Genomic DNA, 72,089 nt, shown 5'->3' with positions numbered 1-72,089 from the left:
AGCAAGCCTGGCTTTGTTGCCCAATTACTGTTTCTAATGTCTATCCCACCCATGTGCATGCAGGGAGACACACACACACACACACACACACACACACACACACACACACACACATACATACACACACACACGCACACACGCGCGCAGACGCACACGCGCACGCGCGCGCACACACACACACACACGCACGCGCACACACAGGTCGGGGAGCATGTTGAAACTTGGTGGCAGGGAGTGAATGAGGCGTTATTTGAATGGGACCTTGTCTGTCTGTCTTGGTCCCAGATGTGACTCCTTATCTCCACACACAGAGACTGTCTGCTCTGCTCTGCCCCTCACGTGTCTGTCTCCGTAGAAATAGAATCACTACAGTAGCTATGCGGTTGCCTATTCAACATGGCAATTCTACTCCTTCTACATCTTTATGTGTGTCCGTGGGCATTTTTTTTTTTTTATAGTTCTTGTGAATGTTTTGTTGTTTAAAAAGGGCCTTTGTCTGTGTCCCTCTCAGTGGGAGTGAGACCGTCTGTCTGTTTGCTGACTCTCTGTTCCCTCCCCTTCGTTTAGCTTCCTCCTCTCTCACTGCCGCTCTCTGAGCCTCAGGTCCCCTCAGCAAACAAGCAAACAAACCTCTTCCAGCCCCCCCCCCGTCTCCCTCTCCATCACTACTTTCCTTACTTGAACAACAGTTAGGGATTGTTTGAAGGGCCAGAGTGGTGCTGACTGACACATTGCCTTAAATCCCACACCAAACAGTAGACCCTGAGAGCCTGGGACTAGATTAGCACAGCACACCACTCTGAGAGGCTGTCCTCCAGGGGGTGGGAGAGGAGGTGAAAGGACACAATGGGACAGAAGGATTAGGTATTGTGGAAGTGACTGGTTTAGAAACTGGGTAGAGGTGAGGGGGAGTCATTTTGATCCCAAGCCAGAAAGTGACATATGTTTTATATTTCTGTTACCATGACAACACACACACACACACACACACACACACACACACACACACACACACATATTTATTTACTTCACTTCCTTCCCACACAAACTCTCCATCTCTTCCCCCTCCTCATCTGCTGCAACCTTTTTCTCTGTGTTCAGTAGTCGCACAGTCGAGGGAGAAAGGCTCCGTTGTGTCTATAATTTCTTGACCCTGTAGACAATAGTGCTGTTAAAGTGATGTACCGCCCTCATACTGAGGGAGATAGATCCTCCAGTCATCCCCAGAGCCTGGGACACAATAGGATCCTAGGGGCCACATCTGGGGCCCTTTAGACTGACCAATCTGGTGATCACGTTCCTGTGTCCAGAGGACCAGGAAGTCAATGGGAATGTAATCCTCCCTTCAACCAACCAGGATCTAGCATGTCCCGACAGGGTTGCCGAGGAGGATGTTAGAATCACATTTTTAGATGATGGAAAATCCAACTCAGCTGAAAAACGTCTTGAGTTCTGAGGTGAAATCTCAGGTGAGAACAAATTCAGCTCTTTGAGATAGAGATTACAGAGGAAATGAAAAGTTTTCACACACACACACACACACACACACACACACACACACACACACACACACACACACACACACACACACACACACACACACACACACACACACACACACACACACACACAAACAGTACATGGCCAGATATGATTGGATCCTGACAGCGTATGTTTGTGTGTGTGTGTGTGTGTGTGTGTGTGTGTGTGTGTGTGTGTGTGTGTGTGTGTGTGTGTGTGTGTGTGTGTGTGTGTGTGTGTGTGTGCGCGCGTGTATGTGTGTGGTAGGAGGGGGCTTATTTTGGGTTGGTTTGCCCTGTGCTGTGCTGAGTAAGCCTTCCTCATTCATGAAAATGAGCAGAGACTGTCAGGAGGCCAGGGCAGGCAGCCCCAACGACCTGCCTTCCCCTCTACAGCTCTACCACGGGCACACGCACACACACACACAAACATACACATACACACACACACATGCACACACACATACACGCTGTCAGGATCCAATCATATCTGGCCATGTACTGTATGTGTGTGTGTGAAAGCCTTTCATTTCCTCTGTAATCTCTTAATCAAAGAGCTCACCTGGGGTCTACAATGACACAGGCTTTAATTTTCCATTATGTCACAACCCCCCCTCTTACACTAGAAGCCCTTCCAACCTCCCGCCTCGTTAGAAGCTCAATAGCCTCCAAATCCGGCTACTTTACTGTAAATGATGTGTCTGAGACATAGAGAGAGAGAGACATAGAGAGAGAGAGAGAGAGAGAGAGAGAGAACACGAGGTAACATATTGGTGGTAATTCAACCCGAGTGCTATGGAAACATAACAAACACTGAGAGAAATGTGACTGAGAGCTGTCACATGGTCCAGATAAGATCTCTTCTACGTAGTTGCTGTTGTTTAGGGTTTTGGAAATAATCAGATTTCTCTGTGTTGGCCTCTATATTCTGGAGAATAAAACAGTGAGATTCAGGAAATCCTTTACTTGGCCTAGGGTGACTGAGTGTGTCCCAAATGGCACCCTATTCCCCAAGACTCTGGTCAAAGTAGTGTACTTCATGGGGAATAGGGTCCCGTTTGGGACACAAGCTCTGTTGCTAAGATTTACCTCATGTAAGCTCGGCAGTGTAATCCATAGTTTATTATCACATAGGCAATCCACAGTACATTGTTTCTTTAATATAACTAGGCAAGTCAAATTCTTATTTTCAATGACGGCCTAACCGGGTCAAACCTGAACGACACTGGGCCAGTTGTGTGCTGCCCTACGAGACTCCCAATCACGGCTGGATGTGATGCAGCCTGGATTCGATCCAGGGACATCTCTTGCACTGAGATGCAGTGCCTTAGACCGCCGTGCCACTCGGGAGCCCGTTCTGGGAACGAAGACATACGTTTCCTGACCCTGTAAAATGTTATGTTTTTAAATGTTCTGAGAATGTAAGTGAACATTTTGCCTGTTCTGTAAACATGAATTTTAGGTTGCAGGGAGGTTCTGGGAAAGTTCGCTGAAAGGTTTTATTAACATTCTGAGAATGGGAATTATAGGTTAGTTGAAGGTTATTAAATAATGTTCTGAGAATATGTTTGCATAAGACTTTTAATAACACTGCTGGCTTAGGTTAACTGTTTTGAACTCCAAGCACAGATATTACCACTGGAAATGTATTTACTTAGGCATTAATCATGCAAACACATACTTTTTTTGTTATTGTGGCAAGTCTTCAGTGAGATTCAAACCTTACATTTTTTGTTCTGTATCCATGGACTTAGCCCACTGCGCCACAAGAATGGAGCTAGCATGCCATGTCAATTTAGCTATCTGATTTTGGGTGGCGCAGTGGTCTAAGGCACTGCATCGCAGTGCTAGCTGTGCCATCAGAGACTCTGGGTTCGAGCCCACGCTCTGTCGCAGCCGGCCGTGACCGGGAGGTCCATGGGGCGATGCACATTTGGCCTAGCGTCGTCTGGGTTAGGGAGTGTTTGGCCGGTAGGGATATCCTTGTCTCATCGCGCACTAGCGACTCCTGTGGCGGGCCAGGTGCAGAGCATGCTAACCAGGTCGCCAGGTGCATGGTGTTTCCTCTGACACATTGGTGCGGCTGGCTTCCAGGTTGGATGCGTGCTGTGTTAAGAAGCAGTGCGGCTTGGTTGGGTTGTGTTTCGGAAGACGCGTGGCTTTCGTCTTCGTCTCTCCCGAGCCCGTACAGGAGTTGTAGCGATGAGACAAGATAGTAACTACTAACAATTGGATACCACGAAATTGGGGAGAAAAAGGGGGGTAAAAATTCCCCCCAAAATATAGAACGAAGAACAGATATAGCCCTTGGTTCACCCCAGACTTGACTGCCCTTGACCAGCACAAAAACATCCTGTGGCATTCTGCATTAGCATCGAATAGCCCGCGCGATATGCAACTTTTCAGGGAAGTCAGGAACCAATATACACAGTCAGTTAGGAAAGCAAAGGCTAGCTTGTTCAAACAGAAATTTGCATCCTGTAGCACTAATTCCAAAAAGTTTTGGGACACCATTGAAGTCCATGGAGAATAAGAGCACATCTGATGTTCTGAAAGAGCTGCAAAATCTGGATCCCTACAAATCAGCTGGGCTAGACAATCTGGACCCTCTCCTTCTAAAACTATTGGCAGAAATTGTTGCAACCCCTTTTACTAGCCTGTTCACCCTCTCTTTCGTATTGTCTGAGAAAGTTGCCGCGGTCATCCCCCTCTTCAAAGGGGGAGACACTCTAGACCCATACTTTTATAGACCTATATCTATCATGCCCTGCCTTTCTAAAATCTTTGAAGCTAAGTTAACAAACAGATCACCAACCATTTCGAATCCCACCTTACCTTCTCTGCTATGCAATCTGGTTTCCGAGCTGGTCATGGGTGCACCTCAGCCATGCTTAAGGTCCTAAACAATATCATAACCGCCATTGATAAAAGACAGTACTGTGCCGGCGTCTTCATCGACCTGGCCAAGGCTTTCAACTCTGTCAAACAATGACCGCCTCACCTGATTCACCAATTACTTCTCAGATAGAGTTCAGTGTGTAAATCGGAGGGTCTGTTGTCCAGACTTCTGGCAGTCTCTATGGGGGTGCCACAGGGTTCAATTATTAGGCCAACTCTTTTCTCTGTATATATCAATGATGTCGCTCTTGCTGCTGGAGTCTCTGATCCACCTCTACACAGATGACACCATTCTGCATACATCTGGTCATTCTTTGGACACTGTGTTACCAAACCTCCAAACGAGCTTCAATGCAATACAGCACTCCTTCCGTGGCCTCCAACTGCTTTTAAATGCTAGTAAAACTAAATGCATGCTCTTCAACCGATTGCTGCCCGCACCCGCCCGCCCGACTAGCATCACTACTCTGGATGGTTCTGACTTAGAATATGTGGACAACTACAAATACCTAGGTGTCTGGTTAGACTGTAAACTCTCCTTCCAGACTCACATTAAGCATCTCCAATCCAAAATGAAATCTAGAATTGGCTTCCTATTTCACAACAAAGCCTCCTTCACTCATGCTGCCAAACGTAGCCTAGTAAAACTGACTATCCTACTGATCCTTGACTTCGGCGATGTCATTTACAAAATAGCCTCCAACACTCTATTCGGCAAACTGGATGTAGTCTATCACAGTGCCATCCGTTTAGTCACCAAAGCCCCATATACTACCCACCACTGCGACCTGTATGCTCTCGTTGGCTGGCCCTCGCTACATATTCGTCACCAAACCCACTGGCTCCAGGTCATCTATAAGTCTTTGCTAGGTAAAGCCCTGACTTTTCTCAGCTCACTGGTCACCATAGCAACACCAACCCGTAGCACGCGCTCTAGCAGGTATATTTCACTGGTCATCCCCAAAGCCAACACTTCCTTTGGCTGCCTTTCCTTCCAGTTCTCTGCTGCCAATGACTGGAATGAATTGCAAAAATCACTGAAGCTGGGGACTTATATCTCCCTCTCTAACTTTAAGCATCAGCTGTTAGAGCAGCTTATCGATCAATGTACCTGTGCACAGCCAATCATTAAATAGCCCACCCAACTACCTCATCCCCATATTGTTCTTTATCTTCTTGCTCTTTTGCACCCCAGTATCAACATCATCATCTGCACATCTATCACTCCAGTGTTAATGCTAAATTGTAATGATTTTGCCTCTACGTCCTATTTATTGCCTTACCTCCCTTATTCTTCTACATTTGCACACACTGTTCATTGTGTTTTTGACTGTACGTTTGTTTATATGTAACTCTGTGTTCTTGTTTGTGTCGCACTGTTTTGCTTTATCTTGGCCAGGTCGCAGTTGTGAATGAGAACTTGTTCTCAACAGTCCTACCTGGTTAAATAAATAAAGTTGAAAAAAATATATAATAAATAAAAAAGAAACATATGGTTCTGTGCTTGCTGGGTGCTGTGTGATAGCTTTGAGCAGCTATGTTAGGCCTATACGGCCCCATTTCTTTACAGTGCCTTGCAAAAGTATTCATCCCCCTTTGCTTTTTTACTATTTTGTTGCATTACAACCTGTCATTTAAATTGATTGGATTTATATTGATTGGATTTCATGTAATGGACATACACAAAATAGTCCAAATTGGTGAAGTGAAATTTTAAAAAAGAACTTGTTTCACAAAATGTATGCGCTACAGTTCACTTAGAGTGTAGAACCAGTAACCGAAAGATTGCTAGCTTGAATCCCCGAACTGACAAGGTGAAAAATCTGCCCCTGCACAAGGCACTTAACCCTAATTGCTCCAGGGTCGCTGTCAATAATGGCTGATCGGTCGCCGTGACCCCACTCTCGTGACCCCACAAGGGGACATGCAAAAAAAAAAACATTTCCATCTCCTACTCGTACAGGTTACTCACTTGTACATGCAGGGAAACAGGACAAATATAAGCACCACCTATTTCATATATGTTGTTGTCAGTTATCAGACTATTTGCTTTGGAATGAGAGGATCCCACAAAGTTTTCCATCGGTACATTTTCCATTTATGCCTCTCGGGGTCTAAAAACAAAAGTACACAATCCACATTCCATCTCATGTTTCCAATGGAAAACTGACATGTAGAGTAATACGCAATACACTGACATCGTTATTATGTGTTTGCGAACGGAAGAGGTGAGGAGCCAGCCAGTGGAGGCCGTTCTGTCTGAACCAGGTCATCAATCTAGTGTCTGATTATGGAATCCCCACTACATGTTGAGTCCCACACACTCTGTCACAAGTCTGTGTGCTAAGGATGAGAGTGTCCTGTACTAAACGCTCCTCGATGTATGTGTGCCGTCTGTGCATCGACGCATGAATCTGTGTTGCTACCATGTTGTTGTCATGTTGTGTGGCTACCACGCTGTGTTTTCATGTGTTGCTGCCCCATGCCATGTTGTCGTCTTTGGTCTCTCTTCATGTAGTGTTGTGGTGTCTCTCTTGCCGTGATGTGTGTTGTGTCCTATAATTCTTATTCTTATTTTTATTTGTTTTATCCCAGCCGTCGTCCCCGTAGGAGGCCTTTTGCCTTCTGGTAGGCCGTCATTGTAGATAACAACAATTTGTTCTTAACTGACTTGGCTAGTTAAATAAAGGTGAAATAAAACAAAAATCCTTTGACACCAGGCCTAAGAAGAGTGGGCCTTCAAAGTGGCTTGTGTTATGCAATTTTAAAAAAAGTTAAAAGGTGTGTTTATGTGCGTGCATCTGTCTGTTTGTCTGTCTGCATGCATGTGTGTGTGTGTGTGTGTGTGTAAATAGATGGGCATGTAATAGTTAAGCACCTGTCAGTCCTTACCTACAGACACAGACACACAGACAGACATAGACAGACAGACACAGACACATACACACAGACATACACACAGACTCTCTCTCTGTCTCTCTGTCTCTCTGTCTCTCTCTCTCTCTCTCTCTCTCTCTCTCTCTCTCTCTCTCTCTCTCTCTCACACACACACACACACACCCAAACACACGCATACATACACGCGTGCTCATATCACCCTGTGGTGACGCCGTTGAGCCCCCAGCCTAAGACAGTCTGCTCTGACTCGGCCCTACCCAAACAAACGCACATTTGGAGATGAAATTGGTCCAATAAATCACAACTGTAACAGACACCAGCCGCCCCGCCCGTGTTCCACTGACCCTGAGAGCCCAATTAAACAAACTCTGGAGGTTCAGGGAGTAACCGGGCTGCCTGGACCTCTTCCTCACAGCACCGCAGCACGTTTCCCACACACCACTGGGGCTGACCCCTGACCCTTAAAGAGGACCACCCATCACTGGCACTGGAGCAGGGAAGAGGAGATTAGAGAAGGGGTACTAGGAGGGGGGAAAGAGCCTCAGGGTGGATGGTTATTGGGGTAGGGGTGAAAATGGCTTTAAACCTTCAAACTAGTGAGTGGGGGGGTTCACTAAGTACTTCATTAAGGACTACAGGAAGGGCAGGCAGATCCTAAATAGTGACATCGGTCCCAGTTCCCTTCTCTTGCTCTCTCTTCTGCTTTCTTTCTTCCTTTCCATGTTTCCACCTCTCTTTCTCTTTCTATATATCGCTCCTACTTCCCCGCTACCTCTCTCAGAGCAGAGATCAGGGGTTAACGCGGATTTTGAAGATGATGGAAGAAAGTAAAGTCATGGAAGTTCATCAGGGTAAGGTCATTTGGGGAAGGTTGTTGTGGGTGTGTTGGACATCCTCTCCCGGATGTCTCATATCACTACTGCACAAATCCTTCTGAATCTGTTTAAACTTCTATAACTTGATGAAACATCCAAAGAAAGTGGCCTTATTTTTGTCTGACTGCTTGTCATGTCGTTGGGCAGGGAGGTGGCCACATTTTAACGCTTTCCGGTGCGGTGTTTGAAATCCAAGCATGTGAAATGTGTGATGGAAGGAGAGAATTGTATTTTTGTATTTATTATGGATCCCCATTAGCTGCTGCCAAAGCAGCAGCTCCTCTTCCTGGCGTCCAGCAAAATTAAGGCAGTTTATACCATGTGAAAAAAATTAAAATACGTTCACAGATTTCACAACACACTGTGTGCCCTCAGGCCCTTACTCCACCAATAGCACATATCTGTGTGTGTGTGTGTGCGTGTATGAATGTGTCTGTGCCAATGTTTGTGTTGCATCAAAGTCCCGCTGTTCCATAAGGTGTTTTTTTAATCTGTTTTTTTTAAATCTAATTTTACTGCTTACATCAGGTACTTGATGTGGAATAGAGTTCCATGTAGTCATGGCTCTATGTAGTACTCTGTGACTCCCATAGTCTGTTCTGGACTTGGGGACTGTGAAGAGACCTCTTGTCACATGTCTTGTGGGGTATGCATGGGTGTCCAAGCTGTGTGCCAGTAGTTTAGACAGACAGCTCGGTGCATTTAACATGTCAATACCTCTCATAGATAAAAGTAGTGATGAAGTCAATCTGTCCTCCACTTTGAGCTTTGAGGAGAGATTGACATGCATTTGATGAACATCCAAGGGCCAGCCGTGCTGCCCTGTTCTGAGCAACTTTCCTAAGTCCTTTTTTGTGGCACCTGACCACACGACTGAACAGTAGTCAAGGTGCGACTAAACTAGGGCCTGTAGGACCTGCCTTGTTGATAGTGTTGTTAAGAAGGCAGAGCATCGCTTTATTATAGACAGACTTCTCCCCATCTCAGCTACTACTGCATCAATATGTTTTGACCATGACAGTCATCTCAACTTGCTCAATTTCCACATTATTTATTACAAGATTTAGTTGAGGTAAACCTCAACACTTTAGTGAGTGTTTTGTTCCACATATGATGCTTTTAGTTTTATAAATATTTAGGGCTAACTTATTCCTTGCCACCCACTCTGAAACTAACTGCAGCTCTTTGTTGAGTGTTGCGGTCATTTCAGTCACTGTAGTAGCTGACATGTACAGTGTTGAGTCATCCGCATACGTAGAAACTCTGGCTTTACTCAAAGTTAGTGGCATGTCGTTAGTAAAAATTGAAAAAAGCAAGATGGATAGAGAAAAATAGAGAGAGAGATAGAGAGAGAGATAAAGAGAGAGAGAGAGAGAACACACAAAGGCCTGAGACGGACAGGCTGGAATGTGCCGGCAGGTAGCGGAGGGGCCCAGGAAGCAAGGAGACATGGGAAAACATGGAGCGGGAACAATAGCAGCGATGTGTGTGTCTGGGAGAGGGGAGAGGGCCCAGGGGACAGATCGGCTTACCTCCTACCGCTTACCTGTTCAGTACAACACTCACACTGAGAACAGGCCTCAAAGGGAGACGCACCAATGTCCGCCATTCATATCAGCACAGGAATGTGTGTGTGTATGCGTGGTTGAGTCTGCGTCAGTCTCTATTGAAGTGATCGCTTGCGTGTGTGCGTGAGTGCGTGTGTGTGAGTGTGTGTGTTTGGCATAGAGGGGCCCGCTGATTAATTGATGTAGGGAAGAGAGGGAGAGGAAATCTTTCAGGCTTGAGTCAATTATAGCGTGAAACAAACCCCTGTGGTCTTTCTACGAGCTTGTGGTATAAACACAGAAATCTACTTTCCTCGGTGTAATAACTCCTTTCAACTGGGCCTTTCGATACGCTCTTTAATTGCACTTAAGTGGCAGATTGAATTCCTGTTGAAATGTTGACCCGGATACAGAGAGAATACAGCCATGCTTCATTCACCATGGGAACACCATTTCACACTAACTATTCTACTACCTCACAGTTCCACCCATGCCACAGAGTTGAAGTCACCCCTTCGACTTCAGTTCTAGTTTTGTGCAGGGAATAAACGTTGACTAGTGGGAATAATAATAAACATGGATCAAGGGGAAAATACAATCCCCCTGAATTGACCGACATTGTGTGGAAGTGTCTCGAATAAGAAGCGTAAAGAGAAGCAGACGAGATCACACTCCCCCAGCCCAACCCTCTGTCTCTCCTGATATGTAGACAGGGTCGCTGTGAGTGTATGAGGAGGTCAAATATCTCTTTCCAAAACAGAGAGGCCCACAGACAGCAGGGGTGAGAGGGGTGTGTGTGTGTGTGCGTGTGTGTGTGCACGCGTGTGTGCGTGTGTGTGTGTGTGTGCGTGAGTGTGTGTGTGTGTGTGTGTGTGTGTGTAAAGAACACCCTTCTTCTTACAATCTGTGTCTAACGTGGCAGATGTCAGAGTGTAATATGAGAGGAACTCTGTTTTTCTCGCAGGGCTGCAGAGACATGGGTCACAGTGGCAACAACAAGTTGCATAGCAGAGCAGTGGGACTGGACTGTGTGTATGTGTGTGCGTTTGCACGTTCTGTGTTCATGTATGACACTTAATAGGCAATTGGACAGACGTCTGATTGAGACATGCCCAGTTCTCAGGGGATTCTCACTCCAATGTTTTAAATAAGAACCAGCCCAGCCAATGTTGTTGAATTCCTTGTGTTCTTCAATAAGCTTTATGTTACAGATTTTATGAAACAGCACACTTTCAAAGATATGGGCAAATACTGTATCACATTTGAACAAATCAGATGACATCAACCATTTAGTTATCACACATTGATTAAAATTTTGATGATGAAAACAAAGTTGAAAACTAAGGCTGTCATCCTCCATTTTATTCATACTACTCAAATGTTATTTAGAGAAACGGAAGTGAGATTGTGATCCCATGTTTCAGAAGAAAGCACATGTTAGACCAAAAAAAACACAACAAAACCGTAACATCCCGCATTTCCCCTCCCCAAGGAATTCTGGCTGAGCACAAACTCTAGATCACACGTGAGCAACATGCTGGCCGACCACACAAACACGAGAACACACCATGTGTCTCTTGCAAGAGGGGAGGAAAGAGAAGCGTTTGGGTTCACAACAGACCACTGGTAGACTGACTGTAGAGCAAAAGATGACTTGTTATCAGGGAGGATTGAGAGAAACGTCAGGAAATGAGAGAGAGAGAGAGAGAGAGAGACTGGAGAGAGAGAGAGAGAGAGAGCGAGAGAGAGAGAGAGACTGGAGAGAGAGAAGGAGAGGGAGACTGGAGAGAGGGAGAGGGAGACTGGAGAGAGGGAGAGGGAGACTGGAGAGAGAGAGGGAGACGGAGACTGGAGAGAGAGGGAGACTGGAGAGAGAGGGAGACTGGAGAGAGAGAGAAAAGCACAGAACAACAGCAAGCAGCTGACTCTAATTGAGGAGTCCATAAACACAAACATATAAAGGTCAATCAAAATCCATTGGACTCCCCAATTACTGACCAGGAGCTCTATAAGAAACTAAACTATTACTGACCAGGAGCTCTATAAGAAACGTCAGGCTCTGAAATGTTAAAAAGCATGCGGACCTGATGGCATCCTAAATGAGATGCTCAAACTCACTAGTGCAAAATTTCAATTGGCTATATTAAAACGCTTTAATTTGATCCTGAGTGTTATTTCTCTGACATCTGGAATCAAGGACTCATAAACCCAATCTTTAAAAACGGAGACAAATTTGACCCTAACAATTACAGAGGCATTTGTGTGAACAGTAACCTGGGGAAGGTTTTCTGTAGTATTATAAATGTAAGAGTTCTAAACTTCCTTAATAAGCACAATGTCTTGAGTAAAAGCCAAATTGGATTTATACCAAAACATCGCACAACTGATCATATTTACACCCTACACCCTGATAGATAATGTCCACCAAAATAATACCAAAATATACGCTTGCTTTATCGACTTCCAAAAAGCATTTGATTCTATTTGGCATACAGGACTGTTCTACAAAGTTATTGAAAGTGGTGTAGGGGGTAAAACATATTACATAATTAAATCAATGTACAGTGCCTTGCGAAAGTATTCGGCCCCCTTGAACTTTGCGACCTTTTGCCACATTTCAGGCTTCAAACATAAATATATAAAACTGTATTTTTTTGTGAAGAATCAACAACAAGTGGGACACAATCATGAAGTGGAACGACATTTATTGGATATTTCAAACTTTTTTAACAAATCAAAAACTGAAAAATTGGGCGTGCAAAATTATTCAGCCCCCTTAAGTTAATAGTTTGTAGCGCCACCTTTTGCTGCGATTACAGCTGTAAGTCGCTTGGGGTATGTCTCTATCAGTTTTGCACATCGAGAGACTGACATTTTTTCCCATTCCTCCTTGCAAAACAGCTCGAGCTCAGTGAGGTTGGATGGAGAGCATTTGTGAACAGCAGTTTTCAGTTCTTTCCACAGATTCTCGATTGGATTCAGGTCTGGACTTTGACTTGGCCATTCTAACACCTGGATATGTTTATTTTTGAACCATTCCATTGTAGATTTTGCTTTCTGTTTTGGATCATTGTCTTGTTGGAAGACAAATCTCCGTCCCAGTCTCAGGTCTTTTGCAGACTCCATCAGGTTTTCTTCCAGAATGGTCCTGTATTTGGCTCCATCCATCTTCCCATCAATTTTAACCATCTTCCCTGTCCCTGCTGAAGAAAAGCAGGCCCAAACCATGATGCTGCCACCACCATGTTTGACAGTGGGGATGGTGTGTTCAGGGTGATGAGCTGTGTTGCTTTTACGCCAAACATAACGTTTTGCATTGTTGCCAAAAAGTTCAATTTTGGTTTCATCTGAACAGAGCATCTTCTTCCACATGTTTGGTGTGTCTCACAGGTGGCTTGTGGCAAACTTTAAACGGCACTTTTTATGGATATCTTTAAGAAATGGCTTTCTTCTTGCCACTCTTCCATAAAGGCCAGATTTGTGCAATATACGACTGATTGTTGTCCTATGGACAGAGTCTCCCACCTCAGCTGTAGATCTCTGCAGTTCATCCAGAGTGATCATGGGCCTCTTGGCTGCATCTCTGATCAGTCTTCTCCTTGTATGAGCTGAAAGTTTAGAGGGACGGCCAGGTCTTGGTAGATTTGCAGTGGTCTGATACTCCTTCCATTTCAATATTATCACTTGCACAGTGCTCCTTGGGATGTTTAAAGCTTGGGAAATATTTTTGTATCCAAATCCGGCTTTAAACTTCTTCACAACAGTATCTCGGACCTGCCTGGTGTGTTCCTTGTTCTTCATGATGCTCTCTGCGCTTTTAACGGACCTCTGAGACTATCACAGTGCAGGTGCATTTATACGGAGACTTGATTACACACAGGTGGATTGTATTTATCATCATTAGTCATTTAGGTCAACATTGGATCATTCAGAGATCCTCACTGAACTTCTGGAGAGAGTTTGCTGCACTGAAAGTAAAGGGGCTGAATAATTTTGCAAATTTTTCAGTTTTTGATTTGTTAAAAAAGTTTGAAATATCCAATAAATGTCGTTCCACTTCATGATTGTGTCCCACTTGTTGTTGATTCTTCACAAAAAAATACAGTTTTATATATTTATGTTTGAAGCCTGAAATGTGGCAAAAGGTCGCAAAGTTCAAGGGGGCCGAATACTTTCGCAATGCACTGTATACTGGCAATACGTGCAGCATTAAAATTGGCAAGAAAATAACAGAATTCTTTAACCAGGGGCGGGGCCTTCGCCAGGGTTGCAATCTGAGCCCTGCACTCTTCAATATTTACATCAACGAATTGGCCACTATTCTAGAAAAATCCTCAGCCCCTGGTGTTAGTCTCCACAATTCAGAAGTTAAATGCCTACTCTTCGCAGATGACCTATGCCTGCTGTCACCCACAGCACATGGCCTACAGCAGAGCCTGGACCTGCTAGAGCAGTACTGCCAGACCTGGGCCCTGGCAGCAAATCCCAAAAAGACTAAAATAATGATTTTCCAGAGAAGATCCAGATCTCAGGGAATTAGACCAAAGTTCTCAATTGGTACAAAATAAATAGAGTACTGCACACACTACCACTACAATTACTTAGGTTTAAAAATAAGCTCAACTGGACACCTTAATGAGGCAGTGAATGAACTGAGAGAGAAAGCACACAGGGCATTCTACGCCATTAAAAAGCTAATTCAAATTGAAATACCTATCACAATTTGGCTAAAACGAATTGAATAATTGCACTTAAGGCAGCGAGGTGTGGGGTCCACTTGCAGAATACAATTTCATCAAATGGGACAAACACTCTGAAACCCTGCATTCAGAGTTCTGTAAGATTATCCTACATGTCCAGAGGAAAACTACAAACAATGCATGCAGGGCAGAATTAGGCCAATATCCACTAATAATAAAAACTCAAAAAAGAGCAATTCAGTTTTGGAAACATCTAAAATACAGTGAACACCTCTCTCACCAAGCCCTGCAATGCCAAGAGCTGAGCAAAGAAAAGAGTCCCCTCATCCAGCTGGTCCTGGGGCTGAGTTCACAAACCTGTTCTACTAACACACTGAAGCCCTCAGGACCAGAACATCCAATCAATCAGGATAAACCAAATTACAAAACAGTCAAAACAAAACTACATTGTTTATTGGGAAAACAAGCACAAACACAAAGCAAAATGCAGTGCTATCTGGCCCTAAATCGACAGTACACCGTGGCTAAATATTTGACCATGGTTACTGATCAAAACCTTAGAAAAACCTTGACAAAGTACAGGCTCAGTGAGCACAGCCTTGCCATTGAGAGGGGTAGACACAGAAAAGCCTGGCTCCCTGTAGAGGAAAGGCTGTGCGACCACTGCACAACAGCAGAACCTGAGACGGAGCTGCATTTCCTGACAAAATGTAAAAAATATTAAACAATTAGAGAATGTAATTTCCCCAAATTTGAAACCCTTATTCAAAGACCTCTCTGATGAGAATATGCTACCCGTCCTGTTGGGGGAGGACGCAGAGAGCTGTGGGTTGGCAGCGCACTACATTGCTGCCGGCCATAAGTTGAGGGACAATGTCTGACAGACCAATCAACCTGCACATGTACTCTACTGTATACTTATTGTTATTGTTGAATGTTTGGTTATTTTGACACTTGGTTATTTTGATTCTCATTTTTATATTGTAAATATCCAAAATAAGCTTTGGCAATATGTACATTGTTAAGTCATGCCAATAAAGCAAATTGAATTGAGAGAGAGAGAGAGAGAGAGAGAGAGAGAGAGAGAGTCGGGGAGAGAGAGAGAGAGAGAGAGAGAGAGAGAGAGAGAGAGAGAGAGAACAGAAATAGCACTACTTTAGCGCACAAGCATTTCTTTCATTTACACCCGCAATAACATCTTCTAAATATGTGCATGTGACCAATACAGTTTGATTTGATTTGTCCAACGGTATAATTTTTTTTAAGCCTTATACAACACCATATCCCTGATTTGGTACTGTATCCAGTCCTGAGATTTAGGCTATGTCCCATCGGCAGGGGCTGGCGGTGTAATCCAGGATCCTCCATTCTCCCCTAAAACGTTCACCCCATTTCACTGACCACCTCTCACCTCCCTTCCAGCCTCACAGCCTGTCAGACACACGGACACACTCTACACCTTTTTCATTAGCACAAGTCATGACCTGGGAGTGCCTGTGTCACATGGTGGACATCCGAAACTGTACCACCCACAGCTTCTGGAGATGGGCTCATTCTCAGCCGGATCTACCTCTGTTGTCTGTGATAGTCTATAGTCCTTGCCACATGTGACTCGAGTCTGAGCATCCATGCGACTTTGAGTCTGTACTGTCCCTTTAGGTCCCCAATAGCCTTGCGGAGCTCGTGTCTGCTTGCTTTGTACGCACCGGCGCGCCACAGAGTCATCGGATTCGTTCTGCTGACATTGAATGTTGCAGTACGGGCTCTCAGCACGGTATGCATATCTCCGTTTATCCAGGATTTTTGGTTGGGGTGTGTCCGGATTGTAATTGTGGGCACCGTGCAACACCATCAACACATTTCCTAATGAAGCCTGCGACTGATGACGTATCCATGTTGATGGATGAGTCCTGGGGGGGATGAATCTTTGAGCATTAAACATCAGAAAAACAAAAGGGTTGATTTGTTGACTTCAGGAAACACATAAACGTGAACGCAGCAGAGAGAGTCTCGAGATTTACGTTCCTGTTTAAGTTCCGCATCACCAGGGACTTGTCATGGTCCAACAACACCACCACCCTTGTCAAGAGGCCGCAACAGCGTCTCTACATACCAAGGCGGCTGAAGAAATCGGGCATGCCGCCCTGGATCCTCTCCAAATACTACCGCTGCGTCATGACCAGTTGCATCATGGTATGTATGGGACATTTCTCCATCTACAACCGCAAGGCCCTCCAGTGGGTGGCGAAGATGGCCCAGTACACGACTGGGACCGCGCTTCCACTCATCCAGAACATCTACTCGAAACGCTGCCTGAGGAAGGCACGCAGCATCATCAAGGGCCCCACACAACCCCCAGCCCCGAGCTGTTCTCTCCCCTACTGTCAGACACGTGAACTGGTACTGACCACTTGCTCTGATCACACACATCACAACTGTTGCTACCAGACTCTTATTATACTACTCAATGTATACACTTGCCCCCCATCCCCCCTTCCCCCCTTCCCCAATACACGTATAAATATTGCACTTTACATTGTTCCTTCCTGTATTATGCTAATATGTTTTATTGTATTCTACTGCCACTTACTCTGTATTTTTGCATTCTTATATTGTATTATTTCTTATTGTTCTTTGCATTGTCTAGAAGGAACATGCAAGTAAGCATCCCATTGGACGATGCCTACCATGCACCTCCCACACGTACGACCAATACAACTTGAAACCTCTCTGCTTTGGCCAATCCCATGGAATGTTCAGCACCAAGCCACACTCTCAGAGACAGAGGGCTCCACCCTACTGATAGGCAGGGTGAAATACCCAGGAGCTTTCCCCTACCCTGCAAGTAGAAGAGGCTTATCTGGCTTATATAAGCTATACTCCTGAGCAGGAGTCCCTTCTCCTCTCACTGTACCAAAGTCCAAGGGCAGAGGACACCATAACAGTCTATAGAGACTTGCAGTCAATGGCAGATGTAAAGGTCTACTGGAGGTACGTATGTATGCTGGTATGTTTTTCAAAACAACAACCAGAGAGGTATCAGCTGCCCTCTCTGCAATCGAATCTGTCCTGATTACAACCAATCTCTCCCTTTCTGCAGTGTCTGTCTTAAAAGAGCTGTGACGTCGAAAGCTTCAAACTGTTTCTGGGGCAGGAGAATATAATTCACATGGGCGTATGTGACAGGGCATTCTTTACTGTCGGGAGATTTGCGATAATGTCCTCCCCCTCCCCGTAAGGTGAGCGTCCTGCCTTGAGCTGGCCTGGGAGTCCATCAGCGGGTCACCCTGCATCCCGTTATGTCATCCCTGAGCCATTCGTCCAAAGCCCCCGGTGCCTGTCAATCAACCAGTCATTTTTTAGAAAATAAGTCATTTAACAGAAGCTCTTATCCAGAGTGACTTACAGGAGAAATATGGGTTAAATGCCTTGCTCAAGGAAACATCAACAGATTTTTCACCTAGTCGGCTCTGGGATTTGAATCAGCAACCTTTCAGTTACAGGCCCAACGCTCTTAACTGTTAGGCAACCTGACGCCCATAAAACAGAGTCTGTGCTGCCTCCTCTCCGTTTCCACACAGACAAACACCCAGCCAGCCTGGTTAAAACTTTTTTTTACAGATAGTGCTTCCAACACTGCATTACTGAATATCTCCTATGCACAGCAGTCATTTTGGTTCGTTATCACCAAGCCTGAGGTTTATGAAACGTTCCCCACTGCCTCAACAGCAGACCCCTCACCTCCACATAGACGTCCTCACAGAGACCTCCCTACACAGAGACCTCCCTACACAGAGACCTCCCTACACAGAGACCTCCCTACACAGAAACCTCCCTACACAGAAACCTCCCTACACAGAAACCTCCCTACACAGAGACCTCCCTACACCGAGACCTCCCTAAACAGAGACCTCCCTACACAGAGACCTCCTACACAGAAACCTCCCTACACAGAGACCTCCCTACACAGAAACCTCCCTACACAGAGACCTCCCTACACAGAGACCTCCCTACACAGAAAACTCCCTACACAGAGACCTCCCTACACAGAAACCTCCCTACACAGAGACCTCCCTACACAGAAACCTCCCTACACAGAGACCCCCCTACACAAAGTCTCCCTACACAGAAACCTCCCTACACAGAAACCTCCCTCCACAGAAACCTCCCTCCACAGAAACCTCCCTCCACAGAAACCTCCCTACACAGAAACCTCCCTACACAGAAACCTCCCTCCACAGAAACCTCCCTCCACAGAAACCTCCCTCCACAGAAACCTCCCTACACAGAAACCTCCCTACACACAGACCTCCCTACACAGAGGCCTCCCTACACAGAGACCTCCCTACACTGACCAGTAGAGAGCCAGGATGGGTTAAGTGGCCATTTGGGCTCCATCCAAGCAGATGACTGAGTGATGACACTGCCAACATGGCGTTGCATGCAGGCCTCCTTCTACAAACAGGCTCCTGAAAAAGTTCACCTGAGAACTCAACCTGAAAGGCATGCATATCCCACTTTCCATCTCCCCTGGGGGGTTATTTCCACCCAGAACTGGCAACCAGACTCACAGTGTAATGCAAACAAATGTGTATGAGACAGAGGGAGAAAGAGAGTGAGTGTTTGTGTTTCAAATAAGGATCCAGTGTGTGTGTCTGTCGCCATCCCTGGGGGTGTCTAGCTTGTTTATCTTTCTATATTCATAAACAATACGAGTGTGTATTTCTGCTCTAGGACTGCCTGTGTGTGCGTGTGTGTGTGTGTGTGTGTGTGTGAGGAGCAGCTGAGAAGGTGCTCATTATACCTGTTAGGGCATGATGTGTTTTACACGCTGAATGCATGTAGTGGGCTATATACCAGAGCCATCTATTTCATAAATTAAGCAAATGCCGGGGTTTTGCTATAAACGATATGTGTTTGTATGTGTAGTGAAGTGGACATGTGTATGGAATAATTGAATTTAATATTTGTCTGATGATATGTTTTTCAATTGTTTGTGGGGGTAGGGGGAGTGCAGTGCGTGGATGCATCGGGCATCGGTACAGACAGTGCACTTCAGAGGCAAACTGAGTGGGGCAGTGAGAAGGGAGAGGTCAGTGGAAGGGAGCGGGCAGTAGGTTGACGAAGGGCACACAGTGTGCTTCTGTCTCTGAAAGAGCCCCATTGATGCTAGGAGTCATGGATGCAGATGAACAAGGGGCCTTCCAGCCGACATGTCGCAGCATGGAGACACACTGCACATCCAACCCCATCCCTCGCCCCGCCTCATCCCCTCCACTCTGTAGCTAGTTCCATAGCCCACCCCAAGACACCGCCCACCCGAACAACCTCACCCAGCCTATTCATACCAGTCTACAGACACACGGACGAACAACCTCACCCAGCCTATTCATACCAGCCTACAGACACACGGACGAACAGAGAGACGGATATAAACCAAGCAGCAAAACAAGTCCTCAAACATCACGCACGTGTATGCACACAAAGAAACACACGTGTATGCACACAAAGAAACACACGGGCATGCACACAAAGAAACACATGTGTATGCACACAAAGAAACACATGTGTATGCACACAAAGAAATACATGTGTATGCACACAAAGAAACACACGTGTATGCACACAAAGAAACACACGTGTATGCACACAAAGAAACACATGTGTATGCACACAAAGAAACACATGTGTATGCACACAAAGAAATACATGTGTATGCACACAAAGAAACACACGGGCATGCACACAAAGAAACACACGTGTATGCACACAAAGAAACACACGTGTATGCACACAAAGAAACACACGTGTATGCACACAAAGAAACACACGTGTATGCACACAAAGAAACACACGTGTATGCACACAAAGAAACACACGCGCATGCATGCAAAACACACACCCACTCCACACACAGCAGACCTGCCCTCTGGTCACTGGAGCACTGGTCACTTAGTGAACGTGTTTCAAACTAGAATCTGTATCAGCGCCTTTTTATTTTGCTGGCAAAATGGAGGAGAGGAGCATCCGACAGGGTGGTACATTGTTTCCGCAGTGCATACTCTGCTGCTCTAGGGGGGGGGGACTGTGTTCGTTGTTTGAAGTAACTTTGTTTTAGTAATATCCCAAACAGTCGTGTCAGTTTCACCAAATATGGATTCTAGCTTTAATATACACTGAGTGTACAAAACATTAGGAACCCATTCCTAATATTGAATTGCACCCCCTTTTGCCCTCAGAACAGCCTCACAATTTGTCAGGGCATGGACTCTACAATGTGTCGAAAGTGTTCCATAGGGATGCTGGGCCGTGTTGACTCCAATGCTTCCTACGGTTGTGTCAAGTTGGCTGGATGTCCTTTGGGTGGTGGACCATTATTGATGCACACAGGAAACTGTTGAGCGTGAAAAACCCAGCAGTGTTGCAGTTCTTGAAATGCTCAAACCGGTGCGCCTGGCACCTACTACCATGCCTTTTTCAAAGGCATTTCAATATTTGGGCTTGCCCATTCACCCTCCGAATGGCACACTTAAACAATCCATGTCTCAATTGTCTCAAGGCTTAAAAATCCTTCCTTAACCTGTCTCCTCTTCATCGACACACTGATGGAAGTGGATTTAACAAGTGACATCAATAAGGGACCATAGCTTCCACCTGGATTCACCTGGTCAGTCCCGTCATGGAAAGAGCAGGTTGTCAGATCTCCCCAAGGAAATGTGGGTGTAGAGTCAGGCGCAGGAGAACCAAGTACCAAAGAAAGGGCGTTTTATTTAACTGACTCAAGAAAAAAACAACAGGACTCTGGGCTACAGTAATAGCACTGAAAACCCTCACTCAGACACAGTCCAGGGGGGGAAAAAAAAAACATGTAGAACATGAGCAAATAAAACAAAAACAAAAACAATCCCGCACAAAACCCCAAAGGAAATGTTGAATTAAATACCCCCCCCCTAATTAACCTCTTGGATCTCTAGGGGCGCTATTTCATTTTTGGATAAAAAACGTTCCCGTTTTAAGCGCGATATTTTGTCACGAAAAGATGCTCGACTATGCATATTCTTGACAGTTTTTGAAAGAAACCACTCTGAAGTTTCAGAATCTGCAAAGATATTGTCTGTAAGTGCCCCAGAACTCATTCTACAGGCGAAACCAAGATGATGCGTCAAGCAGGAAATTAGCAGAATCTCTGAAGCTCTGTTTTCCATTGTCTCCTTATATGGCTGTGATTGCGCAAGGAATGAGCCTACACTTTCTGTCGTTCCCCCAAGGTGTTAGCAGCATTGTGACGTATTTGTAGACATATCATTGGAAGATTGACCATAAGAGACTACATTTTCCAAGTGTCCGCCTGGTGTCCTGCGTGGAATTCGGTGCGCAAACGCCAGCTGCTTGTACTTTTCCATTTGATTGAGGGGAGAAACCATGCTTCCACGAACGATATATCATTGAAGAGATATGTGAAAAACACCTTGAGGATTGATTCTAAACAACGTTTGCCATGTTTTCAGTCGATATTATGGAGTTAATTTGGAAAAAAGTTCGCGTTTTGAGGACTGAATTTTCGTTTTTTTTTTGGTAGCCAAATGTGATGCAGAAAACGGAGCTATTTCGAATTCACAAAGAATCTTTTTTGGAAAAACTGAGCATCTGCTATCTAACTGAGAGTCTCCTCATTGAAAACATCCGAAGTTCTTCAAAGGTAAATTATTTTATTTGAAGGCTTTTATGTTTTTGTTGAAATCTTGCGTGCTGGATGCTAACGCTAATGCTAACGCTAAATGCTACGCTAGCTAGCCACTTTTACACAAATTATTGTTTTCCTATGGTTGAGAAGCATATTTTGAAAATCTGAGATGACAGTGTTGTTTACAAAAGGCTAAGCTTGAGAGATGGCATATTTATTTCATTTCATTTGCGATTTTCATGAATAGTTAACGTTGCGTTATGGTAATGAGCTTAGGTCTGTAAATAGAAACCCGAATCCGGGTTTGGTAGACGCAACAGGTTAACCAACGTGAAACCAGGTGATACACAAAACAGACATAACCAAAAGAAAAGGAAAAAGGATCGGTGGCAGCTAGTAGACCGGCGACGACGACTGCCGAGCGCCACCCGAACAGGAAGAGGAGCCACATTCGGTGTAAGTCCTGTCACATGTCTTGTACACTCTGTGTAAATCCATCTGGGTGAGTCTGTGGCTGAGTCCAAAAACCCATACTTGTGTTCTAAACAGTAGTCATTTTAGGTATGCGAAATTTCAAAATATCGAGTATGCTTTTAATGCCAGGATGTTTTACTCATTTCAGATTTTCATCTAGTAGAATTCGCTGCACACTTTTCAGGAAGAAGATGGCCTTTTCCAGAGCCAGGTGTGTTCGACAACAGCTGATAATCAGCTGATAATGAGACAAGGGGACCCGCTGTACCCAAATTAACCAACGGCGGGAATCATCGCAACTGAGCATGAGATGACTCGTTCTCACGATGGGTGAGCCTAGTATGATGATATTTGTTGCTTACTGAATGAGTTTTTATTAAACAGTACATTGGAAATAGTTTGCAGTACGATTAGCGCACTGTACTGCTGACTTTCCATCCCAAAACACGCAGCTCAATCACGCAGTCAATCAAAATCAACACATATAGCTTTAAATCAGCAAAGGGTTGACATGGTAGCCAATATTAAACCGGTTTTACTGTCCTGACAAGTCCAGTGTGTGTGTTTTATTGGAGTCAGTGTACTGTATGCAGTGTGTGTGTGTGTGTGTGTGTGTGTGTGTGTGTGTGTGTGTGTGTGTGTGTGTGTGTGTGTGTGTGTATTGTTAGATCAGCTGTTTTGGGAATGGAGACCGCACTGCTAGTTAAAAGGAGGCAGGCTATCTACAGGCCCGGAGTGATGTTAGGACCAGCTGGTGAATACAGTCACTGAGTAAACACACTGTCAATGCTGCCTGGACGGATGGAGAGAACCAGAGTAGGCCCAAATGAAAGGGAGAGATAGAGGGACGAGAGTTTAAAATTGTGAAACGGTAGAGATTCCTCAGCACAGGGCAAAGGGGACGATTTTCTCTCTCAGCTGATCTTCTTCCCTTTCATGTTTATGAAGCCAGACATGATCCTCCAACTCATGGCGTATGAACCCAGTGTACCTTACAGTCCGGCGAACGAATAGAATAGAATCAATCACTCAAATGTATTTAGAAAGCCCTTTTCACCTCAGCAGATGTCACAAACTGCCATACAGAAACCCAGGATAAAAACCCCAAACAGCAAACAGTGCAGATGTAGAAGCATGAATGAGTTATGGGTATCATAGTAAAGGACACAGACTGTTGCTCCAAGATGTCTAATCGTTGTCTCAGACCATCAGAGTATTATCTAGCGAGCATGAAAATAGAGTCTGTGTCAGTGTATCAGATTTACATCAGAGGGGTCACCATGAACTCACACTCACGAACAAGCGCTTACACACCGACCCCTACACTCACGTACGCACCTACGCACACACGCACGCACACTGTCTCAGACGTCCACAGCTTGGTTTAACAGAGAGCCCAGTTGTTCCCCCAGTTCCTCCCTCCCCTCCTCAGACGAGACGGCGCAGGTCTACATTTCAAAGGCCAAGGTCACGGTGGCCTACATGCGTACACCAGGAAGTCAGACGCTAGTGAGAGTAATTAGGGGGCTGGGGAGTGGAAGCCTTCAATCTCTCTCCCGACTCTGTCCATCTCTCTCTCTCTCTCTCTCTCTCTCTCTATATATATATATATATATATATATATATATATATATATATATATATATATATATATATATATATATATATATGCCCAATTTCACTCTCTTTCCTCTTCTTATGTAACCTCTTTATAAGCTTTTCTATAAACTTTATTGGTAACTCCTCTAAAGATTCTCCAATGATATAACAATCCAAACATTTGATTTTGGTCATGTTTGAATGAAACATAATGGAAGAAATCCTTCTCCTCTCCTTTCTCTGTTCAAACTTTCCCTGTTAATTCTCACAGGTCTTTCCAAGATGTGTGTTTTGTCTTGTCCCGCCATGTCCCGTGTAAATATCGTTTTCCTTTGTTTTTATCCGTATATATTTCGTATATACTTTAATCTCACTTTCCATCTACGGACTGAATATACTCTCCTGCAACCTGCCTCACCCAATGTGGTACGGATCTGCTATTTTTTGTACTTTAGAACCGGAACCCCCATCAGAAGCTAGCCAGCTAACTAGCTACTAGCTAGTAGTCAGTTAGCCACTGCTAGCGGTCTTCACCGTTAAGTCGGACACCAGTCAGCCTCAGCTCGGTCAATACCTGCCAGTCTGCACAGCGCGATATCAACCCAGAGCATATTGGACTGCTTTTTCTCTACCACATCTCCGGATTCCAACCGCAAGCTCTGAACCTTTACACCGGATCATCGCAGCTAGCACCTATTGCTTCTCATTGGACCCTATGATCACTCGGCTACACATGCCTTTCCCTAATGTCAATATGCCTTGTCCATTGCTGTTTTGGTTAATGATTATTGTCTTATTTCACTGTAGAGCCCCTAGCCATGCCCAATATGCCGTAGATAGCCCATTTGTCCCACCCCCCACACATGATGTGACCTCACCTGGCTTAACTGGTGCCTCTAGAGACAAAACCTCTCTCATCGTCACTCAATGCCTAGGTTTACCTCCACTGTACCCACACCCTTGTCTGTACATTATTCCTTGAAAGCAGGATGCTAAACTACAGGACTGTTTGCTATCACAGACTGGAACATGTTCCGGGATTCTTCTGATGGCATTGAGGAGTACACCACATCAGTCAATGGCTTTATCAATAAGTGCATTGAGGACGTCGTCCCCACAGTGACTGTACGTACATACCCCAACCAGAAGCCATGAATTACAGGCAACATTCGCACTGAGCTAAAGTGTAGAGCTGCCGCTTTCAAGGTGCTGGACTCTAACCCAGAAGCTTACAACCTGCGACGAACCATCAAACAGGCAAAGCGTAAATACTGGGCAAAGATTGAATCATACTACACCGGCTCCGAAGCTCATCTTATGTGGCAGGCCTTGCAAACTATTACAGACTACAAAGGGAAGCACAGCCGTGAGCTGCCCAGTGACACGAGCCTACCAGATGAGCTAAATCACTTCTATGCTCGCTTCGAGACAAACAACACTTCGAGGCAAGCGACACTGAGGCATCAGTTGTTCCGGACGACTGTGTGATCACTCTCTCCGTAGCCGACGTGAGTAAGACCTTTAAACAGGTCAACATGCACAAGGCTGCGGGGCCAGATGGATGACCAGGACGTGTGCTCCGGGCATGTGCTGACCAACTGGCAGGTGTCTTCACTGACATGCCCCTGATTAAGTCTGTAATACCAACATGTTTCAAGCAGACCACCATAGTCTCTGTGCCCAAGAACACAAAGGCAACCTGCCTAAATATCTACAGACCTGTAGCACTCACGTCCGTATCCATGAAGTGCTTTGAAAGATTTGTAATGGCTCACATCAACATCATTATCCCAGAAACCTTAGACCCACTCCAATTTGCATATCGCCCAAACAGATCCACAGATGATGCAAACTCTATTGCACTCCACACTGCCCTTTCCCACCTGGACAAAAGGAACACTTATGTGAGAATGCTATTCATTGACTACAGCTCAGCGTTCAACACCATAGTGCCCTCAAAGCTCATCACTAAGCTAAGGATCCTGGGACTAAACACCTCACTCTGCAACTGGATCCTGGACTTCCTGACGGGCCGCCCCCAGGTGGTAAGGGTAGGTAACAACACATCTGCCACGCTGATACTCAACACTGGAGCTTCCCAGGGGTGCGTGCTCAGTCCCCTCCTGTACTCCCTGTTCACCCACGACTGCATGGCCAGGCATGACTCCAACACCATCATTGACCTCTTTGCGCTAGGGGGCAGTATTTTGACGTCCGGATGAAAAGCGTGCCCAAAGTAAACTGCCTGTTACTCAGGCTCAGAAGCTAGGATATGCATATAATTGGTAGATTTTGATAGAAAACACTCTAAAGTTTCTAAAACTTAAAATAATGTCTGTGAGTATAACAGAACTGGAATGGCCCACCTGATTGGTTGAAAAATGTTTTTCATGCTTGTGTATGTGGGGCACTGTCCTCAGATAGTCACATGGAGTGCTTTCGCCGTAAAGCCTTTTTGAAACCTGATACAGGGGCTGGAATAACAAGAAGTTAAGCTTTATTTTGATGTATGACACTTGTATTTTCATGAATGTTAAATATTTCTATTTCTGTAATTTGAATTTCGTGCTCTGCAATTTCACCGGATGTTGTCTAGGTGGGTCGCTAGCGGAACGCCTGCACCAGAAAGGTAAGTTTGCAGACAACACAACAGTGGTAGGTAGGCCTGATCACCGACAACGACGAGACAGCCTATAGGGAGGAAGTTAGAGACCTGGCCGAGTGGTGCCAGAATAACAACCTATCCCTCAACGTAACCAAGACTAAGGAGATTATTGTGGACTACAAGAAAAGGAGGACCGAGCACGCCCCCATTCTCATCGACAGGGCTGTAGTGGAGCAAGTTGAGAGCTTCAAGTTCCTTGGTGTCCACATCAACAACAAACTAGAATGGTCCAAACACACCAAGACAGTCGTGAAGAGGGCACGACAAAGCCTATTCCCTCTCAGGAAACAAAAAGATTTGGCAAGGGTCCTGAGATCCTCAAAAGGTTCTACAGCTGGAACATCGAGAGCATCACTGCCTGGTACGGCAATTGCTCTGCCTCCGACCGAAAGGCACTACAGAGGGTAGTGCGTACGCCCAGTACATCACTGAGGCTAAGCTGCCTGCCATCCAGGACCTCTACACCAGGCGGTGTCAGAGGAAGGCCCTAAAAATTGTCAAAGACCCCCACCCCCCCCCATAGACTGTTCGCTCTACTACCGCATGGCAAGCGGTACCGGAGTGCCAAGTCTAGGACAAAAAGGCTTCTCAACAGTTTTTACCCCCAAGCCATAAGACTCCTGAACAGGTAATCAAATGGCTACCCGGACTATTGTGTGTCCCCCCTACCCCTCTTTCTACGCTGCTATTACTCTCTGTTTATCATATATGCATAGTCACTTTAACTATATATTCATGTACATACTACCTCAATTGGGCCAACCAACCAGTGCTCCCGCACATTGGCTAACCGGGCTATCTGCATTGTGTCCCACCCACCACCCGCCAACCCCTCTTTTACGCTACTGCTACTCTCTGTTCATCATATATGCATAGTCACTTTAACCATATCTACATGTACATACTACCTCAATCATCCTGGCTAACCGGTGTCTGTATGTAGCCTCGCTACTTTTATAGCCTCACTACTGTATATAGCCTGTGTTTTTACTGTTGTTTTATTTCTTTACCTACCTATTGTTCACATAACACCTTTTTGCATTATTTGTTAGAGCCTGTAAGTAAGCATTTCACTGCAAGGTCAGAGACCTGTTGTATTAAGCGCACGTGACAAATAAACGTTGATTTGATTTGAATCTTTTCTTCCACGCCCAGAAATCTTCTCCTTTTACTCTCTGTTCCGAATGCACTAGACGACCAGTTCTTATAGCCTTTAGCCGTACCCTTATCCTACTCCTCCTCTGTTCGTCTGGTGATGTAGAGGTTAACCCAGGCCCTGCAGCCCCCAGCACCACTCCCATTCCCCAGGCGCTCTCATTTATTGACTTCTGTAAACGTAAAATCCTTGGTTTCATGCATGTTAACATCAAAAGCCTCCTCCCTAAGTTTGTTATATTCACTGCTTTAGCACACTCCGCCAACCCTGATGTCCTTGCCGTGTCTGAATCCTGGCTTAGGAAGGCTACAAAAAATCTTGAAATTTCTATCCCCAGATACAAAATATTCCGACAAGATAGAACTGCCAAAAGGGTCGGAGTTGCAATCTACTGCAGAGATAGCCTGCAGAGTTCTGTCATACTATTCAGGTCTGTGCCCAAACAATTCAAGCTTCTACTTTTAAAAATCCACCTTTCCAGAAACAACTCTCTCACCGTTGCCGCTTCTATAGACCATCCTCAGCCCCCAGCTGTGCCCTGGACACCATATGTGAATTGATTGCCCCATCTATCTTCAGAGTTCGTACTGTTAGGTGACCTAAACTGGGATATGCTTAACACCCCGGCCGTCCTACAATCTAAGCTATACGCCCTCAATCTCACAAAAATTATCAAGGAACCTACCAGGTACAACCCTAAATCCGTAACCATAGGCACTCTCTTAGATATCATACAGAACAACTTGCCCTATAAATACACCTATCCTGTCTTCAACCAGGATCTCAGCGATCACTGCCTCATTGCCTGCGTCCGCAGTCAAATGACCAGCCTCATCACTGTCAAACGCTCCCTAAAACACTTCAGCGAGCAGGCCTTTCTAATCGACCTGGCCCGGGTACCCTGGAAGGATATTGACCTCATCCCGTCAGTAGAGGATGACTGGTTGCTCTATGAAAGGGTTTTCCTCACCATCTTAAATAAGCATACCCCATTCAAAAAATGTAGAACTAAGAACAGATATAGCCCTTGGTTCACCCCAGACTTGACTGCCCTTGACCAGCACAAAAACATCCTGTGGCATTCTGCATTAGCATCGAATAGCCCCCGCGATATTCAACTTTTCAGGGAAGTCAGAAACCAATATACACAGTCAGTTAGGAATACAAAGGCTAGCTTTTTCAAACAGATATTAACATAGCACTAACTCCAAAAACCTTTGGGACACTGTAAAGTCCATGGAGAATAAGAGCACCTCCTCCAACCTGCCCACTGGTCATCTCCAAAGCCAACACTTCCTTTGGCTGCCTTTCCTTCCAGTTCTCTGCTGCTAATGACTGGAATGAATTGCAAGAATCACTGAAGCTGGAGACTCGTATCTCCCTCACTAACTTTAAGCATCAGCAGTTAGAGCAGCTTACCAATCAATGTACCTGTACACAGCCAATCTGTAAATAGCCCACCCAACTACCTCATCCCCATATTGTTCTTTATCTTCTTGCTCTTTTGCACCCCAGTATCAACATCATCATCTGCACATCTATCACTCCAGTGTTAATGCTCAATTGTAATTATTTTGCCTCTACGGCCTATTTATTGCCTTACCTCCCTACTCTTCTACATTTACAAACACTGTACATATATTTTTCTATTGTGTTCTTGACTGTACGTTTGTTTATGTGTAACTCTGTGTTCTTGTTTTTGTCGCACTGCTCTGCTTTATCTTTGCCAGGTCTCAGTTGCAAATGAGAACTTGTTCTCAACTGGCTTACCAGGTTTAAAGGTGAAATAAAATAAAATAAAACCTCATTGTTTCCATCTTACTACCCCTTATGTAAAAACCACATTAATTTTATGTCATCTCATGTAATTTGTTCCAATATCACATGTGATCTTAGGTGAAGTTACTGTTAGCACGTGACAAAGTGTAATGCATCGTGACAACATGAAACTACATGTGATTATCATATGGGAAATCATGTGTGTTTTTTTTAAGGGCCCTCACAGTCTTCTACGCCATCTCTCCCCTGCCTATCTCTATCTTTCCCAGCTCCTCGTTATATCACTCAATCCTTCACTAACTCCCTCTCTGTCTCTCTGTGTCTCACTCCCTTTCTCACCCTGCCTCTCTGTCTCATCCTACCCTGACCCCTGTTCTGACTTGATTCGGGGTAACCATGCCCTTGGTCTACGGCTCACTGGCCATTCTTTAATGCTTTACGGAAAACTATCTCCATGGTAATCCTCTTAGGCGGGTCAACATTCGACAATGGATCACCAAGAGAGGCCCAATACATCCCAAAGTGCAGAAAACACCTTTGAAAACACTTACTTTATTGATTTAAATTGGGTGAAAAGGTGGTCCTCCTTGCTCTACTTCTTCGTGTGAGTTACGGTCCTAAAAGGAACTGACACACATAGACATCATCATGACCCCAAACCTCACAAACAACAACTCCACAGGCCCTGGTGCTTTATCAGGCCCCACAATGGGAGCAAATGAGAGAGAAAAACAGGCAAAAGAAAAGACACCGGACAAAAACACCTCGATCAAAGGCATCAAAACCTTTTTTTTTTCTACGATAGAGAGAGACAGAAAGAGAGAGGAGGAACCTGCTTTTCAATGGGCCGTTCTGGGAAAGCATCGGCCACACAAGAGAGGGACCAAAAGCAAACGGATGATATGGATTTACGTTGGCCAGTGGAATGACAAAGGGAGTTTGTTCTTACATACTTTGGTGGCAATGACGCATTCACAAAGAAAAGTTGAGTGGGGTGAGGGGGGGGGGGGGGGTGAATGAATAAGTGAATAGAAAAGGGAGAGAATGGGCTGACGGAAACGCTGGACAATAGTTTATTAATGTGTAAGGGACAGGGCAAACGTCAGTGTCTAAACTACTTTAAGATTTAACTCAAACGTTCAGTTGAAGTTTGGAAGTGATTATTCACACATCCTCATCTAAAATGAATTTAAGGGGGACATTTTCTTGGAAACCTGTGGAGTTGACGACTGCAACACAGAGTTGTCAAATCTTCTTTGTCTGTTTCTCAAAGAAAGACCAAACCACCCTTACAAGAGGCTGTTCAGCATAGACTGTACTGTACTGTTTTCAACATTCTGACAATAACCTGCTAACCCCTATAGATTTTAACCAAGAGAATGCAACAAGTAGATTATTAGCAGACTGCAGGGACAAAGTGCAACTCTAAAAAGGACACACTGGGAGCTTTTACATCTGTTTAGATTAAACCGGGTTCTTAGTACAGGGGCAACTCAGATACACAGGGCTAAAGGGCCAAGAGTTCACCGAAACTAAAGTCATGAGCACCTCATCACCTTACAGGATTGAGAGTTTGCAACATTCTCATGGTAGAGCTCAACAAAAACGACCTTTCTGAAAACATAAACAACTCTCTGAAAACAGCCTGAGACCGAACCCTCTCTCTCTCTGACTTGTCATGTTGTCCAGGTACAGACGCCAGGCCTGGACAGTGTCTGGGGTCCAACAGAGCCTCCAGAGAGGGCACATCCTGTCCAAGGGGGGACCAGGGGGAGCATCCCTAACCCCGGGAGGTGGGAGGGATCAGGTCAGGGGTCAGGGCTACTCTCCCAGGTTTCAAAGCTGGCTGGGGGCTGGGGGGGTCAGAGGTGAGGAGAGGGGGGCTCAGATTTTTTTGGGGGGGGGGTCCCCCTCTCAGGGGTCAGCTCTAGTTAAGGCTGCTGTGTCTTTGTGGAGCGAGGCGAGGCGGCAGACACACTAATGGCTTCCGCAATTAAACACTAAAAGTGGAAGCGATTAGCTCGTCCGCTGAAAGAGGCAATGAGCGCCTTGACGACGGCCGCATGGACCCAATTACCTTGTCTGTCTCCGAGAGCTTGTTACCCAGCATTCATTGCATGCAGCGGGGCTTAACTCAGTGATTGAAGTTGGTCATCCAGAAATCAATCACTCAGGACCAGGGCACCTCTCCTATTGACCCCAGTATATAAACAAAGTCACTGTGTGGGACTACTACATATGGGACGTGTTTCAAAAGGGGATAAAGAGTAAAGACACTATTAGCTTAGAGAGGGAGAAGGAGAGGGAGAGGGAGAGGGATAAAGAGAGAGAGAGAGAGAGAGAGAGAGAGAGAGAGAGAGAGAGAGAGAGAGAGAGAGAGAGAGAGAGAGAGATGAAGGGGCATTGTTGGGGAGAGAATGAGAATTATTATTGTTGGAAGATTGGTAGGTAAAATACTTTAAGGAGCAGATCACTCTGAGGGGGGGGTGAAAGGAGGATAAAAGAGAGGAAGAGAAGGCAGAGAGAAAGAAAGTGAGAAACTGAATGCAAATATTTAGATGTGGGCTCCAGAGTGGCACAGCGGTCTAAGGCACTGTATCTCAGTGCTAGAGGTGTCACTACAGACACCCTGGTTCAAATCCAGGCTGTATCACAACCGGCTGTGATTGGGAGTCCCATAGGGCGGTGCACAATTGGCCCAGCGTTGTCTGGGTGTGGCCGGTGTAGGCCGTCATTGTAAATAAGAATTTGTTCTTAACTGATTTGCCATGTTAAATGAAGGACAAGACAGACAGAGTGTGAGTAAGAGGTGGAGAGAGTGAGGAGTGTAGGGAAAGAGTGAAATAAGCTAAGTAAATGAACTTGGTAAAAGAAAGAGTGGGTGCAAAAAGAAGGATAGCGAGGAGCGAGGAGTCGTCCTGCAAAGAGAACTTATGTACACTTATGTAACCCTCTCCATTACTGCCAACAGCTGGGTCTGGGCTTGCTGTAAACCTCCAGACTTCATGTGTATGTTACTAATAACATCAGAAACTGGACTGAGAACAGACATGGTCCTGGTCTTGATCCTTGGCAAAGACACGTTTTTGGGAAACTCTTATAGAGGTAACTGAGGCAGAGGCAAAGGAAAGTGGTCGGGAGAATGAAGTAGTACAGGCGTCAGAATCCAGCTCTCAACAAGCGTCGGTCCACCCGTTGATTGTAATTTGCATTTGAAAACGTGCAGGGAATGAGCATGCGATCTGGAACAGGGACCGTTTTTGAGCACCCATCACTGACACCGACAACTATTGAAAATGTTTCCACAGTAAACACACACGCACAAGCGGACCATTAGACGGAACACAAACAACTGCGTAGGGGTTTACGAAAAATACTTGTGAAATCGATTCCGGTCTATTTTACCACTGAGCAAGAAAAACCTAATGCGTCATAGGAGTGAATAATGACCTTCTAACAGTGATGTTATCACTGACCAACAACTCTGTTTACTGGTTTCATCAATCTGTGTTTTCTTTGTGAATGAAACTGCACTTCTGGCACAAACAGCTATGAGATCATTACTTTTCGGACGCACGAGACAGATTAGCTGGGCGGTTGTAACATGTCTGGCTTGCTTTCTTCCAAACACACAGCCAGGGAAACGGAGGATAGGATCAGTACTGAGGCCTGGGGGGGAGGGTCATTAGGTCGGTAGGTAGGGTTGCTCACACAGACACACACGCACGCACGCACGCATGCACACACGCACACACACACACACACACACACACACACACACACACACACACACACACACACACACACACACACACACACACACACACAGAACTTATCTGTCCCATATGAGAGATCAAAGAGCAAGACCATCAAACAAAGAAGGGGGAACGCCAACAAAAACAAACTCCTGTAGAGATACAGGTTGAGAAGGAGGGAGCGGGAGAAAGAGAACTGAGAGAGAGGGAGAGAGAGTGGAGAGAGCAAGAGAGAGAAAAACTGAGCGAGAGGGAGAGAGAGTGGAGAGAGCAAGAGAGAGAAAAACTGAGCGAGAGGGAGAGAGAGTGGAGAGAGCAAGAGAGAGAAAAACTGAGCGAGAGGGAGAGAGAGTGGAGAGAGCAAGAGAGAGAAAAACGAACTTGAGCGAGAAACTATTGCATAGCTAAAACGAGGTGAGGTCACCACACCGACCCGCTCAGCGCACACAAAACAAATACTAGGCACCTCCCAAAAGGTCAATCAGACAACCACAACCAAGTGGGCCGCTGCCGTCAGCCAATCATACATTCTGGTTGTGACTTCAGAGGTACAGTTGGATTCAGACCAGGAAATGTGATCTATGCTGGAGAGCAAAATGCTCCAAAGAGTTCCTCTTGGAAATCCCAACCTTATTGAATTTAGGCCCCAGAGCCTCCACTCTCGGGCTCCGGTTTCACCAGCCATTTTGTTTACCAGAAATGAGAAGGAGAGAGAGAGAGAGAGAGAACTTTTCATGCCTCAGATAAAATTTGGCACCAGGGGCCGAAACTAACTACAGTTCAGGCAAGTTGACGTCAGGAAGCACGTACAGTGTAGACACGTATGGAAATGTGAAACACACAATAGCATCGTATCTAAACTTTCATGTTCGTTACTCAATTTTGATGGCCGGGTTTCGAAACATCGGGAGAGTTCTCACTTCCAGGTGATAAGCAGACAGTCATTAACTTAGATCCACAATGCAGGGAAGTTTCTACTCTCCATAACAGCCACTGTAAGGCTGAGAGATATTGTTCTACTTCCATCAGATGGTCTATTTTAGACAGCACAGCATGAATTGCCTTTTCAGCTGGGTGCGCTGTAGTTTACACACTGGGATTACATCTCCTCCTATTCACAGGAGGTGGACAACAATACAAAGGCCACATGTGACCAGCACTCACATGACAGCATACTGTTTGCGTGCAAACGTGCTCAAATTCAAAGAACCACTGGAATAACAACAAAAGGTCCACACTGAGTTTACATACAAACGCATACAGACATGCATGTATGCTTGCATACGCTCACACACAAACACATACACACAATAATGCACACAAACTATGACACGTGGTACGCAGACCAGCGACCAGCTGGTCCAGAGTCAGAGATAGCTCTTTTTATGGCCTATCAACCAGAGGCTGTTCAAAGGCTGAGCCACTGACCTCGGACCTGGGAAAGTGAGATGAGTTCAATTAGCTCTCTCTAACTAGACAGAGAGAGATGTCTAGAAAAGGTCATCAAACAATCAACGAGCCCAGAGCTGACCTGACCAGAAGCACATGCTGCTTCATGTCGGCTTTATGGCAGTGCCCACAGTCTATGTGACTTTATGTTGTCTTCATGGCAGTGTCCATGGTCTATGGGGCTTCATGTTGTCTTTATTACAGTGTCCATGGTCTATGGGACTTTATGTTGTCTTCATGGCAGTGTCCACAGTCTATGGGACTTCATGTTGTCTTTATTACAGTGTCCATGGTCTATGGGACTTTATGTTGTCTTCATGGCAGTGTCCACAGTCTATGGGGCTTCATGTTGTCTTTATTACAGTGTCCATGGTCTATGGGACTTTATGTTGTCTTCATGGCAGTGTCCACAGTTTATGGGACTTCATGTTGTCTTTATTACAGTGTCCATGGTCTATGGGACTTTATGTTGTCTTCATGGCAGTGTCCACAGTCTATGGGACTTCATGTTGTCTTTATTACAGTGTCCATGGTCTATGGGACTTTATGTTGTCTTCATGGCAGTGTCCACAGTCTATGGGACTTCATGTTGTCTTTATTACAGTGTCCATGGTCTATGGGACTTTATGTTGTCTTTATCACAGTGTCCATGGTCTATGGGAATTTTTCTTGTATTCATGGCAGTGTCCATGGTCTATGGGAATTTATCTTGTCTTCATGGCAGTGTCCACAATCTATGGGACTTCATGTTGTCTTTATTACAGTCTCCATGGTCTATGGGACTTTATGTTGTCTTCATGGCAGTGTCCACAGTCTATGGAGCTTCATGTTGTCTTTATTACAGTGTCCATGGTCAATGGGACTTTATGTTGTCTTCATGGCAGTGTCCACAGTTTATGGGACTTCATGTTGTCTTTATTACAGTGTCCATGGTCTATGGGACTTTATGTTGTCTTCATAGCAGTGTCCACAGTCTATGGGACTTCATGTTGTCTTTATTACAGTGTCCATGGTCTATGGGAATTTATCTTGTTGTCAAGGCAGTGTCCACAGTCTATGGGACTTCATGTTGTCTTTATTACAGTGTCCATGGTCTATGGGACTTTATGTTGTCTTCATGGCAGTGTCCACAGTCTATGGGACTTCATGTTGTCTTTATTACAGTGTCCATGGTCTATGGGACTTTATGTTGTCTTTATCACAGTGCCCATGGTCTATGGGAATTTTTCTTGTCTTCATGGCAGTGTCCATGGTCTATGGGAATTTATCTTGTCGTCAAGGCAGTGTCCACAGTCTATGGGACTTCATGTTGTCTTTATTACAGTGTCCATGGTCTATGGGACTTTATGTTGTCTTCATGGCAGTGTCCACAGTCTATGGGAATTCATGTTGTCTTTATTACAGTGTCCATGGTCTATGGGACTTTATGTTGTCTTTATGGCAGTGTCCACAGTCTATGGGACTTCATGTTGTCTTTATTACAGTGTCCATGGTCTATGAGACTTTATGTTGTCTTTATCACAGTGTCCATGGTCTATGGGAATTTTTGTTGTATTCATGGCAGTGTCCATGGTCTATGGGAATTTATCTTGTCTTCATGGCAGTGTCCATGGTTTATGGGACTTTATGTTGTCTTTATTGCAGTGTCCACAGTCTATGGGACTTCATGTTGTCTTTATTACAGTGTCCATGGTCTATGGGACTTTATGTTGTCTTCATGGCAGTGTCCACAGTCTATGGGACTTCATGTTGTCTTTATTACAGTGTCCATGGTCCATGGTTTATGGGACTTTATGTTGTCTTTATTGCAGTGTCCACAGTCTATGGGACTTCATGTTGTCTTTATTACAGTGTCCACAGTCTATGGGACTTTATGTTGTCTTCATGACAGTGTCCACAGTCTATGGGACTTCATGTTGTCTTTATTACAGTGTCCATGGTCTATGGGACTTTATGTTGTCTTCATGGCAGTGTCCACAGTCTATGGGACTTCATGTTGTCTTTATTACAGTGTCCATGGTCTATGGGACTTTATGTTGTCTTTATCACAGTGTCCATGGTCTATGGGAATTTTTATTGTATTCATGGCAGTGTTCATGGTCTATGGGAATTTATCTTGTCTTCATGGCAGTGTCCATGGTTTATGGGACTTTATGTTGTCTATATGGCAGTGCCAATGGTCTATGGGACTTTATATTGTCTTCATGGCAGTGTCCATGGCCTATGGGAATTTATCTTGTCTTCATGGCAGTGGCCATGGTTTATGGGAATTTATGTTGTCTTTATGGCAGTGTCCATGGTCTATGGGACATTATCTTGTCTTTATGGCAGTGTCCATGGTCTATGGGACTTTATGTTGTCTTTATGACAGTGTCCATGGTCTATGGGACATTGTCTTGTCTTTATGACAGTGTCCATGGTCTATGGGACTTTATGTTGTCTTTATGACAGTGTCCATGGTCTATGGGACTTTATGTTGTCTTTATGACAGTGTCCATGGTCCATGGGACATTATCTTGTCTTTATGGCAGTGTCCATGGTCTATGGGACATTATCTTGTCTTTATGGCAGTGTCCATGGTCTATGGGACTTTATGTTGTCTTTATGGCAGTGTCCATGGTCTATGGGACTTTATGTTGTCTTTATGACAGTGTCGGTGAGAAGTGCTGAAGACATGGCGGACGTAAAGACAGCTTAACTCTCTATGAGAGAAATCAAGCAGTCTGGGCCCATCATCCTCACCTCACACTCACTATGTCAAGGTGTGGTCATGTGACCATTCAACTTTGTGAGAACTCCTCACTATGTACATGTCATAAGCCTTTCTAGCAAGAGAGAAGCAATCGTCGCAAGACCCAAGGCCTTTAACATACTTTGAAATCCTGCGGCCAAGGCTTCTCATTAGGCCCAGACACATTGCATCTCATTACAAGTGCTTGGGTAATGCTAATCCCAAAGACAACGCCTTTACCAAGAGGACCACATGGGGCGAGACTGCCTGAGATCGCTCAGGCCCCTGAGTCCCGACGTACATGACAAAGTCCCTGTTCAACTCTAATCCTGTTCCCATTGGCTCATGCCTAATGATTCTGGTCATAATCATGTACGGAGGGCAAGAGAAATACTTCACCAACTTTAAGCCATCCCAACTGATTATGGAACAACTCTTTCATGTGGAGTCAAAGTTCATCTGTTAGCTAAACGTTTCCCAGAACGTCACATAAGCAGTAGGGAGAAGGTTGAAGGTTCCTTTTCTGAACCTAACCGTGCTGCAAAGCTGCTGTAGAATTGAACTGGGCAGGCTATCCACTTCATGTGATTTCTCAGAGAACATAGGCTACTGTACCACAAGGCCACATATGCTGAGTGACTTAATGTACTTTTCTTTCTTCTAGGCTACAGTCTGCTTTTTAAACTATTTGAGTGTAGGCCCTTAGTCCAGAAGATACAGTTGAAGTCGGAAGTTTACAAACACTTAGGTTGGAGTCATTGAAACTCGTTTTTCAACCACTCCACATATTTATTGTTAACAAACTATAGTTTTGGCAAGTCGGTTAGGACATCTACTTTGTGCATGACACAAGTAATTTTCCAACAATTGTTTACAGATAGATTATTTCACTTAAAATTCCCTGTATCACAATTTCAGTGGGTCAGAAGTTTACATGCACTAAGTTGACTGTGCCTTTAAACAGCTTGGAAAATTCCAGAAAATTATGTCATGGCTTTAGAAGCTTCTGATTGGCTAATTGACATAATTTGAGTCAATTGGAGGTGTACTTCAATGTATTTCAAGGCCTACCTTCAAACTCAGTGCCTCTTTGCTTGACATCATGGGAAAATCAAAAGAAATCAGCCAAGACCTCAGAAAAAAATTGTAGACCTCCGCAAGTCTGGTTCATCCTTGGGAGCAATTTCCAAATGCCTGAAGGTACCACGTTCATCTATAAACAATAGTACACAAGTATAAACACCACGGAACCACGCAGCTGTCATGCTACTCAGGAAGGAGACATGTTCTGTCTCCTAGAGATGATTGTACTTTGGTGCGAAAAGTACAAATCAATCCCAGAACAACAGCAAAGGACTTTGTGAAGATGCTGGAGGAAATGGGTACAAAAGTAACTACATCCACAGAGTCCTGTATCGACATAACCTGAAAGGCAGTTCAGCAAGGAAGAAGCCACTGCTCCAAAACCGCCATAAAAAAAGCCAGACTACAGTTTCCAACTGCACATGGGGACAAAGATCGTACTTTTTGGGGAAATGTCCTCTGGACTGATGAAACAAAAATAGAACTGTTTGGCCATAATGACCATCGCTATGTTTGGAGGAAAAAGGGGGAGGCTTGCAAGCCAAAGAACACCATCCCAACTGTGAAGCACGGGGGTGGCAGCATCATGTTGTGATGGTGCTTTGCTGCAGGAGAGACTGGTGCACTTCACAAAATAGATGGCATCATGAGGAGGGACAATTATGTGGATATATTGAAGCAACATCTCAAAACATCAGTCAGGATGTTAAAACTTGGTCGCAAATGGGTCTTTAAAATGGACAATGACCCCAAGCATACTTCCAAAGTTGTGGAAAAATGGCTTAAGGACAACAAAGTCAAGGTATTGGATTGGCCATCACAAAGCCCTGACCTCAATCCCATATAGAATTTGTGGGCAGAACTGAAAAAGTGTGAGCGAACAAGGAGCCCTACAAACCTGACTCAGCTTGTGGAAGGATAGCTGAAACATTTGGACCCAAGTTAAACAATTTAAAAGCAATGCTACCAAATACTAATTGAGTGTATGTAAACATCTGACCCACTGGGAATGTGATGAAAGAAATAAAAGCTCTCTACTATTATTCTGACATTTCACATTCTTAAAATAAAGTGGTGACTAACTGACCTAAGACAGGGAATTTTTACTAGAATTAAATGTCAGGAATTGTGAAAAACTGAGGTCTATGTAAATTGGATGTAAATTGGAGTGGGTCTAGGGTGTCGGGTAGGGTGGAGGTGATATGATCATTGACTAGTCTTTCAAAGCACATAACGAAAGTGAGTGCTATGGGGCGATAGTCGTTTAGCTTAGTTACCTTTGCTATATTGGGAACGAGAACAATAACAAGACTTGAAAATGGTTGTCTAGCAATGATCAACAACCAATTTGACAGAGCTTGAAGAATTTTGAAAAGAATAATGGGATAATGGTGCACAATCCAGGTGTGGAAAGCTCTGAGACTTACCCAGAAAGACTCACAGTTGTAATCACAGTCAAAGGTGCTTCTACAAAGTATTGACTCAGTGGTGTGAATACTTACAGTGCATTCGGAAAGTATTCAGAACCAATCCATTTTTTCACATTTTGTTATATTACAGCCTTATTTTAAAATTGATTAAATTGTTTTCACCCATCATCAATCTACACACAATAGCCAATAACGACAAAGCAAAAACAGGTTTAGACATTTTTCCTCCTTCACATTTACATAAGTATTCAGACCCTTTACTTAGTACTTTGTTGAAGCACCTTTGGCAGCCTCGAGTCTTCTTGGGTATGATGCTACAAGCTTGGCACACCTTTATTTTGGGAGTTTCTCACATTCTTCTCTGCAGATCCACTCAAGCTCTGTCAGGTTGGATGGGGAGCATAGCTGCAAAGCTTTTTTCCGTTCTCTCCAGAGATGTTCGATTGGGTTCAAGTCTGGGTTCTGGCTGGGCCACTCATGGACATTCAAAGACTTGTCCCGAAGCCACTCCTGCGTTGTCTTGGCTGTGTGCTTAGGGTCGTTGTCCTGTTGGAGGGTGAACCTTTACCCCAGTCTGAGGTCCTGAGCAGGTTTTCATCAAGGATCGCTCTGTACTTTGCTCCGTTCATCTTTCCCTCGATCTCACAGTCCCTGCCACTGAAAAACATCCCCTTAGCATGATGCTGCCACCACAATGATTCACCATAGGGATGGTGCCAGATTTCCTCCAGACGTGACGCTTGGTATTCAGGCCAAAGAATCTTGTTTCCCATGGTCTGAGAGTCCTTTAGGGGCCTTTTGGCAGACTCCAAGTGGGCTGTCATGTGCCTTTTACTGAGGAATGGCTTCTGTTTGGCCACTCTACCATAAAGACCTGATTGGTGGAGTGCTGCAGAGATGGTTGTCCTTCTTGAAGGTTTTCCCATCTCCACAGAGGAACTGGAGCTCTGTCAGAGTGAAGATCGGGTTTTTGGTCACCTCCCTGACCAAGGCCCTTCTCACCCAATTGCACAGTTTGGCCGGGCGGTCTTGGTGGTTCCAAAATGATGGAGGCCACTGTGTTCTTGGGGACCTTCAATGCTGCAGAATATTTTTGGTACCCTTCCCCAGAAAAGTGCATGACACAATCCTGTCTCGGAGCTCTACGGACAGTTCCTTCGACCTAATGGCTTGGTCTTTGCGCTGACATTCACTGTCAACTGTGGGACCTTTTACAGACAGTTGTGTGCCTTAAGGAAGCATGTCCAATCAATTAAATTTACTACAGGTGGACTCCAATCAAGTTGTAGAAAGTTGTAGAAACATAAATAAACTTCAGTTAGTGCTAAACACGGCTGCTAGAATCTTTACTAGAACCAAAAAATTTGTTCATATTACTCCAGTGCTAGCCTCTCTACACTGGCTTCCTGTTAATGCAAGGGCTGATTTCAAGGTTTTACTGCTAACCTACAAAGCATTACATGGGCTTGCTCCTACCTATCTTTCCGATTTGGTCCTGCCGTACATACTGTACCTACACGTACGCTACGGTCACAAGACGCAGGCCTCCTTATCGTCCCTAGAATATTTAAGCAAACAGCTGGAGGCAGGGCTTTCTCCTATAGAGCTCCATTTTTATGGAATGGTCTGCCTACCCATGTGAGAGACGCAGACTCGGTCTCAACCTTTAAGTCTTTATTGAAGACTCATCTCTTCAGTAGGTCCTATGATTGTAGTCTGGCCCAGTAGTGTGAAGGTGAACGGAAAGGCACTGGAGCAATGAACTGCCCTTGCTGTCTCTGCCTGGCCGGTTCCCCTCTCTCCACTGGGATTCTCTGCCTCTAACCCTATTACAGGGGCTGAGTCACTGGCTTACTGGTGCTCTTCCATGCTGTCCCTAGGAGGGGTGCGTCACTTGGGTGGGTTGAGTCACTGACGTGGTCTTCCTGTCTGGGTTGGCACCCCCCTTGGGTTGTGCCATGGCGGAGATCTTTGTGGGCTATACTCGGCCTTGTCTCAGGATAGTAAGTTGGTGGTTGAAGATATCCCTCTAGTGGTGTGGGGGATGTGCTTTGGCAAAGTGGGTGGGGTTATATCCTGCCTGTTTGGCCCTGTCCGGGGGTATCGTCGGACGGGGCCACAGTGTCTCCCAACCTCTCCTGTCTCAGCCTCCAGTATTTATGCTGCAGTAGTTTATGTGTCAGGGGGCTAGGGTCAGTCGGTTATATCTGAATAATTTCTCCTGTCTTATCCGGTGTCCTGTGTGAATTTAAGTATGCTCTCTCTCTCCCTTTTTCTTTCTCTCTCTCGGAGCCCTAGGACCATGCCTCAGGACTACTTGGCATGATGACTCCTTGCTGTCCCCAGTCCACCTGGCTGTGGTGCTGCTCCAGTTTCAACTGTTCTGCCTGCGGCTATGGAACCCTGACCTGTTCACCGGACGTGCTACCTGTCCCAGACCTGCTGTTTTCAACTCTCTAGAGACAGGAGTGGTAGAAATACTCTGAATGATCGGCTATGAAAAGCCAACTGACATTTACTCCTGAGGTGCTGACCTGTTGTACCCTCGACAATCACTTTGATTATTATTATTTGACCCTGCTGGTCATCTATGAACATTTGAACATCTTGTGTTCTTTTATAATCTCCACCCGGCACAGCCAGAAGAGGACTGGCCACCCCTCGAAGCCTGGTTCCTCTCTAGGTTTCTTCCTAGGGAGTTTATCCTAGCCACCGCGCTTCTACACCTGCATTGCTTGCTGTTTGTGGTTTTAGGCTGGGTTTCTGTACAGCATTTTGTGACATCAGCTGATGTAAGAAGGGCTTTATAAATACATTTGATTGATCTCAAGGAGGATCAATGCAGGAACAGGATGCACCTGAGCTCATTTTGAGTCTCATAGCAAAGGTTCTGAATACTTATGTAAATAAGATATTCCTGTTATTTATTTTTAATACATCTGCAAAAATGTCTAAAAAACAGTTTTAGTTTTGTTATTATGGGGTATTGTACGTAGATTGATGAGGATTTAAAAATATACATATATATTTTATAATAAGGCTGTAACATAACAAAATCTGGGAAAAGGGAAGGGGTCTGAACACTTTTCGAATCCACAGCATTTATTTGCATAAATTACTAAAAACATGTTTTCACTGTCATTATGGGATATTGTGTGTAGATGGGTGATACAAAAATAAATATTTAATCCATTTTGAATTCAGGGTGTAACACAACAAAATGTGGAATAAGTCAAGGGGTATGAATACTTTAAGGCACTGTATATATTGCCTGCTATGATGCCCGACTTGTAGATATTCCAGTTGGCATCGAACATGTTTTCTCCTTTCACAATACTTCAGAGATCTTATAAACCGGACAGTTGCACACCATCAGTAAAATCTGAAAATAGAAAGGGTGTTTCATCTTGCACTGTAAATCTTCTTTGTTTTCGTTGTGACCGACACTTGGATTCAAGATTCCTATCTGAGGCCTTTTTTTAATTTGACCTTTAACTACACAAGTCAGTTAAGAACAAATTCTTACTTACAATGACGGCTTACCCCGGCCAAACCCTAACCCGGACGATGCTGGGCCAATTGTGCGCCGCCCTATGGGACTCCCAATTACGGCCGGTTGTGATACAGCCTGGAATCGATCCAGGGTCTGTAGTGACACCTCTAGCACTGAGATGTAGTGCTTTAGACCACTGCTCCACTCGGTAGCCAAAGCCTAGTTATATAGGTAGATTTTACAGCTAAGCGTTAGTACTGCCTCGTCTCTACCATACTGCTTATCACCATTACCAAAGGCTGGAAACAATGCAATGGCTCCTTCTGAGAGAGACAAAAACAACAGCTTTGTGTCAAACTACCAGTGCAGCTCCCAGGAAACATTGTAATTAAACCACTGGCCCAATGCCTACCTCCGTTTCACCCACACCGTCACCAGAATCTGCATGCACACCCAACTGCCATCCAAACACAACAAATCTCAAGATATCATTACAGCATCAAAACAGACTATAACCAGATGTAATTATCGACCCATTATCTCCACTGTGGTGATGTGGAGGAAGACATTGTCTTCTTGCAATTCTCCTCCATTTATAATAGACGGCACCAAAAACACTGACGACTACCAACAGTTGTAATTGGATCTATTGATGGATTGTCATAGATAATATTGGAGATCTGTGTTTGTTCAGGAGAACCAGAGTTATTCCTTTAAAACAATGATCGTCCACCACAACTCAGCACATTCTCGAAACAGAGGGTGTGATGGGGAGGCGACTTACACAATGCTCCCTCAACATAAACATTTACATAGTGTTCTTACCTTTGACCTCACACGGAGTGTCACCAGTATTCATTTTTGGACCCAATGGGAGATCGGATTCATTCAATCCCTCACATACTCCACACAGGGTGAAAGATGACATTTCTCTCATTAAAACGCTAACAAAAACACTGACAAACACGGCATGTTTTTGTTAAGATTTCACATTTATTTAGATCTCTGTTGATTTAGAAACAGTCCTTGACGGTACCAGACAAGGGAAACGCATCTGTCATTCTGTACCATTTGAGGGTGTGTTCAGGGCAGCTTGTGACAGACCACAATGTACACAAAATGACCCTGATAGATATCACATTATAGAAACATTGTTATACAAAATATACATGCCACTTCTCATACATTTGTTTGTAGGGTTGATCAGTGGCTGTGCATTTTGATGGCTGATGCCCCAAATAAAGGGATACATAGAGAGAGGACACAAGACAGGCTTCTGAAAAATAAGAAGCAAATACAAAAATCGGTTTCTTTGGCAATTCACCCGGTCATCGTAAGGTTGCTGGAGAGGAGAACGAGTACCAGTGAACTCAATATTTGAGCGTACAGTTCTGTAATTACAAAAATAGTGACCAACAGTGGGGTGAAAACCTTTGCGACTCTCATGGAAGGGTGAACATCTAAAGTTTTAAAATGACAAAAGAGAGGCATCAGACCCTGTACAGTCTAAAGGACATTGGATGGCATCATTGGCACGACTCCAACAAAGTATTTGGGTTAAGTGTAACTTACAGTGGCACCACTCAATGACCCTGTGTTCCTCAATCTAAACTCCTCACCCGACAGAGTGAGACGTCGCTCTCAGTAGCTCTTAGACTCCCACCAGTTGAGATGAGTGGCTATTGGATGGAAATCGGCGAGCTCGTGACGATCAAAGTTCTCCGGCTGAAGTAGGTTGAGTGGAGATCAATGGGGGGGGGGGGGGGCATTGTTGAACGCTCTCCAAAAGGTCTGACCATTAACATGTATTGATGAGGAGCTCTTCTGTCTGGGGAGCCCAGTCCCTCACTGTGTGGTCTGCTGACAGTGGCAGCAGCTGTATCAACAGACACTTCAATGGAGCGCTGAAGCAGACAGGCCGACATACACAACCTGGGCTAGGGCCCTCAGTCGGTCATGTGTTTAAACACACACACACCAGGCGTAAACCTCCACCCCCTGACTTAATGACCACTACCAGAGGACCATGGGGCCAGGTCATGCTGCTGACAATGACGATTAGGGCCAGATGGATCTGTGGAATAGTCTCCTATCAATACCTCTAAAGTCTGTAAATGTAATCGATTGTAGATATGAATGTACTGTAGCTGTATTAGTATTGTAGCAGTATTTGGTTGGAGTTTAATTCCATGTTAATCCCTCAGTTTATTTTCGTCTAGCTCTGCCAATGAGATCTGCTGGCTGTTTGATTACAGAGTGGTGGATAACAAAATAAATGAACATGTATAAGGTATAAGGACAGGAGGAATACATACACATTAGGATATAGTATTCTTTTTAAAAATGTAAATGCCGTATTTGGCCAATTCATGCGAGGGAGTATAAAAGTACATGACCACCCCAGTCTTTTCCCCTCCCCAGCCATTAGTTTATATAGAAGTCATTATTGCTCAGAGTTCAACTCGCTCTTTGCTCCATTATATTGACAATCATGCTGATGGGTTTACTCCTTGATCTTCTCTGATAGCACTCGGCTCAGACGTTAAGAGTTCAGACCAGCTCAAGCAGACACGGAGTGGATGGAGCCCAGTCCTGTCAGTCTCTTTGCAATCCATCAATCAGTGTCTCTCACCCCCAGTCCCCAGTCCATCCTCTCATTCTACTAAGCCGTGGGTCCTTGGTCATTCCTTTTGACTAGGGTTGCAAAATTCCCTGAACTTTTTAATAAATTCCCTGGTTTTCCAGAAATCCTAGTTGGAAGACTCCCGATTCCCTGCTTATTCCCTTCTGATTTCGGGAATACTCCAACTGGGATGTCGGGAAAACCAGGGAATTTATTGAAAGTTCCTGGTATTTTGCCACCCTAATCTCGACCAAAGTGGGGTCATGTGAGCGGAGCTAAGACAGAAGTCCTTCAATCCATATGAACAACAAAGGCTTGTCCGAGCACGTTTCCAGTCCCAGAGTCAATATCCTCGTTGCTCTCTACGGAATACAGAAGTACTTCTTCCACCACGACTTGGACAGTGTCTTCATCTTATCGGCCGTGCTGCGCACCTTCCTCTCCCGCCGCGCCCTCCTATCGGCGTGCTTCATCCCCACGGCGATGGCCGCGTCAAACACCTCCTTCAGGTTCTTCTGGGTGAGCGCCGAGCACTCCACGTACGCCACGGCGTCCACTTTGTCTGCCAGGGCGCGGGCGTCCACCTCGGCCACGGGCCTCTCCCTCCGGCGGGCCAGCTCGATCAGCACCTTGACATCCTCGCGCAGGTCACACTGGGTTCCCACCAGCAGCATGGGCACGAGCGGGCAGCGCCGGCGGATCTCTGGGACCCACTTCTCCCAGACATTCTGGAAGGAGGCAGGGCTGACCACGCTGAAGCAGAGGAGGAGGGTGTCGGTGCGCGAGTAGCAGAAGTGACGGAGCTTATCGAATTCATCCTGAGGAGAGAGGAGGGAGAGAGACACACAAGGGACATGGGGGGGTTAGTGAGAGGTTGACATTCAGCAGTAACACAGGGCCAGTGCCATTATATGTGAACCCAAACAAATGGTCAACTGAGTATCTTGAAAAAAGTTGACTTGGCATAAACATTGACAAACAAGTGTCGAAGGGGAAAAAAGCAGATGGGAGAAGTTGTTTAGGCAACTTTATTTCCCACAAAAAAATGTATGTTTATAGAAGCCTGAAGAAGACCGATGGAGTGGGAGAGTGGATAGACCAGCAGTGACTTTTAAAATATTCTATAAAAACTGCTGGATCCTGAAATTAATAGTCTTTAGGTTTTGCCAAGTACGGATGATGTTCTATAAAATCCATCAAGGTCTTACAGACACTTTCCAAAGCACCTAATCCCTAGTTAGTTGAGATTTACCAACTCTAGTGTGTGATGCATTTCACGTCAAGGTTCACACATAAACAAACCAGTTTCAAACCAACACATTGCAGTAATCGCTTTATAGGTCAATGCAAACCAAGCAGGCAGAATGTCAGTTGAAAATAAATGGTGGTGATAATCTCTCCATAACAAACTGTGTGAGAAAAGTCTGTTTATGTTGAGCAGTAAAGCCCAACCTCTTTTATATCACACTGATTTCCCAAATTAACATTGAGGAGCCACAGAACATTGGATAACAAGGGCCTCCCACATCCTTGAGTACACAGATTAAGGCTGGCAGAAACTTGACACGAACCCCTCTCTCTTTATCCACTTTCAGAAGCCTGACATGGAAAGGTACTTTATTTTCTATTCAGGAGCCTCTGAGTGGAAGTCTTTTTTTACATACTTTTCCTTTCCACATCATACTTTCGCCTTAAGTGTTTGCAAACTGAGGTGATGGCGCAGAGATATTGGCTTACATACAAAACGCATCAATCTTTCTGAGCGGGGAGTGACTGTTTAATTAACAGGGTAATTCTCATGAATCCAGTTTTAAAATGTCTGTAGCAAATTGAGTTACAAAACCATGATGCATCTGCACGAATCATTCTGAGGACTAAGATGTTTAGTTTTGGGGAAAGTGTCTTATTTTAAATACATGAGATATTTTCACCCCAAATTCACATTACCGAAATGCATCCAGATTAAATTTGGATAATTTAAAACTTTATTTAGAAAAACATTATTTGAATAAAATACAATATATGTTGCTGTAGTTTGTCAATAAATCATAAAAATGGTATACAAGTTCAAGTTTACAAACACCCCCTTTACCCCACTTGGCCTTCTCATTAAAGAAACGGCTAAAGAGCTCAAATTTATATTTTTTTATAATAATTGTATAATTTCTTTAGACATACTGTATATATTTTTTTCAGTGTTATGTTTAACGCAAGTATTTTCATTAGGGGAGCAGTGTTAAAAAAAGATAAGAAATATAGATTTATTTATTACTTTTTGGAACTTTTTTGTGAAAACATGGGTAAAATGCATAATATCTGATCAAAAAACACAATAATTATGAAATAGACAAGTACAGATCCTAATGTCAGTGATTCAAGATGGCATTTCGTAAAAAATGACACTTGATGGTTTTTTCGTGAGAATGACCAAACAGCTACGTTGCTATTGTTTATCTCAGGCTTTCTCAGGGTGTGGTATCTGTTCTCCTGTTATGAAAGTATATATATGTACAGTAGGTGTTTGTTGACTTTATCTGCTTGTTTTTCCCCCCAGGTCTCTGACTGGGAGAGTGGGGGATTTAGAAGTTGTGTGCAAAGTGGGCAGATCCGTGCAGCCCTAAGACAACAGTGTGTAGATCACTACAGTGACGCTGTGAAGTGTTTGGGCCTTGTGTTCGTTCCAATGGTTGTCAACTCTACACTCAACCAAACACAGTCAAGTCTTCTTAGGCACTGATGAAGACATGAAATGAAAACTATGAAATAACACATACGGAATCATGTTAAACAAATTATCAGACCAAAGGCCTTCATGTCTTAAAGTAATGAGGGCCTGTCATTTCTCTTTGCTTATTTGAGCTGTTCTTGCCATAATATGGAATTGGTCTTTTACCAAATAGGGCTATCTTCTGTATACCACCCCTACCTTGTCACAACACAACTGATTGGCTCAAACGCGTCACGAAGGAAATAAATTCCACACCTGTGAAATGCATTCCAGGTGACTACCTCATGAAGCTGGTTGAGAGAATACCAAGAGTGTGCAAAGCTGTCATCAAGGCAAAGGGTGGCTACTTTGAAGAATCTCAAAAGTATTTGGATTTGTTTAACACTTTATTGGTTACTTCATGATTCCATACATGTTATTTCACAGTTTTGATGTCTTCACTATTATTCTACAATGTAGAAAATAGTCAAAAATAAAGAAAAACCCTGGAATGAGTAGGTGTGTCCAAACTTGTATTAATAATTATACATTTTGAATGTCATATAACATCTTATGTTGTTCTTATCTATTACAGTTTGGTACTTTGTCATGTATTTGTAAGCTTTATGTGGGCCCCAGAAAGAGTAGCTGCTGCATGTGCAGTAGCAAATGGGGATCCCAGTAAACTAAACTAAACTATCCTCTCTGGGTTGTAGCCATAGAATGAGATTACGACACCACCCATGCCCAGAGAGAAAACACCAGGGCTTTCACAACCTGTTCCCTTTCTAGAACAATCTAACCATGTTAAAAAGGCCTGGCATGATGCTCAGAGCTCAGGGGCACAACTCTCAGTTACACCAACCGTGCCTGCCTATGCCTGCCCAACTACAGAGAGAGGGGCGAGGCGAAGAGAGGGAGAGAGAACAAGATTTTTTTTTTTAAACATGCATTAACAGCTACCTGCTGCGATTGCGTCGTCTCCCTCCCTCTTAGTGGTTGCCACACAACGCGGCTTCATCCCAGATCTGCTCTAATGAGTTCACAGCGTTCTATCGCCTCTCACCATTCCCCAAAATCTCTCCTCTCAACCCCCATCTCCAAACGTTATGCCAATGGATTTGCCTGGTTGCAGCAGAGCCCAGGAATTCACCTCTCTCTAGGGGGGGGGGGGGGGGGGTGTTAGAGAGACATTCCCAGGAGACACCAGCGGGCCCCACAGCTGCCACAGAGTTGTGGGAAAGCCTGGGAAATAAGACGGTGCCCCCAGAATTCTGCCCTGAGCAATACCCGCCAGCAAAGACGGCATGCAAGAGTGGTGGACGAAAGCCAAACACGGTCTCTGGCACTAAAATCACGTGACATGTATGAGAACCAAGCAGAAGAAGGAGAACGGCCGTCGGGGGAGTTCATTGGGGCTCGGCATCCTTTCTCCTCTGGGCATACATGCATGTGACAGAGAACGGTGGACGCAGCACCAACTGGCGAAGCATACTATGTGGAAGCACTGCATGTAGTATGTGGAGGGTTGCTCTGCTGCATGTCGATGTGCGGCTGTTGTTCTCACCTGTCCAGCAGTGTCACAGAGCTGTAGTCTCACAGGGTGTCCGTCCACCTGCACCACCGCTGTAGGGGGGAGAGATAGAGAGAGAGAGAGAGAGAGAGAGAGAGTTAAATCACCTGCTGTCAGCAGAGCTATTGTCCCATCTGCCTCCCCATTACTCCACCAGACACTTTAAACAAACATGCACACACAGAGAGGGAGAGAGAGAGACCTCTGACAAGCCAGTTTGACATACTTCATACCTACTGGACACAGTGGACAGAAACCTCACCCATCCCCCTAACTCAGAGTGGGGGCCTTGTCTCGACCACCCACTCACCCAGTTAAAGTAGAGGCTATAACTACTCTTTCATATCACATTCTGTGTTCTTTCAAGCTTTGAAAGCCCCTGCCAAGCTGTCTACAGAGGAAAACAAAGCCGATTTGTTTGTTTAGTGACTCTCCCAATTACCCTCTCCAGATTGGAAGAGTGCTATGAGTCATGCCACTTGCAGTTTCATTATAGGCCATGTTTCAAAAGAGCCCAATGTGGTGAAGCTTATGGAAGCGTTTACAATGCGCCTGGGGTATACGGTCACGCCCCCTGATCAAAGAGCTGCAGAGAGTCCTCTTCATTAAACCCAGCGCGCATTGTGCAATCCTTCCCAAATCTCTGACATGTGATCTTCCTTGAATTCTACTTGGGCCCAAAACTCTGCCCTCCCCCTCTCTTTCCTCTACCCCAAGTGTCACCTGTGAAATTGCATAACTGCCCAGAAATCAGCTTTCAAAAGAGGGCTCCGATTCCAGGGACAGATACATGACATCATCAATTGGGGGCCCCAAACTGCACAATCCCTCTCTGTCACTGGGTCAAAAAAGACAATCTCAGCTCAGAGCCATTGCAACAGATGTGCCCATTACACTATAGCAGAGACGTGGCTTTTAGGTCAAGGCTGACAACAATGGCCAGAGTTGTGCAATCCAAAGTCTAGTAAGGTGTTCAGAATAATAGAATGGTTGTAATGGATGCATATTGCTGATGAACGCATAAGGGCAGCTGTGTCGAATGATCATTTTGGATGGGCATAAAGAGGGTGTCACATTTTCCTAATCAAGCCTCATCATGTCATGCAAGTTTAGATGAATTCAGACATTGTGTTTTTTGGTGGAGGTTTCCTGAGATCAAAGTTGATAGGGACATTTTCAAAAAAAGGAAGGATAGGCCGTTCCTGTGATAATGACATAACGTGACTGTGTGCCGCGGTTTTCATCACTTGCCAACGGAGGTTAGTTTCAACTAGTATACTGTTGAAGTTTTCCACTGTTTCATACATTAGACAAAACATCGCTGGTGGCAGCATTTTGGAAAATGGAACTCTGCCAACTGGAACATAGAACAAGCCAGGACGTATAGTTTGCGTGAAACAAAACAAAGACCTGCAACAGTCAGTCTGCTGTTAGCCATCCAGGGCAAGTAAAGTTCGGTGATTCGTTCCGCAGAATGGGTGGCTGCAAGGGAGAGAGCCAGCGCATTTCACCTTTACAATATAACACATGTTCATTCACTATGGTCAGTTAAGGCTTTACTGCAATGTGCAATATAAGGGTGTTGACCCATAGTCAAAATCAAAACGTAGCAATGTGCAACAGAAAACATGTTTTATTATTTTATCTGGCTGGGAAGTTGCAGATTTTACGTCGACAGGAGGAAAATTTATCATTTTTGTCCAAGAATAGTGCCACAATAAATGGATAACTGACTCACCTGAAAAGTCATCAAACGCGGTGGGGACGTATTTCGTTGGATAGCCATTTGTTGTGTAGCTGACAACCAGGCTGGTCTTCCCGACCGCTCCATCGCCGAGTAGTACGCACTTCAACACCCGCTCCTGAGCCTCGCCTGACCGGGTAGTTTGGTGTTTGTGCGGCGGCACTGGAGGAGCCATGGTCTTGTTATAATCCATTGGAACTGGAGGTGACATTCGGCACTTGTTACAAACACCCTTTCCTTACTCCAGTAGGAGCAAATAAAGAGAGCACCATGAGAATGTCTTCTGTAACCTATAATATATTTGTCAAGTAGACAGGTTGGTCTATAGCATTTTTGTATATATATATAATTCAAAAGTAGCGGTCTTGTGATCTCCCAAAGAACTAATAATAACTGTGAAAACAGTCACTTCTCCCGGGTTTGAATACTCCAACCCGTTACCCTAATCTGTTAGACATTGGAGGGGGGTGGTCTGCTTTATAACTTCAAGCGTGATTAGACTATTCCCTCCCCTCTCCTCCACTACTGCGTTTTGAAAGGAGCGAGTTGATAGACACGCCTTCTGCCAGTGGAAAAATTTGCACATGCATGTACCTGGAGGTTTGTGTACTGCACTGGTGGTCTCCAATGTTATTCAACCGGGGGGCCTGGACATAGTTATCAATCATTTGTACACTTGGGAAGATATATTCTAAATTAAAATAACTTTGAGCTGATTTCCTGGTGATTTTACAGTCTTATGTCTAACAACGAAAATTATACAAATCAAAATGTTTTTTGTTTGTTTGCTCACAACCCTGGTGTACTGTATTCAAATGTAGTATATTGAACACCTCAAATAATTAATAGAGATGCATTGTGTAGCCCACCATTCCCTGTTCCTATTCATTTTAGAATATATAACAGGAAGGGAAAAACTGGAAAGGCAACTTTTGGAGGACTTTGACACGCATTTCCCCTTTGACAATTTACCTACTATTTCAAATGAGGGCCAGTAACACAAAACATAATTCTACAAAAAATGAGGCCCAACCCTTCAACTGTTCACATTAATCGGCTTTGTCAAGCAGCTGGTTTGAAAGTGAACTGTGGCACACCTTTAACAGATTTAGGCTGATGCAATATTATTGCGATGTCCTACAGTGAGAACAGACTAAACAAAAAGACAGAGCCAATATGCCTACAAACCGGAACTAATACACATTTAACGCCTAGTTTGAGGTAAGGGCATGTTGAGACTTGTCAAGGTAAACCAGTTTAAATGCCCCAATTTCCTTCTGTCACGTGTCGATTTATTTTAGAAATGCACAAACTGAAACGCCAGTAATGCCCATGGTCGAGTTTGCTCTCGGCCCATACATTATGTCGCCTAGTGCACTATATTTGAGGCCTGAGCAAGCAGTACTGCACTTTCAGTCAATTTCGTAATTTCTGGTTAATTTTACCATCATCAATTCCAAAGATATCTCAGCCTCGCGGATATTTGCACATTAGGTTCTGCAGAGTCACAGTCGATCAAGTATAAATGTCGTATTCAAAATCAAAATGGAGTGACACCTTCACTATTAATCTGTGACACGGTATTACTGTTGCAGTACATGGATTGGCTTTTGTCGCCTCCCAGTGGTAAAAAGCTAGTCATCAAATGGCAAAGATAACACTCCCTCTTTTTCTTTTAGTTTAGCTTAAAAACGTTTATATCAAAAACTCGGGAGTCTTATCGCTCTCTCTCTCTTTCTCTTTCAATTAATTTCAATTCAAGGGCTTCATTGGCATGGGAAACATGTGTTAACATTGCCAAAGCAAGTGAGGTAGATAATATATAAGTGAATATATAAAGTGAAATAAACAATAAAATGAAGAGTAAACATTACACATACAGAAGTTTCAAAACAATAAAGACATTACAAATGTCATATTATATATATACAGTGTTTTAACAATGTACAAATGGTAAAGGACACAAGATAAAATAAATAAGCATAAATATGGGTTGTATTTACAATGGTGTGTTTTCTTCACTGGTTGCCCTTTTCTTGTGGCAACAGGTCACAAATCTTGCTGCTGTGATGGCACACTGTGGAATTTCACCCAGTAGATATGGGAGTTTATCAAAATTGGATTTGTTTTCGAATTCTTTGTGGATCTGTGTAATCTGAGGGAAATATGTCTCTCTAATATGGGCATACATTGGGCAGGAGGTTAGGAAGTGCAGCTCAGTTTCCACCTCATTTTGTGGGCAGTGAGCACATAGCCTGTCTTCTCTTGAGAGCCATGTCTGCCTACGGCGGCCTTTCTCAATAGCAAGGCTATGCTCACTGAGTCTGTACATAGTCAAAGCTTTCCTTAATTTTGGGTCAGTCACAGTGGTCAGATATTCTGCCGCTGTGTACGCTCTGTGTAGGGCCAAATAGCATTCTAGTTTGCTCTGTTTTTTTGTTAATTCTTTCCAATGTGTCAAGTAATTATCTTTTTGTTTTCTCATGATTTGGTTGGGTCTAATTGTGCTGCTGTCCTGGGGCTCTGTAGGGTGTGTTTGTGTTTGTGAACAGAGCCCCAGGACCAGCTTGCTTAGGGGACTCTTCTCCAGGTTCATCTCTCTGTAGGTGATGGCTTTGTTTGGGAAGGTTTGGGAATCGCTTCCTTTTAAGTGGTTATAGAATTTAACGGCTCTTTTCTGGATTTTGATAATTAGTGGGTATCGGCCTAATTCTGCTCTGCATGCATTATTTGGTGTTCTACGTTGTACACGGAGGATATTTTTGCAGAATTCTGCGTGCAGTCTCAATTTGGTGTTTGTCCCATTTTGTGAAGTATTGGTTGGTGAGCGGACCCCAGACCTCACAACCATAGAGGGCAATGGGCTCTATGACTGATTCAAGTATTTTTAGCCAAATCCTAATTGGTATGTTGAAATTTATGTTCCTTTTGATGGCATAGAATGCCCTTCTTGCCTTGTCTCTCAGATCGTTCACAGCTTTGTGGAAGTTACCTGTGGCGCTGATGTCTTTCTCTCTCTCTCTCTCTCTCACACACACACACACACACACACACACACACACACACACACACACACACACACACACACACACACACACACACACACACACACACAATGTGGTGGGAAAACACATAAAGGAATCATACACTAGACTCATAACATTTTTGATTTGTTTGACAAGATTTTGTGTTTAATATCTTATTGCAAAATTAAACGTTTGGGTACCCATTTGATTTTTGATCATACAAAATAATTAATGTTGGTCTATGTATAATACAAGTAATGACATTTAATTTGAGGTTTGATAAGACTTGCTGTCCTGTCCTTGCCTCTTCTAAGGGATTAGTTAATAAAGTCTTCCTGTGAACCATAACCCATCTCCCCTCTCATCCTCCATCTACCAAGGGTTCAGGTCTCTGGGCCATCAGGCATCCCTAGGATTGTGTAGTGAGATCAGTGCAACATACTATAGAAGGGAAGGCGATGTCAAGTGTAGGTGATCAGCCACATCTAATCATGTCCTGGGATAAACTTAATTCTTAACATACAAGTCCAACATTATTGCACACAGAGTCAGAACATACAATAATTATAAGGCAGAAGAAAATGTACCCATAAAAAACTTTACAGGTTTAGTGCACGACTAAAGCACACTGCCAAGCTGTGGTGAGGACCGTAAAGTAATAGATGGTGGGCATTTCAGTGGCAGCATGTTTTGAAATATTTCTTTACACCAAAATGGATGATGATGATGATTTTACATTATTGTGAAATGACTCGAAAAAATTATTGGTTTTAGTCTAACTTGAATGGCTTGTTACAGAAGGTGTCTAGAAGCAGTTATCTAGGTAGTGATTCACTCCCCTGACAACTCAAATTGAATTGTTCCACTGCTCTATGTCCGCTACATACTTCAGTCTGAGACTGCCATCGTTTAAGTCATTTGTGGTGACTTCAAAACGAGGGGTGTTGTACAAAACAAAGTCACCAGCGATTGGATCGTCTCGAACCCCCAGGATCAAAGTCAATGACACATTTTCCAAACACCGCTTTACCCACGTGTGTTCTGGCTCTGGCCCAACCCATCGGTTTCTGGGACCAATCAGAATGGCTAGAATGTGTTTACGTTCTAAAAATTGCCGGGGAGGTACTCATTACGGAGAAGAAAGTAACATCTGTGGTAGTGGCGTAGTGTTTGGCCCGGAGCAAGGAGTTTGGGTAGCCAAGCAAAGTCATTCATGCATTAATGCGACTGTTCTTAGAAGGGCACCTATTGAGTCACTGCTCCCAAACACGCTGTCAGGCTAGACGTAACCTCGGAAACCCAGAACTAATATTTCACGTGAACTGTGCCAGATGCTCAATTAGGTTCTTGGGGAGATATAAAGTCATCAAAAAACGAAACGTCCTCTCACTGTCAACTGCGTTTATTTTCAGCAAACTTAAGATGTGTAAATATTTGTATGAACATAAGATTCCAACAACTGAGACATAAACTGAACAAGTTCCACAGACATGTGACTAACAGAAATTGAATAATGTGTCCCTGAAAAAAGGGGGGAGTCAAAATCAAAAGTAACAGTCAGTATTTGGTGTGGCCACCAGCTGCATTAAGTACTGCAGTGCATCTCCTCCTCATGGACTGCACCAGATTTGCCAGTTCTTGCTGTGAGATGTTACCCCACTCCTCCACAAAGGCACCTGCAAGTTCCCAGACATTTCTGGGGGAATGGACCTAGCCCTCACTCTCCGATCCAACAGGTCCCAGACGTGCTCAATGGGATTGAGATCCGGGCTCTTCACTGGCCATGGTAGAACACTGACATTCCTGTCTTGCAGGAAACCATGCACAGAACGAGCAGTATGGCTGGTGGCATTGTCATGCTGGAGGGTCATGTCATGATGAGCCTGCAGGAAGGGTACCACATGAGGGTGGAGGATGTCTTCCCTGTAACTCACAGCGTTGAAATTGCCTGCAATGGCAACAAGCTCAGTCCGATGATGCTGTGACACACCGCCCCAGACCACGACGGACCCTCCAGCTCCAAATCGATCCCGCTCCAGAGTACAGGCCTCGGTGTAACGCTCATTCCTTCGACGATAAACGTGAATCTGACCATCACCCCTGGTGAGACAAAACTAAGAGCACTATTTGCCAGTCCTGTCTGGTCCAGCGACGGTGGGTTTGTGCCCATAGGCGACATTGTTGCCAGTGATGTCTGGTGAGGACCCGCCTTCCAACAGGCCTACAAGCCCTCAGTCCAGTCTCTCTCAGCCTATTGCAGACAGTCTGAGCACTGATGGAGGGATTGTGCATTCCTGGTGTAACTCGGGCAGTTGTTGCCATCCTGTACCTGTCCCGCAGGTGTGATGTTCGGATGTACCGGTCCTGTGCAGGGGTTGTTACACGTGGTCTGCCACTGCGAGGTCGATCAGCTGTCCGTCCTGTCTCACTGTAGCTCTGTCTTAGGCGTCTCAGTACGGGCATTGCAATTTATTGCCCAGGCCACATCTGCAGTCCTCATGCCTGCTTGAAGCATGCCTAAGACACGTTCACGCAGATGAACAGGGACCCTGGGCATCTTTCTTTTGGTGTTTTTCAGAGTCAGTAGAAAGGCCTTTTAGTGTCCTAAGTTTTCATAACTGTGACCTTAATTGCCTACCGTCTGTAAGCTGTTAGTGTCTTAACGACCGTTCCACAAGTGCATGTTTATTAATTGTTTATGGTTCATTGAACAAACATGAGAAACAGTGTTTAAACCCTTTACAATGAAGATCTGTGAAGTTATTTTGATTTTTACGAATTATCTTTGAAAGACAGGGTCCTGACAAAGGGACGTGTCTTTCATTGCTAAGTTCATAAGAAAAGATACTGAGACTATCGCAGTCTCCACAACCCTAAAAGGAAACTCTCAGCTCAAGCATGGGCCAAATGTCTCCTCCCCTTCCAAAATTTGAAAGATACAAACCCCCTTGAAATCTTGTTTTGTCCAAATTATTAGTGATGAAAAAATCTGCACACTGGAACAAAGTTCCTTGTTAGTCGTTGCATCCCGCAGTCTGTTGACAGACTACGATACCATCCTATGTTGCGTGCATCTGTCCACGAGATGTTAGGCTAGAAGTACCCTCTGTGTGGGTGATGGGGGTTCAATGTTTGGGTAATACTACCCCCTTCATAGGTCTTCCGATTTTTCCACCTTTTATTTTTTAAACTTCTTTGCATAAATACTTCTGATGCATGACCAGAAGAACATATGTGCGCCTCTGCGATGAAGGAGATTCATATAATTGTTTCAATACTCCATCATCAGAGATCTGGTTTTACCTTCAATACTCAGTACTGTATTACCCAAATTCATTTTACCTCAATCTTTGTGTACATTTTCAATCATTCATTCACCCAGAAAAGGCATTTAGAGGCCTGGTTCTGACTGTGCTGTTGCATCCTACAGTTGAAGGTGGGGCTAATTTGAGAAACTTGACTGGTTGTATAGACTGGTGAAATGAGAATGGAAGACGTTCAACGTTGAGGAATACAAATCTCAGACGTGTGGATGATTCATGTGGGCAAAAAGAAACAGAACATTTGAAATTAAAAGAACAAATTGTGGTTTTAATAGCTCTCAGGTAACGGGTTCAGATCAGCAAGCTGCATGTCAGCTCACACATACTGTGTACACACACACACACACACACACACACACACACACACACACACACACACACACACACACACACACACACACACACACACACACACACACACACACACACACACACACACACACACACATCCTGATTCCAAGTGTTAGGCTGCCATGAATAATGATGAACTCTAGTTTGGTGAACTCTAACCTCTGACCTGGGCCTGACCCTGTCCTAGCTCCTGGTGAACTCCAGTCCCGCTGGACTCTATTCTGAAGTTTTTACTTCCCTCTGTTCAGATATGCAGCTGTCAATAAGGAACACACAGGTCTCCTAGAGTTCGAGGTTCCAATCAGTCTTTTACTTTACTGGACTGCCACAGTCTCTATCATTCAAGCCACAATCACCCATGTAGGTCATTTAACACTGAGCTGTGTCTTAAACCTTCCTTCGAAACAGCAACAACTCCCGTCCAGATATCACTCCCGTTCCCTCATCCTCACCCACTAGCAACCTACCCTATCCCACCATACAGTATACAGTATCATCATGTCCCAACCCCATGGTGTGACCCCCCCCCCCCCCCCCATCTCAGAAACTCCACGTTCTGGAGCTCTGAGAACAGACTACTGAGTAAGACATCTGAGTGACAGCCTGTAACTCCTCCTCTTCTCTGCTCCTCATCCTCCTCTCCTGTCCTCCATGACTCTTCATTGTGTTTTGGGCTTGGCACCGCCAGGGGTTGTGTCAGGGGTGGGACCACCACCTTGGGCAATTCTGTGGAGACTGTATTAAAGAGAGGGGTCAATGTCACATGATCTCATTTACTTTGGTCATTTGACAAAAGGTTATAGGTTTTTTCCGTCGTGACGAAAGATGGCGCCATACTCACATGTCCTTGGCGTTGTCAACGTTGGCCTGAATTCCTGCAACGAAGCCGTCCACTTTTGCCTGGAACGTCAAAAGAGGTATTGGCGAGAAACTCACTTCATTTGAACAACTCAGTGAATAAATCAAGAGAGCAGTTGTCAGCAGCGTGCGTGAGGTTTTACCTGGTGCTGCCTGTAGACCAGCGGTAGAGAGAATAGAGCGATCACACCTGGAGAAGAGGACAGAAGGGGAGGAGATGGCATGTGTTAAGCTTTCTGATTGAGTAAGTAGCTTCTTCAGACTAACAACATGGCAAGCCCTTTTATTCAAATCAAAAGGCTGTTGATAAAGCAATATAAGCCCCGTCTTCAACTGAAATACTAGAAGTGCAATATTCTACAATGTCGGCATGCATCAGCCAATGGTATCAGTCTCTGCAGGACAAATGGCCATCATGATTATTGAATGGCAATTCAATAAAGTTATTCGAATACTGATTCCAACTGTGTGTGATTCTCACCAATGATGAGCACAGTAAGGCCATTACACAGGTCTCCCAGGAAAGTCACCAGGTACATCAGAGCCAGGAGCTGAGAAGAACGAGTGGAAACACAGTGAGCTCCACATACACAACGCACAATTTGAATGTACTCTCTGCAATAAGCATAGCAAATGCCATCAAAATATAAATATATTTAACAAGTGATTTTTATCCATAGCAACTTACAGTCATGCATGCATACATTTGAAGTATGGGCGGCCCCCGGGATTTGAACCCACTACCCTGGCGATGCAAGCGCCATGCTCTACCAACTGAGTGGTACAGGACCGCCAAAGACTTAGGATGCATAAGCTTGTGGTAAATGTGTTGCAAAGAGTATCTTAAATAATCCCACAGCAATCCCCCCCCCCCCTCGCACCCCCTCAAAACCTTTCGTGAACTAACACTCGCACTTGACTTTTCCCCCCTCCTTACTAGCTCTGACTTTCCCGATAGCTACTTTATTGAGGAAAAATGTACTTACTAGGACTGAGATATGTGGTTGTCCCACCTAGCTATCTTAAAATGAATGCACTAACTGTAAGTCTCTCTGGATAGGCGCATTTGCCAAATGACTCAAATGTAAAATGTCAATGAATGCACGCATCATACAAATGAATGAGTACATATTTCCCAGATCATCCACCATAACCCTTGTGGAGTTGGTGTAATATAGCTCAGTGGGTTGTCACTTAGGGCCCATGCCCCCATCCTGAAACGGGACACCCCCCTCTCAGAGAAGACGAAACTCCTCTCGTACCCTGTAACTGGGTTAACAGCCACCTGTGTCCCATGTCACATACCGGCCAGGTCAGGGTTGAGACCAAGGGGGCTCTGCGGCTTCTGGGGCTCAGGCTTAAGGCTACGTGGTACAGTCACACTGGCTCTCAATAACTGTGATAAGTCACACTAAGTACTCCTGCTGTAAATTTACATTTAACCCTAAAGCATTATGGTGCAAGTCACATGACTGTTGTTGATTTAATGTGCCAATGTTTTCCTTCTACTGTCCCGGGAAAACTGGAGAGAAAATGAACGAAGTCTAAAAAGAACGTTTCTAGCAGAAACCTTGTATCATTTCATAACGAACTGAGATTCAGATTAGAATTGAATTTGATTTAATTACTAGTCGGAAGTTTGCCGTACATGTTGTGTGACTCCGACAAGGGAACACGCTTCATCAATATGTCAGGACTGACCTAGAGTGTAACTGAAATACACACAGAGAAATGTCGTACATGTTCTGTATGAAACACATACATAGGATGGGGAGAGGGAAAGGACGAGAACCTTTGGCAAACTGTCAAAAGTAACCTTTGCGTGAGCACTATGTTGTTTTAGCCTCCCCCAACTTGCAATTGCGCTTGCTGCCAGTTTGCTTGCATCACACTCCGATGCCCACAGAAACCAGGGAACGCTGAAAGCGGCGGGACCATATGTGCACGATTATCACAATCATATGAACCACAGTGAGTTGTGGGTATGACAGCAGCGGTCTTTGATAGTGGTCTTGTTAGGAAACACAGTCGTAATTTGTCATTTGACGACGGTGGGCATGACAACGTCGTCATCTCCAGTGAGCGGGGAGGCAGGCTGATGCCAGTACAGAGCAGAGGAAGAGAAAAAGGTGGATAGAGAGAGAGGAGGGAGGGATGTCTGCTCGAAGGAAAGAGAGTCGAGAACAGACAGCTAGATGTAGTAAGGTTGAAGTAAATCCACAACGACAAGATGGCCTCATGGACTGGGTTCAAGAGACAAGGAGGAGAAGGGAAGGAGATGAAAAGAGAGAGAGAGGCAGAGAGAGAAAGGGCATGTTTTGAGGGACAAAAGATCTATGCCATTCTGAAGAGCTTCCTTGTGTAAAAAGTTATTTGAACCTTAATAAGGATCGGCCCCTTTTCTTCAATTTTCACCTAAAATGACATACCCAAATCTAACTGCCTGTAGCTCAGGCCCTGAAGCAAGGATATGCATATTATTGGTACCATTTGAAAGGAAACACCTCGCAGTTTGTGGAAATGTGAAAGGAATGTAGGAGAGTATAGCACAATAGATCTGGTAAAAGATCTGGTACCATCATATTTGAAATGCAAGAGAAAGGCCATAATGTATTATTCCAGCCCAGGTGCAATTTAGATTTTGGCCACTAGATGGCAGCAGTGTATGTGCCAAGATTTAGACTGATCAAATGAACCATTGCATTTCTGTTCAAAATTTTGTATCAAGACTTATTAATAACTTTTCATGTTCAAAACTGTGCACTCTCCTCAAACAATAGCATGGTCTTTTTTCACTGTAATAGCTACTGTAAATTGGTGCAGTTAGATTAACAAGAATTTAAGATTTCTGCCAATATCAGATATGTCTATGTCCTGGGAAATGTTCTTGTTACTTACAACCTCATGCTAATCGCATTAGCCCGCGTTAGCTCAACCATCCCGCAGGGGACCCACCAACCCTGAAGAAGTTTTAAGTGAATGAATGAGACTTGAGAGGAGCTCTTGAAGGAGAGCATATAAAAAAGGTACTGCCATATCCTGGCCCTTTCTAGACGAAGATAGATGAGATCCAACACCTAGGCAGCCTCACCTTGAGAGAGTCGAAGAGGTTTCCAACCAGGAAGAGATTCTTGAGTGAGTTAGCAGCAGAGACGACTGCAACGATGACCTTCTGCGTGTATTGGTCAGCCAGCTCCCCACTGAAACTGATATCCAAATCTAGATACGCCCTGAGGACAGAAAGAGAGGGGGGTAGAAACGGAGGGCGCATTAAAAGACAGAGTGATAGAGGGGGAGTGATGGAGAAAGAGGGAGATAGAGTTCAGGACCAATGGGAAAGGAGGAAAGAGGCAGTGTTGGATAGAAAATGAGCGATTGTCGCCACGAGCATCATGACGCAGAACACGGTTTGTCGTCTTATGCCTCAATGATTTTCATCAGCACAGATATTCAAGTCAAAATGTCCTTTCGGATCACGATGGATAAATTCTATCAACTAATTTGTCCCACAGCAGTGGTTAACCTAAAAGTTTCTTAAAGACAAGCCCACCGGACTGTGATCCCAGACAGGATTTATTTTGGGAGGTGAGGGAATCCAGCCAATTAAGAACCTATTCCCGAATGCCACTCCCACAATGTTATTAGAGAAGAGAGGAGATAAACAAGAGTGGAAGGGAGTGGGGGATGAGAGGAAATAGGAGAGGAAAGGCGAGAGGAAATAGGAAAAGAAGAGGGGAGAGGAGAGGAAGAAGACAGGAATAAAGGACAAAAGAGGAAATATTTTTAAAAGAGCAGAGAAGAAGACAGACAAAGAGAATGGAGAGGAGATAACATGATTACATTGAGAGAAGAGAACCCCCTCCAGGTGTAATAGGAACACTTCCACACCCCCATTCAATCCCATCTCATGCCAGGTGGCCAGCCACTCACTTGAAGGGGGGCACTCCGTCTCCCATGTTGAGCACGTGCAGGATCTTATAGTAGAGGCTGACTGAGACGGTGAAGCACAGGGCGCCCAGGGAGATGGTGGAGATGACTGTGATGATGCTGAGCTGGAACAAGGACAGCAAACCCACCACCAGCCCTGTGAATACCATGCCTGTACGCTCTGTGTCCTTCCAGTAGATCAGATCCATCACTGAGGAGAGGAGGGGAGAGTAGAGGAGCCAGAGAAGGATAGACGGGACGGAGAGGGGACGGAGAGGGGAATCGACAAGAGGGAGAATAGGTGGAAAAATAAGAAAGTTAGATGCATTGTCTACATGTTCAATTCAAGTATAAACCAATGAGAAACAGAGTGGAAGCCAACATGGTCTTCATTGAGGCAAGGTGGGGGAGGGGACAAGCCCGTGCATCTGACACTTCCTCAGATTATTTTAGTTGGTTGCTAACGGCCGCAGGGACAGTCAGAGCTGCAAGAGTCTCTCCACCTCCCTGTTCCTGCCTATGTGCCTTATATAAAAACCCCACAGCATCACCAGCCAGTCAGTCCCTGTTTGTCTCTGATTCTCCAGTGCTCAGTGGGCCAGAAGGCCTTTCAGCCGTGCGTAGGCAGAGCAGAGGGACAGTGGTCACCAGGCAGAGAGAAAACACAGACAGGAGCAGGGGGAGATGTCAAGTCTAGGCCTGGGCTTAATATAGCCCGCGCACTGTGTAGATGAAAGGAGAGAGAAGAGGAAAGAAAAGAGGAGAGGAGGGAGCAGGAACCCTGAATTTAAATGTTGCCTCGGAGAGCACCTGCTGACAATCTTCAAGCCCGCTTCCACCCCCTTTCTGCACCCTGTCCGTCTCCCTCGATCAGTCACCCAGCAACTGGAGCCACTGCGACTGGGCCCTCTCAGAGCCAAAATGGAGGCTCCCCTGGCCTGATCCCTCCATGGAATAAGTAGCAGTAGCTCCCGACCAACAGAGTAATTACAGCCAAAACACTGATAGCAGTGTAATGAAGCTGAACTCGGAGGTGGTAAACTGTAGTGACAAAGACATGTGGTCATTACTCCATGGCTATCAGTGTTATGAGTGAGCCTGGCCCTGGAAATTAGAATAGAGTGCACTGATATACCTGACCAGCAGGAGGACTATTTATAAACATTACCACACACTATCAATACCCTGAAAGCCTCCAGTACACACACACACACACATCTGCCCACTGTCCCAACAGCTGGAACTACAGTACAGTAGCATACAGCTCTCTGATGTGTTGGCACTTTGCGACATTGACCAGCACATGGTAACACTGTTAAATGCACAGACTAAGTGCACTAAGAAAAGGAAGACATACCACAACAAGCCGGGGCAAAACAAACCCCTCATTTGACGGTCCAATAGATTGACTCTATACTAAGTCACGATTATATTGGTTAATGTTAATATAGTGATATAATGAACTCTCTGAGAATAGTACAGACAATAGGAAGTGGGAAGGGGGAGTCACACGCGCGCGCACACACACACACACACACACACACACACACACACACACACACACACACACACCAAATTAAATGCAGCACTCCTCTGACTGATCTAACCACCACAGAGCTGAGCACTGAATGACTGACTGACTGACTGACTGACCGACTGACTGAATGACTGACTGAATGAATGAATGAATGACTGACTGACTGACTCAATCTTTACTACAACATAATAAAATCTCCAGTCAACCAATTCACATCCTGACCTGGCATTTTATTTACCACCACAACCAAAACCACCACCCAGCCATTTTAACACTACGGGGCATGCAGGAAGTCCCAGAGTAGCCCTGTGAAACACCTTGGCTCTGCCAACCCTGCTGCCCAAAGAGGTAACCCTGTCAGATGGGGCACAGATCAGCTCATTACACTACTAGCCTCTTACCTACACACAAACAATCACATATATGGTCCCTACATGCTGTAACAAGCTATAACACAACTCTGGATGGTCACCACTAAGGCCAGAATGAGCAGGTTTTCAAAGGACCAAAGAGTTGAATTTTTGTGCCATGGAAAAAATGTTGCGATACTGGTATCGTCAAAACCCTAGTCGCCACCATCTAAAACACTCCTTAGGACACTCTTAACCCGCCTGAAACAATCCCATCAATATGCAGGTCAGACACACACACCTCTGCAAAGTTGGAACGGTCTCAAACACTCACTGGTCAGTGAGTGGTCAAAATCTCCCCAAAGACCCTTGGCTGTAGCTGGTCTCCTGGCGTTCAGACTCCTCTCCAAAGCCACGGTCACTAAATGCACAGCTCTACACTGGACAGACAGTCAGTCCCTACATGTGGAAACGCCCCGACGTCTGAGGACGACAGGTACTGTAATTCTAACTGTGCCAATGTCTGAAACGAGACACTGCTTTGCTCATTCAATAGGTCACCTGCCTCCCCACCTAGTCAATTCACTGATAGATCTCAGTGTGCCGGCTCACACCGTCTCATAATATCTCCATCTTGTCTCTCTGAGCCCAGGGTCTTACCGTTAATGTTGGCCATTTTGGTTGCTGCTCAGGCGATCCCCCCTTCTCTCTGTTTGTCTCTCTCTCAGTCCCCCTGCTCTCTCCCTGCCACGCTGAGCTGTTTTTGGCCTCCCCTGCCCCGTCAGCAGTACAGAGACTTTTCACTCCAAAATAATCAGCCCAATAGGGCCCGCCCCCCTCAAGACTCATGTAGACTACAGCATAGATAGATACAGAGATAAGATAGATGCCAAATATATTCACTTATTCACACGTAGTACATGCATATACTGTATATGTTGACCTGAGACAGAGACAAATCTTGAGACACACACACACACGTTGGCATACACATAGATGGCCATGGTGGATAACATAGAGACGCAAAGAGACATAACCACAGACAACGACGACACACAAACCCATTCAGAGGAAAAAACACTCACACAGAGACGAAAAACGGACATGGACACTTACAAAACACACTTATGTAAGCAGAGACAGGACAGAAAACAGCTAGCAAAGGAGAAGGTATAGAAGTAAAAACACATTATTGTGAGATACAAACAGTACCGTCCTACCAGTAGGTACAAACTCTTAGGGAAAAAGGGTTCCAAAAAGGGTTCTTCGGCTGTCCCCATACGAGAACCCTTTTTGGTTCCAGGTAGAAGCCTTTTTCGGTTTCAGGTAGAACCCTCCGTGGGAATGGTTCTACGTGGAACCCCAAACGGGTTCTATATGGAACCAAAAAGGCTTCTTCGAAGGTATCTGCTATTATGACAGCCAAGGAACCCTTTTAGGTTCTAGATGGCATGCGTGCGCAAATAACCTCTATCCAGATATGCATAGCAGTAGTCTAACCTGTAACCAGCTAGTCTAACCTCACAATAAACACGGGGAGTCAAATGTGTTCTGACATATCTGATATAGAAACCAGATGGTTTGCTTTACATGATCTAGAAACCCTTAAAGCCTGTCAACAGCTTGACCAGTCATTAATCACCCAGGGTCAGTGAGAGGGGGGTGGGCAGAACAGTACACCCAGCCCCCAGTCCACCAAGCCGCCGGGCCAGCCACCCCCCCAGTCCACCCACTATAATAAGATTGGAGGATATGACGGAGGTCCATATTGAGTGGCATCCCCCTTGAAGAGTCATCCATATCGACCATGGAGGCCAGAGAAGATAGATTATAATGTCTCACACTTGGTCTCTCTCTCTCTCTCCCTCTTTCATTCACTGACCTGTCTCACATTATCTTTATCATGTGACCCAAGTGACCCAAGTGACCCAAGGGATACGGAAAGATTAGGGTGTCAGCGTGTATGTCCCAGCAGACATACATACAGACAGAGCAGGAATGATTTTTGGTGGAATTAGCTCATTACCCCTTGACACAATGAAACACACAGGGCTCACAGCAAAAATATATTCCAGGGTCTATGTTACTCAGGCAGTGAGAGGGAATGCTTTGTGCTCTCAGCAGCATATCGAGGACAGAGATGAGAGGGAGGTAACGGGGTAGGGGTCACTGTCTTCCGGCAGATGGCATCATTCTAACACGACCGCGTTGACATGAACTATCAGTGCAGACGCACTATCGGACGTAAGATAATGTAGCAGAAGTCAAATAGAATGATTCCGGCAAGGGGATGGTAGATGCTCAAATTGTAAAGGTAGTTCCAAGATAGGAAAGTCACATAAAAATAGGTAAGATGTGCTACAAACGTTACCTGCTATGTGGGTGCATATCGTAGGGCCTGATAGGTTGAGCACCGAGAACCACTGTTCGCTAACCAGCTCTTCCTGAGTGTTTCGACCAATGGAGGTGGAGGAAGTGGATGACACGTCATCGGTGAGGCCGCCTCTTGGTCGCACAGCCGTGAGCAGTGGGGCGGTGGTTTCCATGGTTACGAGGGACTCAGGCTCAGGGGGTGGTGATGCTGCTGAGAAACAGGACACAAGGTAATTGTGACGAGGTCATTGCCCTGCATCAAGTTAGTCTACAGGCAGGTCGCAATAGATCAACTACAAATGTAATTTATCTAACGACGCCATTATTTACCTGAGCCTCACCTACCTTACAATGAGCAGTAATTTTGCAATCTTATTAACAAAAGTGCTCATCCTGATCCTAAACAACAGGAGAGAGCATGCTGTCCAGGGAGTCTAAAGCACAGTGGTGTCTGACTTCATCTGTGGTCACGCACGCACGCACACACGCACACACACACAAACACAAACTAACACAGTCTGTCACAGTTATGTACTATCAAATGGGACACACTTCCCATTTTCAAACATGGAGGTTACACCCATTTACCCTGGAGCAATATGCTCGCCCACAGTGTGATTTCAGGGTCTAGAAAGCCTGAAAAGATGCAGTATCTCCTGCTTTTATAAATGTAGCTCCATGCAGGTATATCTACCCTGATCCCATCTACCCACTCATCTAGATAGCCCCACCCCACCCCACCCCCACTGCCCCATAGTGGGCTCACCCTGGTGGCTGTCAGAGGGACTGTAGTGCTGGTGCTCCAGCGGCTCTGTCTCCTCTCTCTGGGTCTCTGTGTCCCTCTCTTGAGGTTCAATCTCAGTATCTAGGAGAGAATCCTGGACTGTCACAGTCTGTCTGTGGACATCCCTCTCCCTTTCCTCCCTCTCCTCCTCATCCTCTAGGGTGAGGAAGATGTGGGGGTCCCTCTCCCTTTCCTCCCTCTCCCTCTCCTCCTCATCCTCTAGGGTGAGGAAGATGTGGGGGTCCCACTCCACGTCGGGGGAGTCCAGGGGGAGGAGCGATTCCACGGTGTCCGTGCGGATCAGGGAGGTGCGGCCTCCCCTGGCCCCGCCCCTCCGCCGGCTCCCTGACGATGAGTCACGATGATGTCGCGAGGCTCCGCCTGCCTCGGCCTCGGCGATGGCGATGTAGGAGAAGGTGGGCTCGAAGGAGTTCTGTCTCGGGGTCCCCCAAATGGAGGGGGATGAAGCTCCACCGTCATCATCCTCCGGACCCCCGTCTTCTTCGTCAGACCACTCCCTGGCCGTCTGCAGGTCGTACAGCTCAGACTCCTCATTCCCACCTGGAGAGAACAGGCACAGGAAAAGCCTTAAAGTAAAACCTATATTGATTTAAGTATTTTTGTATTTTTATATTTGTTATCCGGTCCTGTGTCAATGTAATATGTTGAAAATTGTGTCGGCTTTCATTACAGACAACCTATACATTTAGCTATAGACTACAGCGAAATCGTTCATCCTAGGAGAAAGCTATACAAGCACGCAATGTCATTCCATAGACATATCACATGTTCTGTGGCGTTAATGTCTACGGAGGAGCCGTTTGACGTCGCTTTCTCATCTACATATCCTCTGATGTCTTTGAGCGCCGAGTTGAAAGCCCAATGAAGCACAACATGCTTTGTCTGAATGAGAGGGCAACATCCAAAAAGGTGCAAGACACTTTTGATGGGAGTAATCTTTCCAGATCTCATTATTCCGAAAGGCTACAAAAGCATTCAAGCAAACAAATGGACACAATCAACTTCAGGTTAGACCTGTAGACATGTCATAGTATGTTTTTTTTTTTCTCCAAATGATGATTCTCACATACAAAGTCCAATCATTCACACGGTCCATTTCTAAACCTCTACTGTATGTATGCATTGTGTGATGTTACCGTCAGTGCAGGGAGGTGTTGAATCAGGCGTGGAGGAGACAGAACCATATTCCTCTGGAAGAAAAAGAACAAGATTAATCAGAGACATGCCTATTACCATTGGCTGGGGAACTATCATAACCACAGTTGTGAAATGTACAGTGCAAAACAGACCATTTGTATCTTAAAAACTGATTAAGGACTGCCGTTTGGCCACTCTTATGTGAAACTGGAGACACTTCTATAACGTCTATGTCTACAACTCCTCTCCTCTCTTCCTTCTATTTCTATGTCTACAACTTTTCACCAAGGCCTATTTGCATGTAAGGCTGGAGAGCAGACACTATCGAGATAGGTTTCCCTCTCAATATAAAGCATTGTATCACATTCAAAAGCATTACCGCACATAGCCTATTCTCAGACAGATTACGCGCTTCCAATCATGTAAATGTGTTTCTATAGTGTCTCAATACATTAAACATGAGATTGAGAGAAGAAATAAAAATGGTTGCATTTGTATTTTTTAGGAGAATATCCATGGCTCAAATCCAGGTATTTGAGTGGCCTTTTTCTAAGCCATTACCCAGTATTTAAAAGCAATTTCATTGGTGTTTGTATACGTTATGCTAACAGCTAACTATGTCCCCTCTCCTACAGTAGAGATCAGCTCTGGCAGAGCAGGCAGGGGGGAGGTCTTAACTACATTAACTAGCCTGCAGCCTCAGATCATCCAATAAATCAAGCAGCTGGTAACTGTAGAAGAAGCCCTGGCTAAAATGAAAACACCTGCACACACACACACACACACACACACACACACACACACACACACACACACACAACCGGTGCTCAGTCAATGAAAACACACACACAGCCTACACACCCTGAGAACACACACACACATCTGCAATAGGTCTCTACAAAGGAAAAGAAAAAGGTGTGTCTGCTACAACACTGCATCAATCCATCCGTTCAACCGTGTGTTCATCAAGGGAGGGAGCGAGAGAAAGAGAGGGAGAGGGGAGATCGATGGCCACGCATATGGCTATTACAGATGCTGTACAGATATATGGGGATGCGAACGACAGACAGACAGTCAGAGAAAAGCCGACACACTCACTGCAGTGGGAGAATCCTAGAACCTGGCCCATGCTCCATCAAGGCACTGCTGGGCCCATCCAGTCTGGAAGCCCCCCTCTCTTCCTCTGGATCTCTCTCTCTCGCTGCTCTCTCCCTCTTCCACCTCCCTCCCTCCCTCGTTCCACCGATGCAGCACTGCTGTTTCTCTCTCTGGCTCTCCCTCTATGCACCCTCCCCTTCCTTCTCTGGCTCACGGGCCCCTCCCTACCTCCTTCTTCCTGCTCTCTCTTTTCCCCTCCCTCTCCTGCTCTCTCTTTTCCCCTCCCTCTCCTGCTCTCTCTTTTCCCCTCCCTCCCTCTCTTGCTCTCACATCACTATGACGGCAGGGGAGCAGCACTGGCAGGGCAGAGCCAGAGAAAGAGTGTGTGTGTGTGTGCATACGTGAGCGTGAGCGTTTCCCTCCTTCCATTCATGACTAATCATTAGTGTGTGCATCTAGCCGAGTGGAGTATATCTCTATCTGCATTTTACGGGGCGTTATATTTTTTATTTGTATTTTGTATTTATTAGGGATCCCCTTCCTGGGGCCCAGGATGATTGGTAGTGGTGGTGATAGTGGGCATAGCCTTGTTGCATACACATGACAAAGGGAAACAGAGAGCTCACTACAAATACATGTCCTTTTGCACCCTCCCACACACAGACAGACATACTGTATGCCTTACTGGGTGTTTTGAATAACCACCATGTGTGAGACTGCTAGGTAAAGCAGAAGGGTGCATTTGTAGATTTGCCTGGCGGCAGTAAGCAGCCGTAGCAACAGCACATACTGTAACCCAGCTCGTTGTAGCCCTGGTGTGCTGCCTGAAGCTGCTTCTGCAAACGAGTGGTCACATGACGTGTCAGCTAAATGATCCTGCTCCTGTACGTCACTGACTGTTCAGGCTTGGACAACATATAA

The 72,089-nt window shown here is 45.0% G+C and overlaps 2 protein-coding genes across 6 annotated transcripts; both read right to left on the bottom strand.

The window, feature by feature from the left end:
- Positions 1 to 44,709: 44,709 nt before the first annotated feature.
- Positions 44,710 to 52,835, bottom strand: LOC139386037 (rho-related GTP-binding protein RhoU-like). The gene is made up of 3 exons (XM_071131448.1): positions 52,378 to 52,835; positions 50,634 to 50,692; positions 44,710 to 47,177 (listed from the first exon to the last, which is right to left on the bottom strand). Exons 1-3 carry the CDS (start codon positions 52,592 to 52,594, stop codon positions 46,722 to 46,724), a joined length of 732 nt encoding a protein of 243 aa, XP_070987549.1. The 5' UTR covers positions 52,595 to 52,835; the 3' UTR covers positions 44,710 to 46,721.
- Positions 52,836 to 55,545: 2,710 nt separating this feature from the next.
- On the bottom strand, positions 55,546 to 71,323 carry LOC139385548 (reticulon-2-like). 5 transcript variants are annotated; one of them, XM_071130695.1, is made up of 10 exons: positions 71,169 to 71,323; positions 70,070 to 70,123; positions 68,895 to 69,473; positions 68,127 to 68,339; positions 63,872 to 64,079; positions 63,033 to 63,171; positions 60,423 to 60,492; positions 60,085 to 60,131; positions 59,925 to 59,983; positions 55,546 to 59,818 (listed from the first exon to the last, which is right to left on the bottom strand). In XM_071130695.1, exons 1-10 carry the CDS (start codon positions 71,197 to 71,199, stop codon positions 59,743 to 59,745), a joined length of 1,476 nt encoding a protein of 491 aa, XP_070986796.1. In that variant the 5' UTR covers positions 71,200 to 71,323; the 3' UTR covers positions 55,546 to 59,742. The 5 variants fall into 5 exon arrangements, with proteins under 5 accessions (XP_070986796.1, XP_070986797.1, XP_070986798.1 ...); XM_071130696.1 differs by having other exon boundaries at positions 68,127 to 68,336; positions 71,169 to 71,317; XM_071130697.1 differs by lacking the exons at positions 68,127 to 68,339; positions 68,895 to 69,473; positions 70,070 to 70,123; positions 71,169 to 71,323 and adding an exon at positions 66,416 to 66,544.
- Positions 71,324 to 72,089: the final 766 nt, after the last annotated feature.

The sequence above is a fragment of the Oncorhynchus clarkii genome, chromosome 27 (assembly GCF_045791955.1).
Source record: "Oncorhynchus clarkii lewisi isolate Uvic-CL-2024 chromosome 27, UVic_Ocla_1.0, whole genome shotgun sequence".
Classification (NCBI taxonomy): Eukaryota; Metazoa; Chordata; class Actinopteri; order Salmoniformes; family Salmonidae; genus Oncorhynchus; species Oncorhynchus clarkii.
Note: the sequence above shows the minus strand (reverse complement) of the source record. Positions and strands in the feature narration are given on the sequence as shown.

Excerpts from the sequence above, each read along its gene's own strand:
- LOC139386037 (XM_071131448.1), bottom strand. The coding sequence starts at position 52,594 with ATGTCACCTCCAGTTCCAATGGATTATAACAAGACCATGGCTCCTCCA. Across the intron at positions 50,693-52,377 it reads CGCGTTTGATGACTTTTCAG|CGGTGGTGCAGGTGGACGGA; the intron begins GTGAGTCAGTTA and ends TCCCCCCTACAG. Across the intron at positions 47,178-50,633 it reads TCTGTGACACTGCTGGACAG|GATGAATTCGATAAGCTCCG; the intron begins GTGAGAACAACA and ends CTCTCTCCTCAG.
- LOC139385548 (XM_071130695.1), bottom strand. The coding sequence starts at position 71,199 with ATGGGCCAGGTTCTAGGATTCTCCCACTGCA. Across the intron at positions 60,493-63,032 it reads ACCTCTTCGACTCTCTCAAG|CTCCTGGCTCTGATGTACCT; the intron begins GTGAGGCTGCCT and ends CGTTCTTCTCAG. Across the intron at positions 60,132-60,422 it reads CCTTACTGTGCTCATCATTG|GTGTGATCGCTCTATTCTCT; the intron begins GTGAGAATCACA and ends CCTCTTCTCCAG.